This window comes from Pocillopora damicornis, chromosome 2 (assembly GCF_964200805.1).
Source record: "Pocillopora damicornis chromosome 2, jaPocDami1.2, whole genome shotgun sequence".
NCBI classification, from domain to species: domain Eukaryota; kingdom Metazoa; phylum Cnidaria; class Anthozoa; order Scleractinia; family Pocilloporidae; genus Pocillopora; species Pocillopora damicornis.
The window spans coordinates 33,085,218-33,157,306 of NC_142671.1; the positions used below are offsets into that span (position 1 = coordinate 33,085,218).

General features: G+C 37.8%; 3 protein-coding genes, 1 long non-coding RNA gene and 1 pseudogene across 10 annotated transcripts; 4 read left to right on the top strand and 1 right to left on the bottom strand.

Moving 5' to 3' along the window:
- Positions 1-7,446: 7,446 nt before the first annotated feature.
- On the top strand, positions 7,447-31,324 carry LOC149050942 (uncharacterized). 5 transcript variants are annotated; one of them, XM_089197957.1, is made up of 8 exons: positions 8,474-8,503; positions 8,706-8,815; positions 9,009-9,082; positions 9,354-9,449; positions 9,558-9,650; positions 10,094-10,246; positions 10,405-10,524; positions 10,617-12,083. In XM_089197957.1, exons 3-6 carry the CDS (start codon positions 9,022-9,024, stop codon positions 10,168-10,170), a joined length of 327 nt encoding a protein of 108 aa, XP_089054083.1. In that variant the 5' UTR covers positions 8,474-8,503; positions 8,706-8,815; positions 9,009-9,021; the 3' UTR covers positions 10,171-10,246; positions 10,405-10,524; positions 10,617-12,083. The 5 variants fall into 5 exon arrangements, with proteins under 5 accessions (XP_089054081.1, XP_089054080.1, XP_089054083.1 ...); XM_089197956.1 differs by lacking the exon at positions 8,474-8,503 and having other exon boundaries at positions 8,741-8,815; positions 9,009-9,249; XM_089197953.1 differs by lacking the exon at positions 8,474-8,503 and having other exon boundaries at positions 8,741-8,815; positions 9,009-9,249; positions 9,354-9,650.
- LOC149050943 (uncharacterized) lies at positions 24,059-32,666 on the top strand (annotated as a pseudogene). The gene is made up of 10 exons (XR_016184120.1): positions 24,059-24,899; positions 25,006-25,109; positions 25,309-25,421; positions 25,615-25,688; positions 30,955-31,016; positions 31,300-31,392; positions 31,518-31,618; positions 31,836-31,988; positions 32,147-32,267; positions 32,360-32,666. The product of XR_016184120.1 is annotated as an uncharacterized LOC149050943 (transcript).
- Positions 32,667-44,352: 11,686 nt separating this feature from the next.
- On the bottom strand, positions 44,353-48,305 carry LOC149050944 (uncharacterized). The gene is made up of 2 exons (XR_016184156.1): positions 47,615-48,305; positions 44,353-47,193 (listed from the first exon to the last, which is right to left on the bottom strand). It is a non-coding gene; the product is annotated as an uncharacterized LOC149050944 (long non-coding RNA).
- Positions 45,295-47,540, top strand: LOC149050945 (uncharacterized). 2 transcript variants are annotated; one of them, XM_089197968.1, is made up of 2 exons: positions 45,295-45,438; positions 46,665-47,540. In XM_089197968.1, the coding sequence occupies exons 1-2, from the start codon at positions 45,295-45,297 to the stop codon at positions 46,839-46,841; spliced, it is 321 nt and encodes a 106-aa protein (XP_089054094.1). In that variant the 3' UTR covers positions 46,842-47,540. The 2 variants fall into 2 exon arrangements, with proteins under 2 accessions (XP_089054094.1, XP_089054095.1); XM_089197969.1 differs by having other exon boundaries at positions 46,947-47,540.
- A 6,408-nt stretch (positions 48,306-54,713) lies between the features above and the next one.
- On the top strand, positions 54,714-56,444 carry LOC149050946 (uncharacterized protein KIAA1958-like). Its single transcript, XM_089195289.1, has one exon. It carries the CDS (start codon positions 54,798-54,800, stop codon positions 56,442-56,444), a length of 1,647 nt encoding a protein of 548 aa, XP_089051415.1. The 5' UTR covers positions 54,714-54,797.
- Positions 56,445-72,089: the final 15,645 nt, after the last annotated feature.

The window sequence follows — 72,089 nt, forward strand, 5'->3', positions numbered from 1 at the left end:
AGTATGAACCAGATTTAAAAGAGGTGACTACTAACTCTGTTTAAACCAAGCTGTTTAAGGATAGAAATATTTTACACCGCAATTCAAGGGTTTTTGTGCTAAAAGTTAAAAAAACGGTTTCCGCTAGGAAAACGCACATGACATAGCTAACAATTAAAACGAATGAAAGTATGAGAGACAAGGTAGCATAGGGTGCAAAGATCTTACTCGAGATTTTTACCTCAATCGGCTTTTAATTATTAAAAGTTCTAAAGAATACATAACTATAGTTGCCATACAATACATTATAGACAGCTCTGATCTCTCGCTATTCAGCTTCATTTGTTTTCCAAGATAACCGAGCGACTTTGGCGGGTAAACGAAAACTGAGAACGTAGATCACAGTTCCGTAGAGCAATTTTATCAACATGGGCTTTTCTCTCCTTAGCGTGTTCACAATGTTCACACAACGTTATAGTTAATTTCTAAAACTTTTGAAACAAATCTTACTCAAGCTTTATTGCACTATAGTCTAAGGAAATAATTGTAAAGGGGTTTGTTTCTTATCATGAAACATTTAGAGGAGATAAATAACCAAGACAAAACCAGGAAAAAAAGGAGCGCGATCGCGATAGGTTAAAAAGACCAATACCCGCAATACGATTTTGGCAAATTTCCCCCACTTGAAACAGAGTATTAGTGAATGTAGAATGGACGGAATTCTGTGAAATTGACCAAATGAAGAAAATGAACGTTTGTCATTCTTTTTTTTTAATGCAATACCTTCCACCCAGCTGACTCGGAAGAGTAACTTGATGGCAACTTTTCGATTCTCGAACTACTCGACATATCGATTGTCATTAAAATAAATGGAATGCAGGACAATGTCGACATACTTTGAGAGAGTGTTCTCTCGTGACTGACATTGTGCAATTTTATATTTCTGTTTACTAACTTCACATTTGCCTCGAAAAGGAAATAATGAACAGATTTTACTTCTATCGGATTCAGCATTCAATAACCTTGTCTCATAGCCTGGCGAAAAAGGTTAATTTTTTAGCATACTACTCATGCCAGTGCAAAACGCGGTTTCGCTTAATGGGCCGAAGAACACGATATGCTCCATGTAATCCGCCCTTAGAAGGAGCTGTTTTGTTTCATAGTTTTAAAAGCGAGGCATATTTTACGTAAGCCGCATCCGATTCTTCCGCGTTAAGCGCCTTTTTGTCTAAATGGCTGGAAGAACACAATATAAATCAAGTCATCCAGGCTTAAAATGGGCTGTTTTGCTTCAGGGCTTTAAGAACGAGGCAAATTTTCCGTATACTGTACTTCATATTTCTGTTTAAAGCGTATTTTTGCTTTAGGGCTTGAAGAACGAGATTTGAAGTCATCCGGGCTTGAAAAGCAAGGCATCTTTCAAGTTATTCGTGTTTGATATGGGCTGTTCCGCTACATGGCCTTAAAAAAGAGGCATATTTCGCCATAAACCACGCTTGCTGCATTTGCCTACGTAAAGCGCCGTAAGTCGCTGTTAGTCATTCGCACTTCATATGAGCTGTTTCGCTTTATAGCATAAAAAACGAGGTATCTCCTACGTACACTGCATTTGACTGTTTTTAAGCAAAAAAGCGAGGTTGTTTTCCGTTATCCGCGCCGAAAACGAGCTCTTTAGCTGCATGGCTTAAAGAACGGGCCATATTTCATAAATACTACATTTGTAAGGGTAAAGCGCTGTTTTGCTTTAAGGTTGAAAAACAAGGTATATATTCAAGTCATTCGCGCTTGAAACGAGCTGTTTCGCTTCATGGCTTTAAGAACGAGGCATATTTCGTTTATACTGCACTTGTCTGAGGTTAGGTTTACCACAAGACTAGTGATTCCGATGGACATGGATGGACTCCGTTGGGTTCCCATGGACCCCGTCGGATTCCATTCGAAAAATGGGTATCGGCGGATAGCATCGGACAACATTTCTGCTCTCTTTGATTTTCATCTGACTTCTGGTATTCTTTCGCTTCAAACGTATCTTACATCCGTTGGAAGGTGTCACGAATAGAATTTTGCCTATTCCATCGGAAAAGAATAATTTCCTATGGGTGTGTACTGGAAATGTATGGCAAAAAGCCGATATCTACCTTACCTAACAGAGAATTAGGTAAATGTAATGAGATAAGGAACAATCGAGATCTGATCTCTGGTGAAATTTAGAGGCGTGAATTAAAGATAATAGACAAATCACGTACTCCTCGACAACTTTTAAAGTAATAGTGGTGATAACTTTGGAGATGCGATTCTTGATGTTACTACCCCGGGACTGGGTAAAAATATGTTTATATATATTAAATTGAATTCAGATCTTTACAGCTTAACTCGTGTTGTATTATGGGTGGGATGGAATCAACATTAGCTGCTTACAAAATATAACAATAAGTGTTGTGTAAAACACAATTATTATAGTAATTCATAGCATCGATAGTATCAAATATGAACCTACAAATGTTTTACTTACAGGTTAGTCAACTCGGTGTTGTTAGTGAAGACTCCAGGCGGTAGATTTTCTATTTGGTTCCGAGACAAGCTACTACAAAGATTAGGCATATAAATAAAACGTGATTAAATAATTACAGCAGGTTAAAGAACTGGATAGAATTCAAATCCTAATAAGAAGAATGCAAGGATCATTTAAGTGAATATTTAATGTTTTTTTTTGCTGTTTTTGTCCCTGTTGTCCTTATTGTTGTTGTTTTTCTATTTACGGAGGCGAGGGGATCATATTATGATATTTTCCGTCCATCATTATCCAGTTTGGGTTGTTTAGACGTTTCTTTAATGCTCTTTTAAATAAAAGTGCCTCTATTGGCCGATTACTTGATATTGTTAATAACACAATGTTTCCAATTACATTTGTCTTTATTTCTAACTTGAGTTGTTGTATGATGTAACATTGCGATCGTTTTGTTTATTACGCCACCTGCTATGCTAACTGCTTAGAGTTCTAGAAACTGTGTGATATTCATTATTCATGTAAGAACATGTGTTTTAGTAAAATCCTGGAATAGTTAACGTAAAGTTAATAGGTTACAGGGTTTGCAGGTTGAATAATTCAGCAAACAAATTATTAGACAACAGGTTTTTGCGCTAAACGCTCAAATATCGGTCTACCCTGAGAAAACGCACATCACATCACTAACGACTCAAACGAATGCATAAGAGTGAAACAAACCAAGAAAGGGACAAATTTGGAGACAAGATAGAATGATATGTAAAGTTCTCACTCAACTTGGCTACACTAATCGTTTAATTTACACGCTTCTCACAGTCAGACTTGCAACTGCGTGTAGGACACGCAGTTTGCGTGTTGCGCGCATGCAGTCTTTCATCTGCATGCATTTTCAACCAATTATTTAGTCATGGAGCTAGTAGAGCATGCTGAACGTGTCATTCTTTGATCGTGTTTTACTCGAATATGGAATTACCACATAATATAAACCAGATTTACAAGAGGTGACTACTAACTCTTTTTAAACCAAGCTGTTTTTTTTATTTTATTTTATTTTTTTATTTTAAAGGATAGAATTATTTTACACCGCAAGTTAATACTTTTCGTGATAAAAGCGAAAAATCGGTCTCCGCAAAGAAAACGCACATCATATCACCAGAGACGAGGTAACATAAGGCGCAAAGTTCTTACTCGAGATATGGCTACCTCAATCGGCTTTTCATTATTAAAAGTTCTGAAGGATACGTATAGTTGTCGTACAGTACGTTAAAGACATCTCTGATCTCTCACTTTTTTGCTTCATTAGTTTCCAAAATAACCAAGCGACTTTGGCGGGTAAAAAGTAAAACTGAGAACGCAGATCACAGTTCCATAAGGCAATTTTATCAACATGGGCTTTTCTTTCCTTGGCGTTTCCACAAGAAACGGTTGTGAATATATGGAAGTCATATATTTGAACTGCGGTTAAAGACGTGAATGAAAGCGATCTTAGCAGTAATGAACACTACTTAAGTAGCAGTGAAAAGAAGTCCTGAAAAAAATTCAGGCCTGTACGGGATTTGAACCCATGACTTCTGCGATACCCGTGCAGTGCTCTACCACCTGAGCTAACAAGCCAACTGGGAGCCGGTCAATGTGTTGGTCCCAAATAAACCTGTGAAGTGGTGAATAAACGGTTGTGAATATATGGAAGTCATATATTTGGCTTGTTAGCTCAGTTGGTAGAGCACTGCACCGGTATCGCAGAGGTCATGGGTTCAAATCCCGTACAGGCCTGAGTTTTTTTCAGGACTTCTTTTCACTACTACTTAAGTAGAGTTCATTACTACGAAGATCGCTTTCATTCACGTTTTCACAATGTTCACGCAACGCTGTAGTTGATTTCTACAAATTTTGAAATCAAATCCTACTCAAGATGCTGGCTTACATTTTTTGGTCGTTTTCAAAATCTCGAAATCTGAATTCTGACCTTTACCCTCGGAAATCAACAGGCTCTAATGAGAAAGATTTCAGGGCGTATCTTAAGCCAAATTTTTCCAATACTTTTTATGAGCATTCTGAACAACACAATTTCACGTCGTTCATTTCACCTTTTTTTGTTGTTGTTTTTTTACTTCTGTTTTGTTTTGTTTTGTTTTTTTTATTTGGTTGGATAAACTAAACTGGGAAGGAGTCTTAATGATATTAAAAATCATTGTGTATACCAAACCGAAAAAAATGCAGCAAATAGGTAAACTCAAACAATTTTCAATACACCTAAAGTGTTGAAAAAACAAAATAAAAAATTAAAGCAAAATTGTTTCTAGATTCTCCTCCCAAGTTGGAGCGAGGTAACCCCTAAAGTCAAGGAACGAGCCTTTTTCTCCTTTTTTTCTGGACTGTTCTGTAATTGCTAAAATTTCAGCTCACCTGCATTTGTCATGGCGCTATTTGATTTACCTCTTTGCAAAGAGCAAAAGTTTTCACCAAGGAAAGATGAATCTTCCAAAATTTACCTCACTCATAACGTGTGGCTTTGTAGCTCAGTTTGCAGCATCGCCCAATTAGTATCTCGAATCCCGTCCGAGCCTGAATTTTTTTTTAGTCAACTTTTCTGCAATTGGTAAAATTGCAGCTCACCTGCGAGGATCATGTATTTATTTGATTTTAATCCGCAAGTCAAAAGAAACTCATTTCATCACAAATACATATCGAAAAGTCGCGCAGTAGAATGAGCCTTCGTTTCGACAATAAAATGTTTCTAAATGTTTTGTTATATGCACTTAAAAAAACATTTGAAGGACAATGATCAGATTATAACTGAAGCAAATATTAAAGGGCTATGAAGCGTCCTATAAAAGTAAATAGGCATAAGGGCGGAAGAGTTGACATTTACTACCGTAGCTCAGTTGGTAGTGATATTCTGGGAGGCCTGGGTTCAAATCCCGTCCGAGCCTGAATTTTCTTATTCTTCCTTTTCTGCAATTGGTAAAATTGCAGCTTACCCGCAAGGATCATGTCTTTCTTTAATTTTACATCGGCAGCTCCAAAAGAATTAATTTTTTACAAATACACAGCTTAAACTTGCACAAAGAAGAGAACCTTTGTTTTGACAATGTACTGTTTGTAAATGATTGAAATGTAATAAACAAAATATCCCCTGTTTGACCTAACCATGTGTTCTCCAAGTGGAAGGGGAGAGTTAGGAATGTTTATTTTTAGCAGTCATTGTATGAAAAAAAGACCGAATTGATTGTTTTTTTCCTAATAATTGCTTACGTTAGGGGAAAGGCTCCATAAAAAGTGAATTTAAATGGCATCAGTAACGATTGAAATCGGATTTTCAATGCAGCCGATCGCATTGGTCGCCAGTGGGCAATTAAAATTTAGAACCGAGTTTTAGTAAATACGCGATGTGATTTGTTGATCTGAATATTACGAACTAACAATATGTTCTCAAAGTGGGAGGGGGGAAGTGGGAAGGAGGAGGTTGGAATTGGTTGATTTTGCTATTCTTGTTAACTTCAAATTTCTTTTCGACTGGCTGAGTTTTGAACTCTCCATTTTTCGATAAATTGCGTCTCTCTGAACCCTTTTTGAAACTAGTGGGATTAACAAAATTTTAATAGAAAATGAATCCCACTCCCACTAATAACAATGGCGATGGGATTTCTATTATAAAATTTGAAACGGGGTCTTGGCAAATATGCCAGTTGGGATATAGGATTTGGATCCTGCCATTATGAGTTGTAAACTGGCCCCTCTGCAACACATGGACTTAAGGGCAATTAAAATTTGAAACCAAGATTTAGTAAGTACATGAGCTGAGATATTGGATTTGAGTCCCAACGTTACAAATTGCTATAGTTTACACGTGTGACTGGGTCTGTATAAGCTTCTTAAAAATAAGTCTCATGGGATAAGCAACAAATGTTGTTTACTTACAGTCGAATCAACTTGGTGTTGTAGCTGAAGACTCCACGTGGTAGCTCTACTATGTGATTGTCATATAAGTATCTATGTAAACGATATTAAGAAAGACAATAAAGCAAATTAATCATCTCGTGAAGTTTTAAGACTTACAGAGTTTGCAAAGTACATCTGTAGGAATAGAAATTAACTCTTAACCTCTTTCCAGACTCCTCTTCTACTGAGGGAGACCCTTGGAATTTCGGCCAAATCCCTCGAGACCTTAGTTATCGGTCATCATTTATCGCTTAAGTAGCCGGAAGGGAAGAGTCAGAGGATTTGGTTTAAAATTGCAGCTCGCCTGCGAGAATGGTGCCTCTCTTTAAATTTACATCGGCAGCTCCAAAGAAATTAATTTTTAAAAAAAAAAATACATAGTCTAAACTTGCGCAAAGAAGAGAACCTTAATTTTGACATAATACTGTTTGTAGATGATTCAAGTTTAATAAACAAAATATATCTTTTTGACCTAACAGTGTGTTCTCTAAGTGGGAGGGGGGAGGTGGGAATGTTCATTTTGAACATTCATTTTATGGAAAAAAGTCCGAATTGATTATTTTTTACTGATGATTGCTTGCGTTAGGGAAAGGCTTTGTGAAAGGTGAATTTTAACACGAAGGCGCGTTATAAATAGGTTGGCTCCTCCCCTTTGTTTCAGCTCAAATGCAAAAATCATCCAATATGGCGACAAAAGTTCCCACCATGAGTGAAACGGTCTGCATAGAAGACACACTTTAAGTGTTTTTTTTTGTGTCAATAAATTAGAAGATATTGCGTCTTGTTGACTCTCATTCCCATGATTGAGCTCATTTTGATATTGATTGGCACTAACTTATCGTTCGGCTGCTCAAAGCGCTATCTGCGGTCGACGAGACACTCGCACATTTGTCTTTTCAAAATTCGCGCCGTGTAACTTCGGCTTATGTCCCAAGCCCCTGATACAAACTGGTTCTTCGAGCCTTCAGATTATTCCCATTTAAACTAGCGGATTCATGACACATTCTATGCGCAATGCTCAGACTATTGTTAGCTGTGACAATTCTGTGACAGAACCTCTAAAGTAGGGATGATTTCACAAGTAAGTGCGATTTTGAGACAGAATTTCACAACTCTAGTTCAATTTGGAGAATAGTCTTGGCTGTCGCTGCTCGAAAGATATATTTATTGGGAAATTTATTCGTTATGGCTGAGGGAAATAAGTCATCTGTACCCAAGAAAAAGCATCCAACGGATCGAGGTCCACAGTTCTCGTTCAACATAGAAGTTCCTCGAACTCAGGAGAGCAGACTTCTCGGCATCAAAGACCGCATAAAGATGGCCAAAGGCTCGTTGAATCTTACAAAAGCGACGACAAGCACACAGAATGAAGATTTGATGGAAGCTCGTCTGTTAGCTTTTGAGGAGAAAATTGAGAGGAAATGACTGACATCGAGCGATCTGAGCTTATCATCAACGGGAAGTCCGAAATACACCATCCACAACCGCACGGTTTTCAATTCCTTCAGCTTCTTCCAATCCATCTTTGCGTATTTCTTTGCCTTTCGCTGATCCTTTTTCTCCAATTTCTCCTCCACAAGCAGAACGTACGTCACAAAGAATGCAAATCACTACATCTTCAGTAGAGAACGACTCCATATATCTCTGCAGTAAAGAATCTCTGCGAACTCTGTTTTTTTTTTTCTCTAATACGCTAACGACATCATGTTGTTATTGTGGAAAACCCTTCGATTGCGAGTCACTTGTCTTCAATCGACAGAGTCGTGTAGTGTCGGTGACAATTTCATGTGTTGGTGGAGATTCTTTTAAGTGGCTCTCCTCCCCTATCATGGGAGGATCTCCTCCAAAGCACTATGTAAATTTGAGGTGAGCACTCTTTTATTTTTGCTCGAAATTTACAGAAATTTGTTATCTCGGTATTTTACAGTTTTTGTTTTTTGTAACTGGTCACTTCTCTGTCTCTCTTTCATAGATTGATTCATGGAGTATTGTCCTGTGGCCTGACAGAGACAGAATACACAAGTTTCTGTCAAGCAGCCAACATCGGGTCAGAGGGAGAAAAGACCTCCGACACAGGTTAGCAATGCACATGCGCAGATGCTCTGAAAATCATGTAGTCTTTCTCTTTGAAAGGAGAAGGCAGTCAACAGCAGTTTGCAGGTTGCTAAATCATGAATTTTCTACCAAGATAGCTCAAACTGACTGAACTGTTCCTTCTTTGGTTTGTGCCTTACCAGATGCAATTCTAAAATACTTCTATTTTTAATCACTTCAACAGTCTTGAAAAAGCTCAGTTACTTGACAGTCATGAAGAGGGTCTCCAATGAGTCAATGTTGGCTACTCAAGAACAAGTGAAGAGTAACCCTGCATATGCTGTGAATGGAGAGGTACAAGTTGTCATTTTAATTTCATTTTGTCTTTGGCCACATACTTATACACCTGCCATACTCGGAATATATTATGTAGACTGGCACATACAAAAATATAAAATCTTATATCAGATTGTAAACCTTGAAAATATCTGTGAATAGAGAAATGTGACCATTTTTATGTCTTGATTTCTACCATTTCTTCCTGCAGTGAGTTATAACAGATGCAAGGCATGATTCCAGTGGATCAACAGCACACACAACAGTGTCAGCCCTTTCTTTCTGGTAAGATGGTTTCTACTTGATCTCTTTGTATGATATGTTGAACCTCTGGTATGTTCAACACAAGGTGTTAGCAGTTGTCAACTGGAGTAGGGCCAATGAAACTTCAGCAGTAAGCTGTGAGGTCCCTATGACAAAAGAGCTTCTGACTTATCTCTCTGAGACACAAGGTATGATAAATTTGCATCCTCAATAATATCATATCGCATATGTAATACAAATATGGAGGTCAGAAGTATCTTTTATAATGCAGCTAAAGTAATTCTTTTTTCAGGGTTCCATGTTGCAAAGGTGGCATATGACTTTGTATTACAGCTAAAAACATGGATCTTCTCAAAAGGAATGCTTAATTCCTTTGACTCTTGGCATGGTACTCAGTACACACTTGTATTTTTTGGCTCATTTTGTCTTGATGATTATGACTATTTCTTGAAAGTTAGCATTTTATTGGTATTAATATGTTTTTGTTTATTTTCAGGTGGAAAGTCTGTGACTAAAGCAATGAAGGAAGTTGTCTCAGGGGCCCAGAGGGATGAGGGCTCAAAGTGGTTTTTTGAATTGTTAGACAAAGGTAAGATATCTCTCTTATGAGAGTCATCAAAAGCTATATTCTCTCCACAATTACCTGCAGATGTCAAATTCCTTCTTGATATAAGATGACTATAATGGAATATAATAATTCTGAATATTTTACATTGAAAAGTACAAGGACTCTTGTATACTTCTGCATGAAGAACAGTCCACCCAATGAAGAAGAATCTCAGGGTACACTGTCGAATGTAGTTGACCATTACCAGGTAATTTGAGTGACTGTTTATTGAGAACATAGTATTTTGTTTTCATTTCTGTAAGTACCTTTTGTTGTGTTATTCTAGTAAGATATGACATGATCATTACCTCAAAGATTGCACATATTTCTTTAATAATGGTGAACAAGAGACATTATACTTACTATAATTATTACTACTGATTTATTAATCTATTTTTCTATAACTTGGTGTATTTATTACTCAGGGAAATCATGTCAGATGCCATGCGGAGTCATGGTGCAAGCAGAATGGCTATGTGATGAGCAAAGAACTTTTAGCTAAACCTGAAGTAGTAGCTGCATGCAGGGAGGCCATTATGGGCACTTCAATTTATAGGCATGCATCGGACTACATGCAGGTAATTAAGTGATGCATGCTGTATTTTTATGTTTCTTTGCATGAAGAAGTTTATCTCTTCTTCCAAATTAATGATGTTGATGTAAGGGCCATAAATGAGTTGAACAAATTCATTTTTCAGTTAAAGAAAAATCACCCATAATTTGTTGCCTTCTTCAGTGCAGGGAAACATATTGGATTGAGTCTCTCCATTCAGTGATGCTCATTTATGCTGCAAAGCGGATTCATTATGGGGATGACACTTACAACATGTGTATGGAGTTAGCCATTCTTGATTGGGTAAGAAACTTATGTTGTTAATTCTGCTCAATTACTTTGGCACTTTTTGGATTCACTGCCTTCTCTTGCTCATTGACTCATTTGTCTTACAGAATGAAAAACTGAATCGAGAAGCATCGTCTCTACAGATGTACCAACATACCAGGCATCCAAACCGCTTGGCAGAGACCAGGGTGCTTACTTCAAAGACATTTAATTTCAGAGAAACTATCTAGTCTACCTTTTTTAATAGAAACAAATGATGTCTCTTCTGTTTTCCATTGCACCACAGTTTCTGTGATAATTACAACTAGGAGCCCAAATGTTCAGTATTAATATGTGAGGTCATTAGGGAGGACCAATTCTAACAACTGCTGGTACCAAGCAATGAAAACATGAATATTAGGTTTGACATAAGGTATTTCCAAGCAGACTCATTCTCTGTTTCCTCCTGTTACTTTTCTTTGCACTGTATATCTTTTCCTAACCTATAGGAAAGTCACTATAATTTGCTGTGTGGACATTGTAAAATGGACCATAAAAAAAAAAAAAAAAATTGGGTACTTAGGCTCTCTTTGAGGTGGGCATTTGTATGAGAATTTTATTATTCCCTTTTATGCCCCATGTAGGCAATACCAGGAGGGTTAGGAAACCGTCAGCTCACATTTTTTATAACACAATTGGACATCCTTTCCCGCACTACATTAACGTGGTCCTCCAGTTCGACTTTTCTAGCCTGGTAAACATGGTCTTTCCAGAGCCCACATTTGTTCAATGCTCTCCAGTACGTCTTCTAATCTTTTCTACGTCGCACGTGGTTTTGAACATGTGCTTCACGATAGGTAAGGTATTCGCGACTGTCGGTCGTTACACATGGCGTTTGCCAACAGTAAATACACATTTCGAACTCGTCCCCTCTTGCATCAGCTATTGTGGAGACAAGGTGAAATAACTGTTAGAGCTAAAGCGCAACTGAACGGTCATGAAGTATGATATGATCGTACAACTAGTCTTCCCGCCTACATTTTATTTTGGACAATTTTTATGTACATTTTTCATGTTTAATTGACACGTATGCCCATGGTGTAGCATAAAATATCGCAATAAATATAACTTGTAGTTCTAAAGAAATAACTCCTTTCAAAATATTCTTAGGCAGGACAAAACATTCTCAGGCGGGACAAAACATTCTTAGGCAGGACAAAACATTCTTAGGCAGGACAAAACGTTTGGTAGGTGTCACGCAAGGCTGCATTTCGGAAAATGAAGGCATCAAAAGGAAGCAGTGTTAGACATGAACTGTTGCATCATACGAAAAAAATCTGTGGTTTGCAAGTTTATTCTAACTAGTATTTCCTAGTTTGAAAAAAATCTGCAATTAGTTATTTCTGGAAAATTATTGCGTTACGCGAGTGTTTCAATCTTGGTGATACATTATCACAGTGATTGTTGGTATCGAACTGTAGTCCTAAGTTACCTTTCTAATGTATTGTTCCAAAGGTTAAAGGTCATTCAGTACTTTTGGAATCATATTATACTTAGATTAAAAAAAAAGAAAAATAAATCGCACCATTTGTGGAAGAAGCCCGTGCAGATGATTCATTTGGCGACATCGATGCCTGGACATGTCCAAGTGAATCGGTGGTTGGCGGCGGTTCACTCGCGCGCCTGCAATGATCGCTCTGCTTTTATTTTTCTTCCGTTGGGTTAACAGCACTTCCTCTTCGCATTATTAAAAAAATGCCTTGAACATTTCTTCATCTTTTCTTTTTATTCTAACGGTCATCTACATCCAGTATTTAACAACAGACATGAAATTACGCCATGGCAATTTTAGGCGACGGCGAAGCGAATCATTTCGAATTTCAAATTTACCGCCACAAATGAAGAAGGTTTCGATCGGAGGAAGGTAGTACAAACCTCAAAAAATTCTTCCATTGTCATGAAAACGTAGAAATTTTTACCGAGAAATGCGCCTCTGGTCAGTGCCTTGCATTGGCTGCAGCTCAGGCTGTTTTGGAGTTCTGTATGCCACGACGGATGATTGACAAATGATTCAGAGGGACCTAAGGCACCTCTCCTTTTATGGCGCGCCTTCGTGTAACGATTGAAATCGGATTTCTGGTTAATTATAAAACTGTGAATTGATAATAAAGGTAAACTTTTTCAGAATGTTTTGGGATTGATGTATTACTTCGGATTGGGTGATGATATGGTCGCAATTGGTGCGAGCTCAATGGATGAAAATCAATCCCAAGGCGTTCTTCAAAACTTTCAAGCCATTTTTGGGCTCTAAGAGCTGTACTGAAAGAAACGACATCCACTTAAAAATAAACGGCAGTATGATAACGAATCAACAACAAGTGGCTGAGGAATTGGTTGAGCATTTTGCTACCTTGGCGGATGGCATTGGCGGTACAGCGATTGAAAGAAAGTCAATAGAGGACTTTAGAGACCATCCTTGTGTTCAGAGGATACAACATGAAAATAGGAATTCCACTCAGACCATCGAAATCGAATTGGTTACACAGGGACAAGTCCTTGCAGTTCTCGATTCGCTGAACATAAACAAAGCCACCGGCACTGATGGAATTCCTTCAAAGGCTTTAAAAACAGGTCCTAATGAATTATCCGCTCCACTAACCACCTTGTTCAATTCTTGTATTAACAAGAATGCATGGCCTAGTGAATGGAAGTATAGGCATTGGGCCCCAGTATACAAAAAGGATGACAGGAATGCAAAGGAAAACTACCGGCCCATAACTCTCTTACCATGTGTAAGTAAAGTTCTTGAGAAGTTGGTTGGAGCGCAGATCAACTCTGGCTTTGGTAATCGCATTTACCAACACTCATCCGCTTATCGCAAAGCTCACAGCTGCGAAACAACATTGATCAATTTAGTAGAAGATTGGAGACTGGCGAGGGATCGAAAACAGGTTGTGAGCATACTTTCAACTGACATATCAATGGCATTTGACTCGTTACACCCACCACTACTTCTGAACAAGCTTGAAGCGTACGGTTTTCAGGAAAGCGCTATTCAACTTTTAAACAGCTATTTAAATGAACGGAAATATCAAGTAAAGATCGGCCGTCATGTTAGTTCGAGCCGATTCGTGAGTCATGGCTGTCCTCAGGGTTCCGCGCTTGGCCCGTTGTTATGGAATGTTTTCCAGAATGACCTATCCTACTGCCTAACAGCGAACTTGTCTATGTATGCCGACGACCATCAAATTTACCACGCAGGAGCAGACCAGGCAGCTGTGACTTCCCAGTTAAAGGATAGTGCCAACTTAGCAACAACGTGGTACGATTCTAACTTATTGGCGGGAAACCTCAAAAAGTACCAAGTTTTGAACTTGGGCTTCACTCAAAATGACAGCAATATTTGCGTGAATGATGTTGTGATTGAAACTAAAGATAATATCATACTTCTAGGAGTAGTGTTAGATTCTAAGCTAAATTTCTCTGAGCATGTAATCTCTATCTGTAAAAAAGCCAGCCAGAGAATTGGTGTTCTAATGAGACTACGTAATTTAATTCCTATGAAATCTAAGTTAATATTATTCAAAAGCGCGATATTACCATTCCTCACGTACTGTCACCTAGTGTGGCATTTTTGTAAAGCGAGTGACACTCGAAAGCTTGAAAGACTACAAGAAAGAGGACTTAGAGCGGTTTTCAAGGATAATAATTCTAGTTATGAACAACTATTAGAGAAGGCAGATCTGCCAACACTACTAAATAGTCGCTTACAGGATCTGTGCATCCTTATGTATAAAGTAAAGCATAAACTGTGCTCTGCATATATAAGTAACATCTTTAAAGAACCAAATAGTAATTACAATCTGCGGCAAGCAGATTTCTCTATACCTAGGTATGAGACAGTCACCTATGGCAAGCACTCTATTAGATATTTAGGGCCTAGGCTATGGACAAAACTACCCAAGAGTATCAGGGACGTCAAAACCCTAACGTCGTTTAAAAGCAAGATACGCCAACTCAATATAAGTGAACTTTTAGATGACGGCTGCGCAGGCTGTAGCCTTTGTTCATTTTGACTTCTGTGTATTTTTACTATAAATCTCTTAATGAGTTAACTATAGATATTTTACCTACTACTGTATATAGTTTTTTTTAGTTTGTATATTCTCCCCTAATTGGTGTCCCCAAATTAGTAAGGGATTTTTTCCCTGGCTAGACGGTTTTTGACACTTTAATAAAGTTTCTATTCTATTCTATTCTATTCTATGGTAAGACAGCGAGCCTCCTGCCGAAGAAATAGCAGAAGAGGCGGATTGTGCCTGTTAGGCTTAAGTGGCAGGAAAAAGACAAAGCTTTGGCAGCTTTCCGTTCCTCCATAGCTGGTAAGAAGAACCCGAAAAAAGTTCAGGGGAGGAGTATGAAACTGATCTCTTTACGGTTTATATCAAACCAGAAATATATTCCCAAACTGTCTACAGCACTTTACAACATCCAATAGGCGAGGCCTTAGGGCGTTAATTGTCCAGCCCCTTGGAACTGGGTGTGACCAAGGACCTAAACAAATCAATCATGGTGCTGTTAGACACTACCTCCACATGCAACACACCACCAGATAGAATTGCTCAATCGTTCATCCCTCTAGGGCAGACGAAAAAAACTATCTCACCCACAGCAAAGCAACCTTATATGCCTATGACAACTCTTAGCTGTGGTGAAGTTTTTCTTTGCTCGAAATTGATTTCTTTCGTATTATATGTTTTATTATTTATCAAGCAAGTTGATATTTCGCTACCGCTGAAGTAGATGCGAATAATATACACATGAAGAAATATCAAGAATCCGTAAACGGAAACGTGGAAGAAATATGTGAAAACCTTGTGGAAACACGATGCTCAACACGCGTTTCCGCTGTCGGTTTGGTGACGTTTAGTCGTGTTTCCGTTGCTGCGGTCACAGCGGAACCGTACCACATTTTTACATGTTTCCGTCAGGTTTCAGTTGAAGGAAACCAAACAAATGTATCCGCAAGTGTAACTTCATGTTAACATGTGCGGAAACACATAGTAACGTGGCGGAAACATGAATTTTTTGTATTTCCGTCGACGTCATCATACCTAAACGTTCACGGAAATACAAGGTCACGTTCCGGAAACACGTTTTTCTCTTGTTTCCGTAGACGTAATCAGACAGAACGTCGACGGAAATACTGGGTTACTTTTCGGAAACAGATTTTTGTCTTATTTCTGCTAACGAATTCAGATCTAGAGTGGACGGAAACACTAGATTTTGTTCCAGAAACACTTTTTTTTCTTGTTTCCTCTATTTATCGGACTCTTTCAGCACTCGTTATTCGTGATCTTCCTTTTTCATTACATGACAGGTAAATATGTTCTGATCGTGCGGTTTTATATAACCCCTACCAGACTTTTATACCGTACGTTTGTGAAATCTATGCTCCGCACTATGTACAATCACACATATACAAGAACTATATTTCTTTACAGCTTCAATCAGTTCATTTTATTATTCTTCTTTTCTTCAATCGATCGACCGGTGACAATTTTTATTATATGAAAAGTACGTATATATTCGCTCGTCGTCCTTGTCATTTGAACATAACATACCTGAAATTCCTTACTTAACAAATGAACATCAGGAAAAACATACAGCTGGTATTTATGAAATGTCAAATGTTCTGAAAATGTATAGAATTAGTCGCTGCGGACAGTCCAACGAGGGCGGTTAGTTGGGTGAGGGCGTGGTGATTCATCCTCAGTCCGGTTGACACGTGCACTAGTACGACGTTGCTTCTCAGTCAGTAGCAGAAAGCGCTTTGGCATGGAATAATCAAACTAGTTGTGCGTGCGTACAGTGATGTATCTGATCAGGTATTTTCAGGGCATTAAGCTCGTAGATTATCAAATAAAACCCCTCGTTACATCTCTCGGGTAGAACGTGCGCTATGATTAGTCCATTTAGCGCCGTATTTCATTGCATGGCAAGCTAAATTCAAAAGTTTGTTTTGATCGCCAAAATATCGCTTCAAGAAAAATTTGAACCGACTTAAGGAAAAGTTCGCCAACGAGGAAAAAGAGCAAAACTTAGAGGCAGATATCCCAATCTTTCGAGTCGGATTCTTCGAGTTTTTCACGGTAGGACAAGCGGCAAGTAGAGAAATACGACTATCTACGACGAACATAATTCGGGTCGTTAACCAGATTATTCCATTGCAGCCGAAAGGTCGTCGAATACTTTGAAAAGTCAAAATACGAGTGCAAAACGTTTGTAGGGTTTTACGAACAGCAGTTTGATGGAAATTCTAATATAATAAGCATACCTGCTGCTGCTCTCGATAAGCTCCTAGGCAAGTTCTTTAAAGGTGTCGACAAGCAAAATGACAGTATTTTAAACTTTCAAATTGCATATTGGAGTTATCTTCGTCTAAATGGTCTCGTTTTTATTGCTCCTAAAGCAATGACTTCAACATGCTAAGGTACTGGAGGAATCAAAAATCCAAAGAGACGAGTAAAGCTATAATTTAGGTGATCATTTAACTTCTTGTCTGCAGTTTATCCTGTTGTTACGGATGTAGTTTTCTCATTGTTTTCCCATTGGAGAAGCGAGAGGATTTTCTTTTCTTCCTTGTACGGCTGATCTTTTTCTGTCCTGGAAATCTCTACCATGCAGAGTTTTTAAATTGCAAACTTCGAAAAGATATTTAAACCCTTGATACAATTAGAGAATTGTGGTCTGACGTACTTAATCTGACATTAAAAATATGCCGAGTAGCTGCAAGTGGTGCATACCAATGAAACGAGAAGCCCGGCGACTCACAATATTGTGTGATTTGCTCAATGATTGTGATCGGGGGGAGTGCTCCACAATTTTGGTTTGTTTTTAATTAAAAAATTCCATTTTATGATCATTAAATTCAAATCTTCGAGTGAACTCGTGGCAATCGGAAGAAACTGTTCGAAGAAAAGCGGAAGCAGTGCAAGTTAATCTTTTAAGTCTTGATACTCGCATTTCTAATTCGTAAGAACGAAAAATTGTGAATCCCATTGTCTCAGTACACACGTTTAATGTGTATACTGAGTTAGTTAAGTGATTTGTGTAATTTATACGTTTTTCAAACTCATACTTACAGGTGCGTGTAATGACACGCAGTTTGCGTGTTGCGCGCGTGCAGCCTTTTAACTGCATACATTTTAAACTAAATATTTATTCATGGGCTAGTAAAGCACGCAAAAAGTGTCAATTTCTACTACAATATAGAATTACCAAAAAAGTATAGACCAGAGTTAGAAGGGGGGACTACTAACTCTGTGTATTAACCAAGCTGTTTTTTAAAGGATAAAATTATTTTACACCCTAATTCAATGGTTTTTGCGCTAAAAGCTCAAAAATCGGTCTCCCAGAGAAAACGCACATCACTTCACTTACGACTAAAATGAATGCATAAGTGTCACCAAACCGAAAAAAAGGGAAAGTTTAGAGACAAGATTGGATAAGATGGAAAGTTCTCACTCAAGATGGCCACTTTAATCGGCTTTCCATTATCAAAAGTTCTAAAGGATACACGTAGTTGCCATACATCATTGATCTCCCACCATTCAGCTTCATTAGTTTTCCAAAATAACCAAGCGATGTTGGCGGGTAAACGAAAACTGAGAACGCAGATCACAGATCCATAGGGCAATTTTATTAACATACTAGTAGGTTTTCCTTTCCTCAGCGTTTTCACAATATTCACGCAACTTTTTAGTTAATTCTACAACTTTTGAAATAAAATCTTACTCAAGGTGCTGGTTTACACTTTTTGGTTTATCGATCGTTTTCAAAATCATCGGAATCTGAATTCTGATCTTTACCCTTGGAAATCATCGGGCCCTAATGACAAACATTTTCAGGGCTTACCTTACAACAATTTTTCCAATACTTTTTATGAGTATTCTAAATTTTTAAGGTCTATCCTTCCATTTAACTTACTAATTTACTCCAGCGTGCAAAACCGATATGCACTGGAATAAAAAGTCTGTTCAAAAAAATACAGACGAAGGCAATCTCCAACGCGCTGGGCTTTTGGGCAGTATGAAACGATGCCCTTGAGTGATGTAGGGTAGTGATAAATTTGACGCAATCGTGAATTCGATAAACCTAAAAAAAGGTACTGATTTAATGGTTACTTGACTAAACCTCGGCTGCAAGACCGCTGAAGACACTTCACAAGCAAACTCTATTTGAACTCAAACCTGTGTTCAAACGCTTTTGTACTGTATGGTTTAAGGAAATAATTATAAAGTGGTCAATTTCTTATCATGAAACATTCAGAGGAGATAAATAACCGAAACAAAGCCAGGACGAAAAGGGGCGCGAACTCGAGAGGTTAAAAAGACCGATACCCGTAATACGATTTCGACAAATTTCCCCTTTTAAAACAGACTAGTAGCGTATGTGGAATGGACGGAATTCTGCGAAATTGACAAAATGAAGAAAATGAACGTTTTTATTTATTTATTTTTTTTTTTATTATCATTATTTTTTTATGCAATACCTTTCACTCAGCTGACTCGGAAGAGTAACTCGGCGGCAACTTTTCAATTCTCGAACTACTCGACATATCGGTTGTCAGTAAAGTAAAATGAATGCAGGAAAATGCAGACATAGTTTAAGAGAGTGATCTCTGGTAACTGACATTGTGCAATTTCATATTTCTGTTTATGGGCTGTTTTGCGTCAGGGCTTTCAGAACGAGGTATATTTCCTGTATACTGTACTTCATATTTCTGTGTTAAGTGTGTTTTTTTTTTAAGGCTTAAAGAACGAGATTTGAAGTATTCTGCGCTTGAAGAACGAGGCATCTTTCAAGTCATTCGCGCTTGAAATGGGCTGTTTAATAGTTCAGGACTATCTTACTGACTAACAGGAAAATGCAGACATAGTTTGAGAGAGTGATCTCTGGTAGCTGACGTTGTGCAATTTCATATTTCTGTTTATGGGCTGTTTTGCGTCAGAGCTTTCAGAACGAGGCATATATCCCGTATACTGTACTTCATATTTTTGTGTTAAGTGTGTTCTTTTTTTTAAGGCTTGAAAAACGATATTTGAAGTATTCTGCGTCTAAAGAACGAAGTATCTTTCAAGTCATTCGCGTTTTATATGGGCTGTTCCGCTCCACGGCTTTAAAAAAACGAGGCATATTTAGCTATGTACCACGCTTGCTTCATTTGCTTAAATAAAGCGCCGTAAGTCGCTGTAAGTTATTCGCGCTTGATTGAGCTGTTTCGCTTTATGGCTTTAAGAATATAATTTTGCCTATTTTATCGGAAAACTAAGTTTCCCATGGGAATCTACTGATGCGTATTCGAAATGTGCGGCAAAAAAGGTCCACATCTACTATTTGTTTTTTTAGTGCTAAGGTCCAAGAAAAACAAAACAGGAAATTAGGTTAATTTTGTTCCACTATTAGTCTTTAAATGTGATGGCCTGGGTTCGAATCTCGTCTGAGCCTGAATTTTTTGTTTTAGTCAACTTTTCTGCAATTGGTAAAATTGCAGCTTACCTGCGAGGATCATGTCTTTATTGATTTTAATCCGCAAGTCAAAAGAAACTTATTTCATCACAGATTCATATCGAAAAGTCGCACAGTAAAATGAACCTTCGTTTCGACAATAAAACGTTTCTAAATGTTTTGTTATACGCACTTAAAAAAACATTTGGAGGACAATGACCAGAACATAACTGAAGCAAATATTAAAGGGCTATGGAGTGTCCTATAAAAGTAAATAAGCATATGGGCGGAAGAGTTAACATTTACTTCTGTAGCTCAGTTGGCAGGAATATTCTGGGAGGCCTGGGTTCAAATCCCGTCCGAGCCTGAATTTTTTTTATTCTTCCTTTTCTGCAGTTGGTAAAATTGCAGGTCACCTGCAAGGATCATGTCTTTCTTTAATTTTACATCGGCAGCTCCAAATTTTTTTTTTTTTTTTTACAAATACACAGCTTAAACTTGCGCAAAGAAGAGAACCTTTGTTTTGACAATATACTGTTTGTAAATGATTGAAGTGTAATAAACAAAATATTCTCTGTTTGACTTAACCATGTGTTCTCAAAGTGTAAGGGGAGAGGTGGGAATGTTTATTTTGAACAGTTATTGTTATGTTGTTATGTTACGTTAGGGGAACGGCTCCATAAAAGGTGAATTTAAATGGAATCAGTAACGACTGAAATCGGATTTTCAATGGAATTTGTTGATTTTGCTATTTTTGTTAACTTCAAATTTCTTTTCGACTGGCTGAGTTTTGAGCTCTCCATCTTTCGGTAAATTGCGTCTCTCTGAACCCTTTTTGAAGCTAGCGCGATTAACAAAATTTTAATAGGAACTGAATCCCACTCCCACTAATAACAATAGTGATGGAATTTCTATTAAAATTTGAAATGGGGTCTTGGCAAATATGCCAGTTGGGATATAGGATTTGGATCCTGCCATTATGAGCTGTAAACTGGCCCCTCTGCAACGCATGGACTTAAGGGCAATTAAAATTTGAAACCAAGATTTAGTAAGTACATGAGCTGAGATATTGGATTTGAGTCCCAACATTACAAATTGCTATAGTTTACACGTGTGACTGGGTCTGTATAAGCTTCTTGAAAATAAGTCTCATGGGATGAGCAATAAATGTTGTTTACTTACAGTGTAATCAACTTAGTGTTGTAGCTGAAGACTCCACGTGGTAGCTCTGCTATCTGATTGTCATATAAATTCCTACGTAAACGATATTAAGAAAGACAATAAAGCAAATTAATCATCTCATGAAGTTTTAAGACTTACAGAGTTTGCAAAGTACATCTGTAGGAATAGAAATTAACTCTCAACTTCTTTCCAGACTCCTCTTCTACTGAGAGAAAACCCTTGGAATTTCGGCCAAATCCCTCGAGACCTTAGTTACCGGTCATCATTTAAGTTGCCGGAAGGGAAGAGTCAGAGGATTTGGATTAAAATTGCAGCTCGCCTGCGAGAATGGTGCCTCTCTTTAAATTTACATCGACAGCTCCAAAGAAATTAATTTTTTGTTAAAAAATATATAGCCTAAACTTACGCAAAGAAGAGAATCTTAGTTTTGACATCATACTGTTTGTAGATGATTCAAGTTTAATAACAAAATATCTCTTTTTGACCTAACAGTGTGTTTTCTAAGTGGGAGGGGGGAGGTGGGAATGTTCATTTTGAACATTCATTTTATAGAAAAAAGTCCGAATTGATTATTTTTTTCCTGATGATTGCTTGCGTTAAGGAAAGGCTTTGTGAAAGGTGAATTTTAACACGAAGGCGCGTTATAAATAGGTTGGCTCCTCCCCTTTGTTTCAGCTCAAATGCAAAAATCATCCAATATGGCGACCAAAGTTCCCACCATGAGTGAAACGGTCTGCATAGAAGACACACTTTAAGTGTTTCTTTTGTGTCAACAAATTAGAAGATATTGCGTCTTGTTGACTCTCATTCCCATAATTGAGCTCATTTTGATATTAATTGGCACTAATTTATCGTTCGGCCGCTCAAAGCGCTATCTGCGGTCGACGAGACACTCGCACAGTTGTCTTTTCAAAATTCGAGCCGTGTAACCATAGGCGGCCCAAGCTCACGTCTCGAGAAAAAGCCAACGATGAATTCATGAACGCGTCACGCGTTGTGTGACTCGGTGTTAAGTTACGGGAGGAACCGTTGAAAATTTGAACACGTTATAAGGCATAGTATGGGGAACGACATATGGTCGATTTATAACGATAAATATTTCGAAATCTGAATATTTTACACGTAAAATCAATAAAACTTACTCATGCCCTGTGTATCCGTCGAAGTTTCTAGCGATTTCTGCTGTTTTAAGCTTGCTTTACCATCACTGTTAACCATGTCAAAAGACGAAGTCAAGGCTGCACACTCCGATTTCGACCTTGGTCCACGCGGAGGTGGTTTGCGCCCCGAAAATCCTCCCGATCGGCATTTTTCTCAGCCACACTTTACGATCTAAGATCGCTGCACCCTGGGACATGTCTCAATACCAAAACTTCACGCGCATTTCGCTGGAAACGAGTGTTTTCTACCTGAATTTCCAAGTTCGCTTCTTTCTGGTTATGCTTTGAACACGAAGACTGGACACGGCAGCGAAAGAGACTTGGGTACGAGGTCAATTTTCTCTCTACCGCGAGTGATACGGTCGATTAATGTACTATACTTACCCAGAAGTCCAGTGACATCAACTGGCAAAACATTGTAGTTTGATATGCCATGCATGGAAGGGTAGATGCAATCGACGTTAGGACATCATGTGGACAATGGTATTTACATTGCGGTATGTAAGACTTCACATACAACGTTCGCTTTAATCACAGTCAATTTCAGGTGGCGAAATATTTCACCTCTCCATGAATTTCACAAGAAATCTACGTGTAGGAAAAAATGATATTCGTATCGGATTCCGACGTCAAACTTGCGAAAAGTTATGATACCTAAATATTTATCCTAGGTTCGCACTAGGAAATTTGTTCTCTATTAATATAAGCTTTTCACCCGTGATTTTATCAGTAAAGTTCCCAAAATGAAATATTAGGATTTTCATCTTGAAACTTTGCCACTCTTAACTTTCTGATTCGCTTCGCCGTTAATTTCACCGCATCTCTTCCTCTTCGATAGCATTTTCGCGAAAATAATCGAAGCTTAGATGCTCACAGCAAACCCCACAGAATATTCAAATTTTGTACGTTGTTTATCTGTTTTACTTTCGACTCGCTGTCTGATTGGTTGATTAGGACAATAGGTTAAGGCGAGTTGCCTCTGTGGAGATGGGGTAAGTATTGTACATTAATCGACCGTACCACTCGCGGTAGAGAGAAAATTGACCTCGTACCCAAGTCTCTTTCGCTGCCGTGTCCAGTCTTCGTGTTCAAAGCATAACCAGAAAGAAGCGAACTTGGAAATTCAGGTAGAAAACACTCGTTTCCAGCGAAATGCGCGTGAAGTTTTGGTATTGAGACATGTCCCAGGGTGCAGCGATCTTAGATCGTAAAGTGTGGCTGAGAAAAATGCCGATCGGGAGGATTTTCGGGGCGCAAACCACCTCCGCGTGGACCAAGGTCGAAATCGGAGTGTGCAGCCTTGACTTCGTCTTTTGACATGGATGACAGTGATGGTAAAGCAAGCTTAAAACAGCAGAAATCGCTAGAAACTACGACGGATACACAGGGCATGAGTAAGATTTTATTGATTTTACGTGTAAAATATTCAGATTTCGAAATATTTATCGTTGTAAATCGACCATATGTCGTTCCCCATACTATGCCTTATAACGTGTTCAAAATTTCAACGGTTCCTCCCGTAACTTAACACCGAGTCACACAACGCGTGACGCGTTCATGAATTAATCGTTAGCTTTTTCTCGAGACGTGAGCTGGGCCACCTGTGGTGTAACTTCGGCTTATTTCCCAGGCCCCTGATACAAACTGGTTCTTCAAGCCTTCAGATTATTCCCATTGAAACTAGCGGATTCATGACACATTCTATGCGCAATGCTCAGACTATTGTTATCTGTGACAATTCTGTGACAAAACCTCTAAAGTATGGATGATTTCACAAGTAAGTGCGATTTTGAGACATAATTTCACAACTTTAGTTCAGTTTGGAGAATAGTCTTGCCTGTCGCTGCTCGAAAGATATATTTATTTGGAAATTTATTCGTTATGGCTGAGGGAAATAAGCCATCTGTACCCAAGAAAAAGCATCCAACGGATCGAGGTCCACAGTTCTCGTTCCACATAGAAGTTCCTCGAACTCAGGAGAGCAGACTTCTCGGCATCAAAGACCGCATAAAGATGGCAAAAGGCTCGTTGAATCTTACAAAAGCGACGACAAGCACACAGAATGCAAATTTGATGGAAGCTCTTCTGTTAGCTTTTGAGGAGAAAATTGAGAGGAAATGACTGACGTCGAGCGATTTGAGCTTATCATCAACGGGAAGTCCGAAATACACCATCTACAACCGCACGGTTTTTCCATTCCTTCAGCTTCTTCCACTCCATCTTCGCGTATTTCTTTGCCCTTTGCTTATCCTTTTTCTCCAATTTATCCTCCAAGCAGAACGTACGCCACAAAGAATGCAAATCACTGCATCTTCAGCAGAGAACGACTCCTTATATCTCTACTGAAGAATCTCCGCGAACTCTGTTTTTTTTTTTCTCTAATACGCTAACGACATCATGTTGTTATTGTGGAAAACCCCTCGGTTGTGAGTCACTTGTCTTCAATCGACAGAGTCATGTAGTGTCAGTGACAATTTCATGTGTTGGTGGAGATTCTTTCAAGTGGCTCTCCTCCCCTTTCATGGGAGGATCTCCTCCAAAGTACTGTGTAAATTTGAGGTGAGCACTCTTTTATTTTTGATTGAAATTTACTGAAATTTGTTTTCTCGGTATTTTACAGTTTTTGTTTTTTGTAACTGGTCACTTCTCTGTCTCTCTTTCATAGATTGGTTCATGGAGTATTGTCCTGTGGCTTGACAGAGACAGAATACACAAGTTTCTGTCAAGCAGTCAACATCGGGTCAGAGGGAGAAAAGACCTCCAACACAGGTTAGCAATGCACATGCTCAGATGCTCTGAAAATCATGTAGTCTTTCTCCTTGCAAGGAGAAGGCAGTCAACAGCAGTTTGCAGGTTGCTAAATCATGAATGTTTTACCAAGATAGCTCAAACTGACTGAACTGTTCCTTCTTTGGTTTGTGCCTTACCAGATACAATTCTAAAATACTTCTATTTTTAATCACTTCAGCAGTCTTGAAAAAGCTCAGTTACTTGACAGTCATGAAGAGGGTCTCCAATGAGTCGATGTTGGCTACTCAAGAACAAGTGAAGAGTAACCCTGCATATGCTGTGAATGGAGAGGTACAAGTTGTCATTTTAATTTCATTTTGTCTTTGGCCACATACTTATACACCTGCCATACTCGGAATATATTATGTAGACTGGTACATACAAAAATATAAAATCTTATATCAAATTGTAAATCTTGAAAATATCTGTGAGTAGAGAAATGTGACCATTTTTAATTTTTGATTTCCTCCATTTCTTCCTGCAGTGTGTTATAACAGATGCAAGGCATGATTCCAGTCAATCAGCAGCACACACAACAGTGTCAGCCCTTTCTTTCTTGTAAGATGGTTTCTACTTGATCTCTTTGTATGATATGTTGAACCTCTGGTATGTTCCTAAAATCATTTCATTCCCAGGTGGAAATCTTATTAAGATCTTGGAAGATCTTGTAAGATCTTGGAAGATCTTGTAAGAATCTTATAAGATGGCAATTAAGATGAAGATCTTACTAAGATCTTATTAAGAATTAATAATCTTAATAAGATCTTGCCAAATTTCTTGAACAAATCTTAACCAGGTTTGAGCATTGTAAGATCTTAAAAGATCTTATTAAGTTTATACAAGAATCTTGTAAGAATCTTGACAAAATTTTACAACATATGGGGATTAAGATCTTGGAAGGTTCTTAACAAGATCTTATTAAGTTTATTTAAGAATCTTGTAAGAATCCTCACAAAATTTTACAAGAAATGGGGGTTAAGATCTTGAAAGGTTCTCAACAAGATCTTATTAAGTTTATTTAAGAATCTTTTAAGAATCCTAAAAAAAATTTTACAACACATGGGCATTAAGATCTTGAAAGTTCTTAACAACATCATATAAAGTTCACTTAAGAATCTCAGTTGTAAGAATCCTAATCTTTAAGAAAAGGAAGATCTTACAAGCTTCTTGACAAGATCTTGGTAAGTTTGTTAAGAATCTTAATAATTAAGTAAGATTTGTAAATGTAACATCATAAAGATTCTAGACAGGATTTCATCTAAAGTTCATCTAAGAGTTTTGTAAGAATCAAAATTTTAAGATCAGTAGGAATTTAAATGTTCTTGACAAGATTTTATCAAGTTCATTCCAGTACATTCTTGAGTAACTTGAAATGCTTATCCTGTTCTGTTCATAAGAGAGCATGGGGATGCATAAGGCTTGAAACCTCTCACACATGATGTGAAAAATCCCATGTCCAAAAGGGGATCAAATAACGTCAAGTAAGCTTCCATGGTATGGTGTGCAAATTTCAGACCCGAGAACACAATACACATGCAGCTGCTTTCTAACGAGGTAATTGTTCCACTGGAATTATGGTATCAACAGATTAAATTTGGACAGACTTTTCAGATTACATTTGATGATTGATTATGAAATATACTGAACAGCTAGTTTAAATAATCACTAATCATGTTCATAGGGAGTGTCTAGAAAGGGATTAAACCTTCCCATCTTTGCCTTGAACATAAAGACACCCATAGATAATGTCACCACATTCCACAAGCAAGAGACTTTCGCTGATATGGTTCAGAAAAAAAAAATATGGCAGTATGCAGACAGATGGCAGAATGAAAAGATGTATTTAAAAAAAATTTATAGCTAGCTACTTGTAAAAATATTTTTCAAGAAAGTTGCACGAAATTTGTACTTTCACCAAGGCATTCCACGCCACAGTGCATACGCAGAATTGCAAATTGTACACTTGATCGTTGTTGTTAACCGTTTTTGCATCATATCGTTTCGGACAAAGTTCGACAGAAATTCTACTTTGGTCGAGTGTTATCTGCCAGGTTGAGAAATTTAACTGTGCCTTACAGCCCTAAAGAAGAAGAATGATTTTGAGAATTAGGATTTTACCGACCAAATTCTTTACAATATAACTAACAAATAAACATCGAAAATTTGCAGACCGGTCAGATGGCAGAAATTAAAAGTATTTTTAAAAAGTTTATAGGTAGTTACTTACAAAATACTTGCGAGAGTTGCGTGACATTTTGTACTTTTACTAAGGCTCTCCCCAGTCTCCCGCTACGGCCGGCGCAAAATTACAAATTGTTCACTCGACCGTTGTTGTCAACCGTTCACGCGCCATTTCGTTTCGGCAAAGTTCTACAGAAATTTTACTTTGGTTGAGTGTTATCTACCTCGTTGCGAAATTTAATTGTGTCTAAAGCCCTGGCGAAGAATAATGATCTCGAGAATTAGGATTTTACAAGCCAAGTTCTTTGCAAAATCACTAATGTTACTGTCGCTTAAAATACAGAAAATGACGAAGTCGGTAAGTAACATGAGTTTACAGCACACCAGAGAAGATAAATCGCGTTTTGCTTTTCTTGTGAAAGAACACTACGATTACACATTCAAGGTTGCGATATCCTTGTTTTATTCTGTCACGTGAAGTGGCCTCAGGTGAATAGTTTACACATCTAAGCACATAGAAAGCACACGTATGATTGTGCACGACACTCGCTTCATAACTCAAGGAACACATTGGTCTTGGTAGTTTAAGTATCTTGAGAAGATTTCCAAAAAAGCAACTAGTGCACGACTGCAACTGAAGCAAATGAAGGCAAATCATCCCGAAGGTAAGTGCTACTGACTTTTATTCATTAAGTTCACGTTATCAACATTACACATCTGCTGGAAGGTGATGCGATAGACTTATTTCTCGCACTTTTTAGATTCTTTTAGCATGGACGAAAAAAGTGACGATAAGTTTATGTAATTGCAAGGCCACGGTATTTTTATATAAGGCAAATCATAAAATCTCGTCAGGGTTCGATTTCGTCAGGAAGCGTTTTTGTTTAGAATTGAGTGGAAACTGACACGAGATGTAACGCTATCATCATCAAGACCCCGTAACGGCGGCTGCTAACCTTACTGCACTTGTAGCAATTCTCTCAAGTCAGTTTTAAAAGAGAGATTGTTCCGGATTTAAGTGTTGTAGTCAGAATCATCGTAGCTTCCAGTCGTCTCGCATGGAAATGGTTCACAATAAACAATTAATTTGTCTTCGGCTTTACTAATAACCACTAGAAGTTAAACTAGAAGGGTGCTATAACAACGCGAAATCGATTATGGAATTACTTTATTCCCAAATAATGAATTATAAATTGCCACGTTCTACTTAAAAGTTTCCACTGATGATGATGATGATGAAAGCCAAACTGGGTTTGATTATCACGACCATGTCCACAGTAATGGGAATCTTCCCAAAGCAAACAAAAATTACCAAAAAATGGGAAGTTCTTCTGATGATGTAAGAACTCTAAATATTCAATGTTGGTGCATGATAGTTCATTTCCCCCCCTCCTTCAAGACTTCATTGACTTAGATGGCTTAAGGAAGAATTTTGGCACTGTTATCCTGTTAATTTTTACTCTAACACATTCTATACCTGTATTAATTCCATGCAACATTTTTTGTATTTTGTTTGGTTCTGTTTAGTTTTTATTTGTTTTGTTTTGTGAATGTGTGTGTATTTTTTTCTGGTTTTCATTTAATGCTGAGTCATGATTCCTTGCTTCCCTTTCTCACAATTTTCTTTGTTCTAAAGGTTAATGAAACTTAATTCAGTGGAGGGATTGCTCAACAAATGTAAACATTTTTTCAATTCATATTCACAGGAGAACTGGAGAAATAGGATCACCTGTAAAAATGATTTTATCCTGAATAAAGTAGACTTTGAGTCCCATCTTAATGCTACAAGCACAGAATGGGATAGAAGGGTGGCAACTCCTGATTGTAAAAAGGTAATTTTTCATTTATCAACTTTTTGTGGGAATTTGGAATAGCTGTTTCAGCAGTGCAAAGCGTAAACAAAGTTTGTTGGATTGGAGTTGGGCAGTGCAAATTGCCAAGATTCATAACTGGGAACCTGTGCATAAAAATTTTGCTCTTAAAGATGATAAATTCTTGTTAAAGATAGTCACTACCTCCTTTTCTTTGCGTACAGATGAGGCATGATGGTGATCAAGGAGAACCATTGAGAAGCTCCTCCCCTCTACCTTACTAAGTACTCCTCACAATGAAACCAAGCTCCTATTACTCCTCTCTGGCAGGGATTTTAAAAAATACGCTCTCAAGGTTTTAGTATATTTTGTACCTGTATACAAATTACTATTTTCTTTTTTTCTTTTTTTCTTCCCACAGGAGCCATAAATCAGAAATTTGGTGATGCCCAAATGAATAAGAGGTGGTCTCAAATAAGGCTCTACTTGAATAAAAAAAATTGCTTGGATTCCAAGAGAAAAGTTCACAATGTAGAGGGCAATGTTGAATGAACTAAAGCTTGGTTGATATTTGTACAAAATTGAAATATTTGCAAATTTGCTTGTCAAGTAGCTGTCAAATTGACTAAAATGCCAACTGAGATGAGTGATAGTGAGCTTTAATTCTTTGAACACGTTTGCTGCAATACAAAATTTTGTTGTTTTTTTTTGTTTTCACGCTTAAATTATTCTAAAAGAAGAAAAACCATTGCAGTTTGAATCAAACGAAGAACAATTTAAAACTGGGACATGCCTTTAGTTATTATGGCTTATTTGTGTAAGGATAACTATGGTAGTTCAAATCAAACTGTCAAATGACTCCAACAATTAAAACAATTGTTTTTTTTTAATTTTTAAAACACACCAAAGGGAAGAACAAGAACTCTTCTTGTACAGTTGTCATTTAAATTGTGCATGTTTACCAGTTAACGTTTCTTATCAAGATCTTTTTTAGTAATTAATTTCACAGTGTTGAGAATTTGCAATAAATTTTGCTTAATGTTGGATGAAGAAATTCTTTCTTAGTTGTGATCTCCATTCCTCAATCATCCAGTTACTGAATATTGCATAAACCATCAGTTACCTACTATGGTCTGAAAAAAATATGATACTTAAGAATTTTTACAGATTCTGCAAAAATTCTTGTAAGTTGTTTGAAAATCTCACAAGTTCTTGTAAGTTCTTTTAGAGATCATTAAGACATTGTTGAGAATCTTAACAAGTTCTTTTGAAAACTTGTGAAGGTACTTAATTAAGATTCTTGTCACAGGAATCCTACCAGATCTTGTAAGATTCTTGTAAGTTTCTTACTAAGATACTTATCAAGATTCTTAGTTAAGAATCTTATAGAATCTGGTAAGATCTTGTCACAAGATTCTTACAAGAATCTTGTAAGATCTTACAAGATCTGGTAAGATCTTGTCACAAGATTCTTACAAGAATCTTGTAAGATCTTACAAGATCAGGTAAGATCTTGTCACAAGATTCTTACAAGAATCTTGTAAGATCTTACAAGATCAGGTAAGATCTTGTCACAAGATTCTTACAAGATCTTGTAAGATCTTTCAAGATTCTTGTAAGATCTTACAAGATTCTTGTAAGATTCTTACAAGATTCTTGTAAGATCTTACAAGATTCTTGTAAGAATCTTGTGACAAGATCTTACAAGATCTTGTAAGGTCTTACAAGATTCTTAATTAAGAATCTTAATAAGAATCTTAGTAAGAAACTTACAAGAATCTTAGTAAGATCTTAATAAGATTTCCACCTGGGTTTGCACTGATTATCTTTAGGACCAAAAAGGTGTTAGCAGCTGTCAACTGGAGTAGGGCCAATAAAACTTCAGCAGTAAGCTGTATGTAATACAGATATGTAATACAGATATGGAGATCAGAAGTATTTTTTATAATGCAGTTAAAGTAATTCTTTTTTCAGGGTTCCATGTTGCAGAGGTGGCATATGACTTTGTATTACAGCTAAAAACATGGATCTTGTCAAAAGGAATGCTTAATTCCTTGACTTTTGGCATGGTACTCAGTACACACTTGTATTTTTTAGCTCATTTTGTCTTGATGATTATGACTATTTCTTGAAAGTTAGCATTTTATTGGTATTAATATATATTTTTTTATTTTCAGGTGCAAAGTCTGTGACTAAAGCAATGAAGGAAGTTGCCTCAGGGGCCCAGAGGGATGAGGGCTCAAAGTGGTTTTTTGAATTGTTCGACAAAGGTAAGATATCTCTCTTATGAGAGTCATCAAAAGCTATATTCTCTCCACAATTACCTGCAGATGTCAAGTTCCTTCTTGATATAAGATGACTATAATGGAATATAATAATTCTGAATATTTTACAGTGAAAAGTACAAGGACTCTTGTATACTTCTGCATGAAGAACAGTCCACCCGATGAAGAAAAATTTCAGGGTACACTGTTGAATGTAGTTGACCATTACCAGGTAATTTGAGTGACTGTTTGTTGAGAACATAGTATTTTGTTTTCATTTCTGTAAGTACCTTTTGTTGTGTTATTCTAGTAAGATATGACATGATCATTACCTCAAAGATTGCACATCTTTCTTTAATAATGGTGAACAAGAGACATTATACTTACTATAATTATTACTACTGATTTATTAATCTATTTTTCTATAACTTGGTGTATTTATTACTCAGGGAAATCATGTCAGATGCCATGCGGAGTCATGGTGCAAGCAGAATGGCTATGTGATGAGCAAAAACCTTTTAACTAAACCTGAAGTAGTAGCTGCATGCAGGGAAGCCATTATGGGCACTTCAATTTATAGGCATGCATCGGACTACATGCGGGTAATTAAGTGATGCATGCTGTATGTTTATGTTTCTTTGCATGAAGAAGTTTATCTCTTCTTCCAAATTAATGATGTTGATGTAATGGCCATAAATGAGTTGAACAAATTCATTTTTCAGTTAAAGAAAAATCACCCATAATTTGTTGCCTTCTTCAGTGCAGGGAAACATATTGGATTGAGTCTCTCCATTCAGTGATGCTCATTTATGCTGCAAAGCGGATTCATTATGGGGATGACACTTAACAACATGTGCATGGAGTTAGCCATTCTTGATTGGGTAAGAAACTTATGTTGTTAATTCTGCTCAATTACTTTGGCACTTTTTGGATTCACTGCCTTCTCTTGCTCATTGACTCATTTGTCTTACAGAATGAAAAACTGAATCGAGAAGCATCGTCTCTACAGATGTACCAACATACCAGGCATCCAAACCGCTTGGCAGAGACCAGGGTGCTTACTTCAAAGACATTTAATTTCAGAGAAACTATCTAGTCTACCTTTTTTAATATAAACAAATGATGTCTCTTCTGTTTTCCATTGCACCACAGTTTCTGTGATAATTACAACTAGGAGCCCAAATGTTCAGTATTAACATGTGAGGTCATTAGGGAGGACCAATTCTAACAACTGCTGGTACCAAGCAATGAAAACATGAATATAAGGTTTGACACAGGGTATTTCCAAGCAGACTCTTTCTCTGTTTCCTCCTGTTACTTTTCTTTGCACTGTATATCTTTTCCTAACCTATAGGAAAGTCACTATAATTTGCTGTGTGGACATTGTAAAATGGACCATAAAAAAAAAATTGAGTACTTGGGCTCTCTTTGAGGTGGGCATTTTTATGAGAATTTTATTATTCCCTTTTATGCCCCATGTAGGCAATACCAGGAGGGTTAGGAAACCTTAAGCTCACATTTTTTATAACACAATTGGACATCCTTTCCCGCACTACATTAACGTGGTCCCCCAGTTCGACTTTTCTAGCCTGGTAAACAGGGTCTTTCCAGAGCCCACATTTGTTCAATGCTCTCCAGTACGTCTTCTAATCTTTTCTACGTCGCACGTGATTTTGAATATGTGCTTCGCGATAGCCAAGGTATTCGCGACTGTCGGTCGTTACACATGGCGTTTGCCAACAGTAAATACACATTTCGAACTCGTCCCCTCTTGCATCAGCTATTGTGGAGACAAGGTGAAATAACTGTTAGAGCTAAAGCGCAACTGAACGGTCATGAAGTATGATATGATCGTACAACTAGTCTTCCCGCCTACATTTTATTTTGGACAATTTTTATGTACATTTTTCATGTTTAATTGACATGTATGCCCATGGTGTAGCATAAAATATCGCAATAAATATAACTTGTAGTTCTAAAGAAATAACTCCTTTCAAAATATTCTTAGGCAGGACAAAACATTCTGAGGCAGGACAAAACATTCTTAGGCAGGACAAAACGTTTGGTAGGTGTCACGCGAGGCTGCATTTCGGAAAATGAAGGCATCAAAAGGAAGCAGTGTTAGACATGAACTGTTGCATCATACGAAAAAAATATGTGGTTTGCAAGTATATTCTAACTAGTATTTCCTAGTTCGGAAAAAATCTGCAATTAGTTATTTCTGGAAAATTATTGCGTTACGCGAGTGTTTCAATCTTGGTCATACATTACACAGTGATTGTTGGTATCGAACTGTAGTCCTAAGTTACCTTTCTAATGTATTGTTCCAAAGGTTAAAGGTCATTCAGTACTTTTGGAATCATATTATACTTAGATTAAAAAAAAAAGAAAAAGAAATCGCACCATTTGTGGAAGAAGCCCGTACAGATGATTCATTTGGCGACATCGATGCCTGGACATGTCCAAGTGAATCGGTGGTTGGCGGCGGTTCACTCGCGCGCTCCAGAACTTCGCCTGCAATGGTCGCTCTGCTTTTATTTTTCTTCCGTTGGGTTAACAGCACTTCCCCTTGGCATTATTGAAGAAATGCCTTGAACATTTCTTTATCTTTTCTTTTTATTCTAACGGTCATCTACATCCAGTATTTAAGAACAGACATGAAATTACGCCATGGCAATTTTAGGCGACGGCGAAGCGAATCATTTCGAATTTCAAATTTACCGCCACAAGTGAAGAAGGTTTCGATCGGAGGAAGGTAGTGCAAACCTCAAAAAATTCTTCCGTTGTGATGAAAACGTAGAAATTTTTACCGAGAAATGCGCCTCTGGTCAGTGCCTTGCATTGGCTGCAGCTCAGGCTGTTTTGGAGTTCTGTATGCCACGACAGTTGATTGACAAATGATTCAGAGGGACCTAAGGCACCTCTCCTTTTATGGCGCGCCTTCGTGTAACGATTGAAATCGGATTTCTGGTTAATTATAAAACTGTGAATTGATAATAAAGGTAAACTTCTTCAGAGTGCTTTGGGATTGATGTATTACTTCGGATTGGGTGATGATATGGTCGCAATTGGTGCGAGCTCAATGGATGGTAAGACAGCGAGCCTCCTGCCGAAGAAACAGCAGAAGAAGCGAATTGTGCCTGTTAGGCTAAAGTGGCAGGAAAAAGACAAAGCTTTGGCAGCTTTCCGTTCCTCCATAGCTGGTAAGAAGAACCCGAAAAAAGTTCAGGGAAGGAGTATGCAACTGATCTCTTTAAGGTTTATATCAAACCAGAAATATATTCCCAAACTGTCTACGGCACTTTACAACATCCAATAGGCGAGGCCCTAGGGCGTTAATTGTCCAGCCCCTTGGAACTGGGTGTGACCAAGGACCTAAACAAATCAATCATGGTGCAGTTAGACACTACCTCCACATGCAACACACCACCAGATAGAATTGCTCAATCGTTGATCCCTCTGGGGCAGACGAAAAAACCTATCTCACCCACAAAAAAGCAACCTTATATGCCTATGACAACTCTTAGCTGTGGTGAAGTTTTTCTTTGCTCGAAATTGATTTCTTTCGTATTATGTTTCATTATTTATCAAGCAAGTTGATATTTCGCTACCGCTAAAGTAGATGCGAATAATATACACATGAAGAAATATCAAGAATTCGTAAACGGAAACGTGGAAGAAATATGTGAAAACCTTGCGGAAACACGATGCTCAACACGCGTTTCCGCTGTCGGTTTGGTGACGTTTACTCGTGTTTCCGTTGCTGCGGTCACAGCGAAACCGTACCACATTTTTACATGTTTCCGTCAGGTTTCAGTTGAAGGAAACCAAACAAATGTATCCGCAAGTGTAACTTCATGTTAACATGTGCGGAAACACATAGTAACGTGGGGGAAACATGAATTTTTTATATTTTCGTCGACGTCATCATACCTAAACGTTCAAGGAAATACAAGGTCACGTTCCGGAAACACGTTTTTCTCTTGTTTCCGTAGACGTAATCAGACAGAACGTCGACGGAAATACTGGGTTACTTTTCGGAAACAGATTTTTGTCTTATTTCTGCTAACGAATTCAGATCTAGAGTGGACGGAAACATTAGATTTTGTTCCAGAAACACTTTTTTTTCTTGTTTCCTCTATTTATCGGACTCTTTCAGCACTCGCTATTCGAGATCTTCCTTTTTCATTACATGACAGGTAAATATGTTCTGATCGTGCGGTTTTATATAACCCCTACCAGACTTTTATACCGTCCGTTTGTGAAATCTATGCTCCGCACTATGTACAATTACACATATACAAGAACTATATTTTCTTTACAGCTTCAATCAATTTATTTCATTCTTCTTCTTTCCTTCAATCGATCGACCGGTGACAATTTTTATTATATGAAAAGTAGGTATATATTCGCTCGTCGTCCTTGTCATTTGAACATAACATACCTGAAACTCCTTACTTAACAAATGAACATCAGGAAAAACATACAGCTGGTATTTATGAAATGTCAAATGTTCTGAAAATATATAGAATTAGTCGCTGCGGACAGCCCAACGAGGGCCGTTAGTTGGGTGAGGGCGTGGTGATTCATCCTCAGTCCGGTTGACACGTGCACTAGTGCGACGTTGCTTCTCAGTCAGTAGCAGAAAGCGCTTTGACATGGAATAATCAAACTAGTTGTGCGTGCGTACAGTGATGTATCTGAATTGCCATTATATTCGACGACCTTTCGGCTGCAATGGAATAATCTGCTTTACGACCCGAATTATGTTCGTCGTAGATAGTCGTATTTCTCTACTTGCCGCTTGTCCTACTCAAAAACTCGAAGAATCCGACTCGAAAGATTGGGATATCTGCTTCTAAGTTTTGCTCTTTTTCCTCGTTGGCGAGTTGATAAAATTCATTCATTCGTTTGACGTTGACACTGACATTGAACAAAGTTAGCCGTTAGTTCGCACTCTCTACACAGAAACGCGTTGTGCTTTGCAGATTTCAGGAATTAAAAAAAAAACTCTCGACAAGAGTGTTACTTATAGAACGTTTTATCTCACTTCCTTACAGAAAACCTTGGTATACTTAAACTGTTGCTTTCGTGTAATTTTCCATTATTCTAAACTATGCATGGGTAATAAAAGAATATTTTGAACTTTTGACTCAAAGTCCAGTTTTTATTGGAAGCCAATAAAATATTCTTGTGCTTAGGATTTGACGCCCGTTAATCATCACTGGCCGTTCCGCTTGAACTAAAATCTTTTTCCCTTCTATTTGAATCAAGAGATATAGTAAATATCGTACTAACTTCGTTTTTCTCGGTCCGTACTGCAAGTTAAAGAACCTCGTTTTTCCCGTGCACTTCGCGCTGGTGCCATAAACCCAGCGGAAAAAACTAGGTCCGTATCTTACAGAACGGCCCTCGAACTCGATTAGTAAAAGGTATGCGTGATGGAAATTAGAACTCTCGAATCGCTTTGAACGCGAGCAAGCCTTGATTCCCTAAATTAAAACCGATTCATACACGATGAACGAGTACGATTTCAGTTCCCCAAGTATACCAAAAGAATGGTTGCGACAAAGAGAGGCACTTATGATGCTTGCGAAAACGATTACCAATATCGCAATCCTGTCTAATCGGCGATTCATTCAAGTTTGGAGCAGTTAGACAAAAGCTGAGAAGGCAAAGGTGGAAAGGGTCATGTCATCGAAATGCGTCGTTCGTGTACAAGAAAGACAGCTATGTGTACAAGAATAAACAAGAATAAAAGAGAGATCTTGGTATTCCTTTACCTCGTCCGTTTTGACTTTCTTCAAAGGCTGCACTTAAGCCACATATACATGAACACCCTCTTGTTTGAACTGAGTTGTTACCAAAGATTCCACATAACCATCGATGAATAGGAATTTATCTTAAAAAGATATATAAGCGGCGAGTCCCTGACAAATCGGTAGAGTGGTACTCAAATGACTAAAAATGTCTTACAATCCAAACGGCAGCGACGCGTCGACATTGTACACAGTCTTTACGAAAGATGATTTGCGAATTTGTATCTCCTGATTAACAGAATGGTTTGAAGAGGTGGTGTCGTCTTATTCGAAATTTGAATCCATTGGCAGAACCAATTTTTCAACTGCGGAGACGATTTCCACGATCGAAGTTTTCAACTATATGCTCGCTGAAATCCCCCGATTCCTCGAAATATTTTTAAAGTTCTGCCACATTGACAGCGTTGAAATCGGTTCTTATTTTGTTTACGCTTCTTGTTACATTCTTCACATCTACTTTGGCGGTAGTGAAATAACAACTTGCTTGATAAATAATCAAACATATTACACAACAAAGAAATCAATTTTGTGTATAGAGAAGCTTCACGACAGTGGAAATTATCTACAACAAAATGTCGAAGTCCTTACACGGGTCGTGGGTAGCTGACCCAATGTCCGAGCTTTCGCGGTTTGTTTACAACAAAAGTGACGTGTCTCTAGCGAAGTGTCTAGTCTCTAGCGAAACGAGGAATATCAAACGAGACAGCAGGAAGCCCTGGCAGGATTGAAAGGTCTCTGTAACATTGCCGATCGTGTTCTTAAATATGGGTGTGGAATAACACAGGAGGAGGCCGAGAAAGATCATGATGAGAATCTTCGCAATTTCCTGCTGCGAATGCAACAAGTGGAACTCGAGCTCAACCCAGCCAGGTAGAAGTTTAAAACCCCAAAAGTGATTTTTACGGGATTCCAGCTCAACTTCAAGGGGTCAGCCAGCCCTAACTATAGCAGAAGCAATTTTCAGTTTGCCGAATGCTGAGTTTCCTGGCAAAGTTTTGTCCAAACTTGAGTGATGTGGTCAAGGCTTTAAGAAAATTCACCTACAAAGACGTTCCCTTCCAGTGGACTGACTCACATGGCATAGCTTTTGTTGAGTCCAAGAAGCTTATCGTTCAGGGCCCTGTTTTGTGTCATTTCAGTCCCCAGTTGCCTATACTACTTCAAGTGGATGTGTCTAGTGTTGGCGTTGGTGGAGGGTTCTGGAAAAATGTGAACTCGTCGCAATAGGAAAAAAAACTGTCTGATAAAAAGCGGAAGTGGTGCAAGCTAATATTTTAAGTCTCTCTACTATATTTTGTACTGCTTAGGTCGGGTACAAAACATGATTATATACGCCGAAAAGAAAATGGGCGGAAGAAAAGCTTTCCCAGGCAAAAGACAACAGAGCAATGTGTCCTTGTATTAAAGAAAATTTCCAAAGCTCATTCCAAGTAAATGTTACATGAATGTAGATGCGCGATGGAAACATGCAACAAAGTGGTTTCGGAGAAATTTCCGTTCGTTTCCGCTGAAGTCATCAAGAGATTACGTCACCGGAAACACATGTTGCTTTCAACTGAATACTGGCGGAAACATGTAGAAAAGTCATCCGGTTACGCTGTTTCGGCAGCGACGGAAACAGCAGTAAACGTCATGATCCTCTCTACCCAAGCACGTGTTAGCTGTTACGATTCATAAACATAGGTTTCAGCAACTAACAATTAAGAAACCCAACAGAGTCCAGTAACTTGCTGATACTCGTTAAGTATTTACGGATAAATGTAAATCCAATCGTCTCAGTAAACACATTTAATGAGTTGTAGTTGACTGATTTCGTGTAATTTACACGCATTTTACACTCACACTTGCAAATGCGTGTAGTGACACGCAGTTTGCGTGTTGCGCGCGTGCAGCCTTTTAACTGCATGCATTTTTTACTGCATGCATTTTAAACTAATTATTTAGTCATGAAGCTTGTAAAGCACACTAAACGTGTAAACTTGCGATCGCATTCTACTCGAATATGGAATTACAAGAGGATTATAAGCCAGAGTTAGAAGAGGGGACTACTAACTCTATTTAAACCGAGCTGTTTTTTTTTTTAGGGATAAAATTAAATCGGTCTCCCCAGAGAAAAAGAATCAAACCACTAAAAGGGCTTATTCAGAGACAAGGTAGAATAAGCTGCAAAGTTCTCACACAATTGCAAGATGGCTACACTTATCGGCTTTCCATAAATTAAAATTCTAAAGGATACGTATCGTTGCCATACAGTACGTTAAAGACATCTCTGATCTCTCACTTTTTTGCTTCATTAGCTTCCAAAATAACCTGGCGACTTTGGCGGGTAAAACGAAAACTGAGAACGCAGATCACAGTTCCATAGGGCAATTTCACCAACATGGGCTTTGGTTTTTCTTTAGCGTTTGGACAACGTTCACGCAATCAATCAAATCCTACTCAAGGTGTTGGCTTACATTCTTTGGTGTATCGATCGTTTTCAAATTCATCGGAATCTGAATTCTGATCTTTACCCTCGGAAATAATCAGGCTCTAGGTTTTGGATGCAATCCAAATACCAACAATAAAAATAAAGCGATATCTAGGTCAGCATTTAGCCTTCAGAACTGGCGTGATTTTTTGGGTTTTCAAGCGCACGGAGGCAAGCGCGAGTCGGGCGCGAAGTGCAAGTTTTTCCTTTTGTTACTTGCGTGGAAGTATCTAAAGCAAAAGTTAATATCCTTTCAAGTTAAGGTAGATCGATATAAAAGTGAGCTTCCTGACTTACAGATTTTGTAGCTTCACTAATGGAGTAAATAAATCACCAGGCAACTTCTTAATCTTGTTTCCGCCTAGCGACCTACAAAATAAGTGTTTTCTTGGGAAACTGGTTTCTCAAGATTTGATAAATAATTACATCTTAAACAAAAAATACGGCAACCTTAACCTTATTCCGGAAATCAATTAGCCTCAAGACTGACGACAACCGGTGTGAGTACAATTTCACTCACATTCGGTGATTGACAAAATTATGTGCAAGTGGTGTTTGAACACGAATAGAGACGAATACATTCTTTAAGTATCAAACATGAACTTATGCTTTGATTTTTTTTATAATTCGGCCAACTCAGTATTGCTATTGTAGACTCCAGGTGGTATCTTCTCCAGCTGGTTGTCTTCCAAATCCCATATAATAAAAATGTAGCAAAATACCATTGAGGTTTAGCGTAAAATAATTCTTATAGCGTATCCGACGAGAAACTAAACCGCTTATATATTTGACTGCGAGTTAGAAGAGGTTGTAAAAACCTAGGTGATTTTTAAAATGCTCACTGTTTAGGCTACCTCAAAACAATTTTAAAACTAATATAATGATAATTCTAACATCACACGTTTAAACTCTTGCTGCAGTAATGCAACTCCATTCCTTTGCTCGATACATCAGCTCTTCAATATTAAGTTCGTTTGGTTTTATGGTTGTATGAAAATGTTTTCTTTCTCTTTCCTTTTTTAAATGTTATGGTTTTTTTTTTAATTTTTATTTTTCTATAGTTAATAATTTGTGTCGAGGTTCTGAATTAAGTAGAGACCCCTGAAGTAGTGTGTGTGATGTTCGATTGTTTTTACTCTTGTTGTGATTATTGGTTGGTTGTCGCTTTTCCCTCAGGAGAAGCGAGGGGATTTTATTTTCCCGCCTTATATGGCTGATGTCTTTCTGTGCTGAAAATATCTACCTGGGTGTTTTATTCAAACTTCGGGAGATATTTGGACTCTTTGTACACGTACATTTATAGAATTATAGTCTGGCATTCTTAATTTCGAGTACTGAAAAACTGGAAGTAACTGCATACCACTGAAACGGGAAATCCGGCGACACACCACATTGTGCGATTTGTAGCTCTAATTAACTATTATGCAGTGAATTTTGCTACTGAAAAGCATTTTTAGTACGTTGATCCAAATAGTACTCCCTGCCCTTAAATTTGAGTAGTTCTTCAAGCCATCAAACCTGGTTATTGTTGTAAAGATCTACGCTTAAATAGTAAAGTTAAAAGAGTGCTACGGTTTCTTTATGTCCAACACTGTCATTCTCAAATTATCCCTGACCTGGTTTTTTCTCTTCCTCTCTTAATAACAAGGTCACTTTTCAACTTAAAGAAATTTGCATACAAATTTTGGGAATGGCGAGAGGCAAGTTTTCAACGTCAGAGGGTTTTTTGACACCCTTGTCATGAAGAAATAACTATTTCTTCAATTCCACGTAGGCCCATTGGTAATTTTTTATCATTATTATTTTGTTCTTTCTAGCGTTAAAAGTTCAACTCGAAGTCAAACTCAAATTATAACTTGGACTCGGAAACCAAACAACAAAAAGAGTTAGACTGTATTCCTCTGACCAGTCTTGACATATACGACAATTGAGATCGGATTTCAGGTAAACTTCAGAACCGTGACTTTAGGATAATAAGTCATTTTTGGTGATTCTGAACAACACATGATTTCGAGTTGTTCATTGGACTGTTTTTTTTTCTTTTCTTTATTTGGTTGGATAAACTAAACTGGGAATGAGTCTAAACAATATTTAAAAGTTTTTTGAAGTCCCTAATAAACAAAAATTTAGTAAATCAGTGAACTCAATACACCTAAAGTGTTGATCAAACATCGTTCGAAATAGAAAAAAAAACAAACAAAAAAAAAGCAAACTTGTTTCCAGATTTCTATACTTTTGAGCAGGGAAAATGCCTACAGGGACTTGAAATTTCTCGAGTTGTCGGCGTTTGTTTCCACTTCACGCCTGTAAGGGCTGTTATCCAGTCATACACTGTTTTGCCTGTCAGCGGTGATCCGTAGAAAGGTGGATGTTGTTAAAAGCGGGAATGGGGAATTGGGAATGTGCAAAAAGTCTCTCAACAGAAAGGTGTTTCAACAGAAATAGAAATGAAAACATTCTCTACGCATAAACCTGGAATTGTGATTTCATTTTTTTACAATTCGGCCAATTCGGTATTGCTAGTGTTGACACCTGGTGGTATCTCCTCTGGCTGGATGTCTCACAAGTCCCACAGAAATAGAATGTAGCATAAATTCATTGAGGTTGGGTATTTAAGCTATCAAAAAAATTATTTTTAAGTGTATCGATGAGCGACTAAAACGTTTATTTTTCTACGAATTAGAGATCGGTCCAGGTTATCCAAAACTAAGTACATTTTTAAAAGCTTACCGTTCAGGCTTCCGCGACTTAATTTTGAAATTTATTAAAGATTAGATGACTACAACATGTTAAGTACTCAACGACGCCAAATAGAAAAATATAGCGAAAATTTAGGTGATCATCCAACGTCTTGCTGTGCTGTTTATGTTGTTGGTATAGATATAGTTTTCTCGTTGTTTTCCCATTGGAGAGGCGAGAGGATTCTGTTTTCCTCCTTGTATGGCTGATCTTTTTCTGTCCTGGAAATGTCTGTCAGAGTTTTTCGATTGCAAACTTTGAAAAGATATTTAAACGCTTAGTACAATTAGAGAATTGTGGTTTGGCGCGCTTAGTCTGATATTAAAAATATGCTGAGTAACTGCAAGTGGTGCATACCAATGAAACGGGAAGCCTGGCGACTCACAATATGTGCGATTTGTTTAATGATTGTGATGGGTGGAGCACTTTACAATTTTGGTTTGCTTTTACTTCAAAAACTCCATTCTATGATCATTAAATTCAAAACTTCACGTGAACTCGTGGCAGTCGGAAGAAATTAGTGTAAACATGTAAACGATGAGGAGCTGATCACTATGTTCGCTGGGGTGGAATCCCTTCTTAATTTCCCGTCCGTTGACTTATCAGAGTTCAGATCCACGAGAAGATGTTCCATTGACCCCTAACCATTTCTTGCAGGGCCAAATGGGGGGACAGTTTGTGCCTGACTCCGTTGAAACCACTCCTTTGCATCTGCGTCAACGATGGCGAAAGGTCCAGGGCATTATTTTAGGAGTGTGAAGGAGATGGCTCAAGGAATGTATTCCTGCCCTTAACAGCCGACCGAAGTGGACTTCAGAATTTCGAGACCTAAAAGTTGGAGATGTAGTTCTTGTGATTCAGCCCGATACTCCAAGAGGACGTTGGCCGTTAGGACGAATTGTTGAAAGGTATCCTGGACGTGACGGTCACACCCGTGTTGCTAAAGTTGCGTGTGGCGTCAAAACTGTCGTGAGACGAATTAATAAACTGATTCCGCTTGGAATTAATTTTTAATCACTTATTTAGAACCACACTAGGACTACCTCCCAGTGTTGGGAGGGGGAAAATGCTAAGAAGGAAGTATCGGACTGGCGTGTCGTGCGGTTAGCGCGCGCGCGCTGAGACGTTTAAATTTGACTAGTTCGTAAGCAAGTTACGCGTACGATTTCTCGCGCGTGTGTTTTTCAGTTTTAGTCGCATTTTTTTCAGTTTTACCGTCTTTTAACCGATTAAACGTGCCTGCTTTTAAAGGAGATTTTCGTTGTCGCTTCCGAACAATCATTAAATTCAAAACTTCAAGTGAACTCGTGGCAATCGGAAGAAACTGAAGAAAAGCGGAAGCAGTGCAAGTTAAGGTGGCTGGTACCAGTTTTCATCTATTCGATGGTTTGTAGCTTTGAAAGAATATAACAAAAAGACTAACCAAGGCCAGTTTAACACTTTTACAGGGTTGAATTATATAACCATTGGTTATCCAAAAATAAGTGTTATTTCGTCACCAGCAGTTTCCATGGCAACGCTTTAAAAGGATTATTCAGGCGCCTATTTTAGCTTATGGCTCAAATAATTTGAAAACTAACTCTGCGATCCCGTGATTTTTCTAAGTGACCGCTTTGGGCACTTGAAAAGGAAAATGCACAAATATTTTTTAAAAAATTATACGGAGCGGAATTTCAGAGAATTTAGAAAAAGGCAATTTTCACGCAACGCAAATGTCCTTCCGTAGAATTTCCTAATTTTTTTCTGATGATTCCTTTCAATGTTATTATTATATAGGAACATTAAAAAGAAGGGGTCACCGGACCTTTTTTGCATGCAAAAGCTTTCGTGAGTCTAGCAATTCCCACGCACCATGGTTCTCGCGCATTTAAATATCCGGATTTCATTATATCGACAATTGTTCATGATCTGTTACGGCTACCGCTGACAACTGCGTGTGCTCGCGCGAGCTCCTACTGCATCCGATCTGATGTTCTGAAACGTTTACTGCTCAGAAAGTCATTCAGCAGCCGTTAAAGACAGCCTTCCGGGCCCACCTTGAAAGATATACTTCCAGCTTCTGACTATATTAGCCATATTTTTATTGAAAAACAATGAGCGAAAGTTTGAAATGGAAAACACGTGTTGGTTGGCGCTTCGATCGGAATGTTTGTTTAGAGATTGTGAGTCTTCTAATAGGTAAAACATTATGCCTGAGATTTTTTCGGGCATCTCTCCTTATTCTTCGTTCCTGATTTCTTCGAAGTGTCTAACTATGGCGGCCAATATCCTCTTCGTCCGTGTGACTCGTGTTGTCTTCGCCGATGAAGTTGTTGGTGGATTAGACAATATGGCGACTTGTCCTCTTCTACCAAACCTTGTGTACAGTTTGTGAAGGTCATCGTAAGAGAGATCACTGTCAGCGATGTTTTGTGCCATTGATCTTTTAATTGGTCCGGTGTCGGTTACGTTGAACAAGTTGTCACTGAATGTTAGAAGAAGTTCGTGGCATTGATCTAGGAAGAGCATGTTTGCCACTGCGTGGGGAGCACTGATGATAATGGAATTCTCAACGATGTTTTTCCTAGAGAGGCTTAATGACGATCCAAAAAGAATTTTTCTCAGCGCCCTGACATTTTCTAAAGCATCATGGTGATCAAACTGTTCCTTGAACAAATGGTTGTAAAAGTTTCTTTGGTTTGGTTTGCAGTATCCACTAGAATCGAGCTCAAGTGCTTTATGTTTGTTTTTAATCAGTTTTTTCATCAGATGTAGACTATCCGCAAAGTAAACATTCATGTCAGTAATGCCATCCTTGAAGTTTTCATCACTATTTCTTAGGAGAGTAGGGACATCGAACGTTGTCGAATTATGACCAATTAAAACAGTTATTTGATTTTCATGTCGCTCAGAAGACTTGACTTTAGTTATAAGAGTCAGGAAGTCACCAAGTGCTTCCTCTATGGTTATACTTTCGACAGGAATGTTTCCTTGGCACAATGTCCTTACTCCTTTTATGGTCTTTATGGTCAGGCCATTGACAAGGTAGGCACTGTAACTTATGTTGCTTTTGGGAGAATGTAAATGGAGAATTCATGTTTCCCATTTCCACTTACAGCAGACAGTTTGCACATCTCAGCTAGCTTCCCTGTGCAAGTCGTTTATGTGTCAAAGATAACGAATTTATGTTTCTGTTTTGAATCATATTGTAAGTGCACAATCTTTGGCCTTACAGTGTAGGGTGGTGTTATTTCTTCATTTATCCTTTTAGCTCAGTGAGTGATATTTCTGTAGGCATTTCAAATACATTTTGTGACACTGTTTGATGATTTGTTGGGTCCAAATTTAGACCTGCTGAAGACTCATAGGTGACCCCTTCACTGACTTCCCTTCTGAGTGTTTGCAAGGTTTTTTGTTAAGATAACTGGTTACGCCTTCTCTTGAATTTCTTTTTTTCTTTTTGTTGTTTGTCATAAAAAAAAACCTTCTTGTCCATTGCTTCAGCATGTCTTTCATAGAGAGAACCAAGTTCAATATTAAGAATCTCTAATGTTTTTCCGATGTGGTTGTATCCAATATTGGTTTGTGTCACCCCACATGCTACTCAAAAATCATTACTTTCACTGCCTCCATAAAAACGAGTTTTGGAGTTCTAAGAACCAATGGTGCTATTAAGACTTTCATTTCTCTGTGAATTAGCACGTGGGGTCAGTTTGTTCACTACAATGTCAGTAGAATATTCGTCCAGAATGTCACTTAAGGCTATTTTTAGGGAATCTCCAAAGAGATTTTTGCCATTTGGCAAGTCTGTATGTTTGTAGGCAACAGGATTTTGCTTGAAACCACACCATGAAACATTACAACAAGTATGCTCCCCAAAGGCACGGGGAATAATGTTTTTGAGACCTTGCTTTAAAGATTCAGGATCTCCCACATTTGGCTGACACAAAAACTGAAGCACTCAGTGATGTAATTTATAACCTTTGAACTGAGAATTGAGCAATTCAATCCTTTGAAGCAGTCTCTTAAGATTGTATAATCTGGTATTAAGGGATTTCTTGGCATGACCAACATCGGACCATTTCTCAATACCATAAGGGACTTTGTTCATTATGTCTGCAAGGGTTGTTGAGTCATCATCCCCTACATAAATTGAAAATTTGACTCCAGATTGAGGAGCTTTTCTCCACAGTTCACAAGCAACATCTCTTTCCATTGATTTTGATGACCATAGTGATTATTTCAACAATCATGCTTTTTTTCTTTCCCAGTTAATTTGTTATGGCTACATACTCGACACATCTTGTGGAATAACTCACAACTTTTCCAGCAGCGAGACCCATGGCAGCCCCATGACCAGTCGCAGAGTTGTGTCCCCTTCCCCTTTTTTTGCCAACCCATATCATAGGAGACAGCTACTACTGGGAGATGGTCTGCAGATAGACTAGAAGATTTCTGGGCAATTTTTTTTCTAAATTTAATTTAAATTTACAGCTGTCTGTAGCAACCTTCTCTAGGGCATTTCCAACTTCTCTTTCTCTTCTTTTAAACAGGTTAAGATTCTTTGTTGGTACATTCTAGAGAGTAAATTATTTAGGTGGGTATTCCCCATGCCAGCATGGAGGGATCCCAATACTGCACTTGTGTTGATATCGTTAACAAGAGGACCACAGCTTCCAGCTCTGTGTTCAGCAGAGGATTTTACTTCATTTTCGTGACTACAGAAGCCGCATTTAATGCTGAAGATACTACTGAGACCACTTTGTTTTTCTGCCATAATGTTTGTAAGGGATAATGGACCTGTGGGTGCAATAAATGGCCTAGTGATCAAAGTCATTTATTTATGCATAGAAGCAAATAGTTTGAGGAAAGCAAACAATTTAAGAAAGTGGAAGTTCAAGATGACAGGAGGTAAGATATTGTACTCTGAAATTTGACCAGCAAGAAAAGTCATATTTGAGCCTGTCTAAATGCCCATACTCAATAGCTAAAAAAAGTTTCCTGCACTGTGTTAAACAATACTAGTAATATTTTAAAATATTTTATTTTACCTAAAAATTATTTTACCCACCTTACATAACAATACCAGAGACAAACATTTTAATATACTCATATGAGATTTATAAAAAGATCTATTATTTTTACCGACTTATTTTGTTTTGTGTGTCTTTTTTTTTTCTTTTTGAGAAAAATATTTCTTAAGGCTCCTACAGGAACTTACCTCTTTTGCAGCTTGAGCAAGATTTCAACTCATTTCGAAGAACTGGAAGTTCAATCAGTCTTGTACCACAAATATCAACCTCATATTTAGTGTGCTGTAATGATAAAAATTTTTGCTTAGCTATTTGATTTCGGGTATTTGATTATCAAGAATCAAAAGAAGAAAAGGAAAGAAGAAAACGTAACAAATCTCAGTCGAACCAGCCAAAATGCAACAGCGATGTAACACATAACTTACCTGTTGTGACCTCGTTTTATTTTCCTTGGAGGTTCGCCGTCTTTCTCTTCTTCTGGCAGATTTTCTTTCACTTGAGTTCTCTCTTTTTTTGCTGTCACGAGATTTCGTATCGATTGGATTTTTCGTTTCGACGCGAAGCAACCTTTGTGTCGCCGAGAATCATCTTCTTTATTTTCGTTTCTGTCTCCTGCATACGTAGTGGCCGTTGAATACATCAAATACACTCTGGTGGGCAAACTTCTTACAAAATAAGACAAGAAATACGTAGACCGAAGAAAGCCTCGCGCCACCATGTTTGTTTTGAATTTTTCGCCTTTCAAATCTCGCGCTTCCTTCGCGCGTTTCTCTCGCGCGTAACGCATGAGAGTGACCAACTCCCCCGCGAGGAAACTAGTACCAGCCACCTTTACACTCGCATTTTCATTAATAAGAAACCCAACAAAGTGCAGTTATATTACTGGCTGATGCTCGTCAAAAATGTTACGAATAATTTTCCGTCTAATTGTCTCAGTTAAAACATTTAATGAATTGTAATTGCCTGATTTCGTGTAAATTGCACGCTTCTCACAGACAGACGTGCAATTGCGTGTAAAAAACGAACGCAGTTTGCGTGTTGCGACAACAAGTTGGAGTGGACAACAAGCTCATCATTGATGTTAGACGCCAGGCACTTTCTGGTGATCGTTAAGACTTTAGCCTTTGACTTGTTGATTCGGAGTTTATTTGAGTCGGCCCAGTGACATATTTCATTTGCGGAGATATTTAGTGACAGTTTAAGTTCAAGCAATCATCAGCATAGAGGTCTACTTGTGAACTGACATGCACTGGTGGATCGTTGTAGTATGAAGAATAGTGGGCCTAAAATACTTCCCTGAGGAATTCCATGTTTCATCGGCGCCTTACTTGACTCCTTTCCACTCAGGTGAACTAATTGCTTCCTTCCATTCAAATAAGACCGACACCATTTAAGCTCCGTATTCACGATGCCATATGCCCCCAGTTTCTTCAGTAATAGTTCATGGTCGACAATATAAAATGCTTTGCAATAGTCAATAAGCACCACTCCAGAGACCCTGTCCTTGTCCAAATTAAATAGGTCATCGATTATCCTGATGAGGGCAGTTTCAGTTCTGAGGTTTTTTCGAAAACTGGACTGCCTTGAAAAAATCAAGTTATTATCGCAGAGAAAAGTGCATAACGTATTGTGCACATGGCGCTCAATGACTCTAGACAAAACTGGTAACACTGAAATTGGATGATAGTTACACAGATCACATTCAGCGCCATTCACGGGGCGTGTAATGAAATCTACAAGCTGTTGGAATGCAAATTACGAAGTCCTTTTGCAAGGCGATGTTTACCATGGCCCAGTTTCTCTCTGAAGTCGATGTTGATATCGGAAACAATCAAAGTTTCTTTATTTAATAAATGAACCCTTTCGATTCTCGCTTCAATGCTCATGTCGTCAGCTTTGTTAGAAGACGGTGGTCAGTAAATAAATGCTTGCAACTTTGCACAACAAAGCACAGAGACCGCGCCAATTTTATAACACGCCTCTTAAAGTTAAAGTTGCTTTCGATTTGTACAAGAAGAACGTCCTAAGCTTTAAGGCTTTTTAGCTCACCGATACGCCCGGCCGATATACGATACTCAATATCCAATGCAACTAATTCGCCAAACATGAAGGAATATCTCGACTTATTGTCCATCATTTAAAACTGTGTTTGAGTTTTTTCCTTCACTTTCGAATTCCACATTTTCTTAAAACAGCTTTTAAAACACTGGCCGAACGAGCAAAGTCATCTGCTCTTGAAATCGCGCATGAACTTTTAAAGGCAGCAAGCACAAGCTCTTTGAAATAATAAGAGCAAACCTGTATGACTCAAATGGCTACTTCGTTGAGGGTTAACTGTGTTCTAACCGTGTTTGTCTGTCCTGCTAGTCTCCGAGGCATTACGACAAGTATGACAGCCCGTATGGTGCAATAATAGCGTCATCTTTTATTAACTGACAGTCTATTTGCCAAACTTTAGGCCTTATAACTTTCTTTGACTGTCGTCACCTAACCTGTTTGTAAATGCATTATTTTGGGCAGATGAATGATTTTCTAGTCTGCGTTTTATGCCTTTTTATTCTCTTAATAACTAGCAATGTTTGCGACTTTGGCGAAAAACTGTAATTAATTTCTACAACTTTTGAAATTAAATCTTACTCAGGGCGTTGGCTTACATTACTTGGCGTATCTGGCGATCGTTTTCAGAATTATTGGAATCTGAATTCTGATCTTTTCCCTCGGAGATCATCGGGCTCTAATGAGAAACATTTTCAGGGCGTACCTCACAACAAATTTTTTCAATACTTTTTATGAGTATTCTGAATTTTTTAAGTATATCTTTCCCTTTAACTTACTAATTTACTCCAGTGTGCAAAACTGATCTGCACCGAAATAAAAAGTCTGTTCAGAAAAAGACAGGCAACCTCGAACACACTGAGCTTCTGGAATGAAGCTCTTGAGTGATGTAGGGTAGTGACAAATTTGACGCTATCGTGCGTTCGATAAACCGAAAAAAAAGTACTGACTTAATGGTTACTTGACTGAACCTTGGCTGCAAGACGGCTAAAGACGCTTCACAACCAAACTCTATTTCAACTCATCTCTCTTGTCAAACGCATTTGTACTATGGTCCAAGAATATAACTATAAAGGGGTTAATTTCTTATCATGAAACATTTAGAGGAGATAAATAACCGAGACAAAGCCAGGACAAAAAGGGATACGATCACGAGAGGTTAAAAAGACCAATACCCGGACAAATTCCCCCACTTGAAACAGAGTAGTAGCTTATGTAGGATGGACAGAATTCTGTGAAATTAACCAAATGAAGAAATGGACATGTGTCATTTTTTTTTTTCATGCAATACCTTCCACTCAGCTGACTCGGAAGAGTAACTCGATGGTAACTTTTCAATCCTCGAACTACTCGACATATCGATTGTCATAAAAATAAAAGGAATGCAGGAAAATGCCGACATATTTTGAGAGAGTGATCTGTTGTGACTGACATTTTGCAATTTCATATTTCTGTTTACCAGCTTTGTTCACCTCGAAGAGAAAATAATAAAACAGATTTTACTTCTATCGAATTCAACATCTAACAATCTCGTTTCATGGTCTGGCGAAAAGGGCATATTTCACGCATACTGCGCATGCCGGTGCAAAACGCGGTTTCGCTTAATTGGTCAAAGAACGCGATATGCTTCACGTGATCCGCCCTTGAAATGAGTCGTTTTGCTTCATGACTTTATGGACGAGGCATATTTTACGTAAACTGCATCCAATTTTTCTGCCTTAAGCGCCGTTTTGTCTAAATGGCTGGAAGAACGCAATATATATCAAGTCTTCCGAGCTGGAAATGGGCTGCTTTGCTTTAGGGCTTTAAGAATGAGGCATATTTCCCCTATACTGTACTTCATATTTCTGTGTAAAGCGTATTTTTGTTTGAATAATTGAAAAACGAGGCATCTTTTAAGTCATTCGCATTTGATATGGGTTGTTCCGCTCCATGGCTTTAAAAAAGAGAGGCATATTTAGCAATAGCCCACACTTGCTGCATTTGTCTACCTCAAGCGCCGTAAGTCGCTGTAAGTCATTCGCGCTTGAAACGAGCTGTTTAGCTTCATGGCTTAAAGAAGGGGCCATATTTCATGCATACAGTATTTTTTTAACATAAAGCACTGTTTTGCTTAAAGCCTTGAAAAACAAGGTATACATTCAAGTCATCCGCGCTTGAAAAGAGCTGTTTCGCTTTATGGCTTTAAGAACGAGGCGTATTTCGTTTATACTACACCTGTCTGAGGTTAGGTTAGCCACCAGACCAGTAATTTCGATGGACATGGATGGACTCCGTTGTATTCCCATAGACCCCATCGGATTCCATTCGACAAATAGGTATCGAAGGATACAATCGGACAACATTTCTGCCCTCTCTGATTTTCATCTGACTTCCGGTACTTTTTTCGCGTCAAACGTATCTTACTTCCTTTGGAAGGTGTTACGAATAGAATTTTGCCAATTCCATCGGAAAACTACGTTTCCCATTGGTGTGTATTGGAAATGTACGGCAAAAAGTTAATATCTACCCTTTTTTTTTCTTTTTCTTTTCTTTTTTTCGTAACTACTTAGGTCAAAGAAAAACAACACAGAAAATTAGGTAAAGGGAACGAGATAAGGAACAATCGAGATATGATCTCTGGTGAAGTTTAGAAACGTGATCTAAAGATAATAGATAAATCATGTCCTTCTCGAGAATATTTAAAGTAAAGGCAGTGACAACTTTGGAGATGCTGTTCTTGATGTTACTAACCTGGACTGGGTAAAAACATGTTCTGAAAAAATTGAATTTAGATCTCCACAGTTTAACGTGTGTTATATTATGGGTGGGATGGCATCAACATTAGCTGCTTACAAAATATAATAATAAGTGTTGTGCAAAACACAATTATTATAGTTTCAAATAAAATAGTGTCGATAGTATCTAAAAATGAACCTGCAATTGTTTTACTCACAGGTAAGTCAACTCGGTGTTGTTAATGAAGACTCCAGGCGGTAGATTTTCTATTTGGTTGCCATACAACGCACTGCAAAGATTAGGCATATTAAAAAAGCGTGATTAAATAATTACAGCAGGTTAAAGAACTTGATAGAATTCAAATCCCAATAAGAAGAATACAAGGATCATTTAAATGAATATTTCATGTTTTTTTTGCTGTTTTTGTCCTTGTTTAGACGTTTCTTTAATGTTCTTTTAAATGCAAGTGCCTCTATTTTCCGATTACTTGATATTGTTAAGAACACTATGTTTCCAATTATATTTGTCTTTACCTCGAAGTTGAGTTGTTAAATGATGTAGCATTGCGATCGTTTTGTGTATTACGCCACCTGCTATATATGCCAATAGCTTAGAGTTCTAGAAACTGTGTGATATTCATTATTCATGTAGGAACATGTGTTAGTAAAATCCTGGAACAGTTAAAGTAAAGCTAATAGGTTTGCAAGTTGAATAATTCAGCAAACAAATTATTAGACAACTTCTTGATATCATTTATGCTTAGCGATCTGTGGATGTGTATGAAAATTTGGTCAAAGATTAGACAGGATAACATACGTGATCGAATAGTTACAGGAAGCTGAGGTAACTAATGCGACCCTAATCCCAATAAGAAGCAAAAAAGATACTTTAGGTGAGCATTTAGCCCGCAGCACACACGCAAACAAATTAATTTTGTGCGTTCTGAATTTGAGATATAGAAAACAGACATCAAGAAAAATTTGGTAACGCGCCTGGCAACGAATTTTAGAAAGCACATCAAAACTTTCATCGAAGCATTAACAATTGTGATTGGGGAAGCGCTTCACAATTTTTTTTTCTTCAAAAACTTTATTCCAAAATCAGTATATTCAGATTTCAGGTCAAATCATCCAATCGGAAGAAACCATTAGGGAAAGGGGAAGAGGTGCAAGTTAATCTTCAAAGTCCCGACACTCGCATTTCTCATTCATAAAAAACCCAACAAAGTGCATTTACTAGCTCATGCTATTCAATAATCTTACGAATAATGTAAATCCAATTGTCTCAGTACACACATTTAATGAGTTGTAGTTGAATGATTTGTGTAATTTACACGCATCTCCCACTTACACTTGCAAGTGCGTGTACTCACACGCAGTTTTCTTGTTGCGCGCGTGCAGCCTGTTAACTGCACGCATTTTTAACCAATTATTAAGTCATGGAGCTAATGAAGCACGCTAAACGTGTCAATTTGCGATCGCCTTCTACTCGAATATGGAATTACAAGAAAAGTATAAACAACAGTTAGAAGAGGGCACTATTAACTCTGTTTAAACCAAGCTCTTTTTTTTTTTTCTTCAAAGGGATGGAATTATTTTACACCGCAATTCAACGGTTTTTGCGCTAAAAGCTCAAAAATTGGTCTCCCCAGAGAAAACGCACATCACATCATTAACGACTGAAACGAATGCATGAGAGTGAAACAAACCAAAAAAGGGACAAATTTAGAGACAATAGAATAAGATGCAAAGTTCTCACTCAAGATGGCTACACTAATCGGCTTTTCCTTATGAAAAGTTCAAAAGAGATACGTAAAGTTGCCATACAGTACGATAAAGACATCTCTGATCTCTCACTATTCAGCTTCATTAGTTTTCCAAAATTACCTGGCGACTTCGGCGGGTAAATCGAAAACTAAGATAACAGATTACAGTTACAGGTCCCTAGCTTCACCAATGGAGTAAATAAATCACCACGCAACTTCTTAATCTTGTTATCATCCATCCTCCTAGGAAATAGGTGCTTTTTGAGAAACTGGTCCATTATTGATTTCATAAATAATTACGTCTTAAGCAAAATCGACGGCAACCTTAACCTTATTCCGGCAATTAGTTAGCCTCAAGGCTGACAGCAATCGGTGTGAGTATAATTTCACTCACATTCGGTAATTGAGAAAATTATTCGCAAGTGGTTATTGAACACAAATAGAGACGAATACATTCTTTAAGTATCAGACATTAAGTTATGTTTTGATTTTTTTATAATTCGGCCAATTCAATGTTGCTGTTGTAGACTCCAGGTGGTAGCTTCCCTAGCTGGTTGTCTCCTTTATTACATCCATTTTGAAATCACTGGTGGTCCCTGTGATCTGATTGGCTCTAATTGGTGCGATTTATTCACGAATCGCACCATTTTTTGCTCTAAATCGCATCTTTTTTCCAGCCAATGAGGAAGTTACACTTAAAACAAAATAACCAATCAGATTTCAAGGCTTGTTTAAAGTAACCAATCAAATTGCAGGAAAATGAAAGACAAAGAGTATCATTTCGCAAATTTTGCAACTTTTGTTTCCATAACTCTTATTTTTCCCCCCCAAAAATGGATGAATTTAATTTTTTCCAGTTTTTGAATGATGACAATGAGATCCTTCAGGCTGAAGACCAACATTCCAGGGACTTTCCCACTTTTCGTGTACATTTTGGTGAACATTTTGACGATTTTCTACCCTCTCAAGCTCAAAATCCGCACAATCCTGAGTCCACCGAGTCAGCAACAAAGGAAGAAAATCAAAAGCCACCACAAGAGTTAGATGTTTCAAGATTTCCTATCATTTCAAGCGATGAAATACAGGAGCTTAAGTCTGTCGCTTCGAATAAAAATACGTCCCGCTCCACAAAACAATGGATGAATGTTTTCAGAAGCTGGTGTCAATGCCGCCATCTTGAATATGTCTCCATCGAAACAATGGCGCCTGAAAAACTTGACAAGGTCTTGAGTAAGTTTTACGCCGAGGTGAAAAAAAAGAACGGAGATAACTACGAGCCAGAATCCCTTAAAATCATGCTGAGCGCCATTGAACGGTATCTAAAGGAGAAGAACTATCCATTGAGCATCGTGCGATCGAGAGAGTTTCACTCCTCACAAGAAATCCTCAATGCGAAGGCGATTTCCCTACGTCAACAAGGAAAGGGAAAGAGACCCAACAAAGCTCAGCCAATCACACCTGAAGAAGAGTCAGCCCTGTGGGAAAAAGGTCAGTTGGGTGATTTTAATGGAAAGGTCTTGACCTATGTCAACTTCAAAAATTTGACAGAACAACTGGGATTTCGTGGTCGCCAGGAACACTACGATGCATACGTAGAAGACGTAATTATAAGACAGCGAGAAGATGGAACTGAAGTTGTTGAGTTCAGGGAAGGTCCCACAAAAACGCGGAGCGGTGGTCTCACCATCAGGCGAAGAACAACACCACAGGCAATGTTCAGCACCGATGGCGGAAAAAGCGATCCAGTGCGGCTATTCAAGCTTTGGTTGTCCAAGCGACCCGAAGGAATGAAGAACACAGGGCCACTCTATCTTAGCATCATAAATCGTCCTAAATCAGCAGATGTTTGGTACACCAAAGTTCGAATGGGACAAAACACCATCGGCAATTTAATGAAATCCATGGCCTCCTGTCTCAGGACGAATAAGAAGCTGACGAACCACAACATGAGGAAAACATTGGTATCAAAACTGAAGAAGTCTGGTCAACCGCGCAATGTTATCTGTGAAATAACAGGCCATGCACGTGAATCTTCGTTAGACGACTACGATGAAATAGACGAGAATCACAGGAAAGAACTGTCTCACATTATCAGTGGATATAAAGAAGTGTCAAACGAAAATCAAGCAAACGAAGTCTCCCGCCAAAACACTGCAAATAAAGCCTCAAATCAAGAGATTGCAGTGCAACATAAACGAACACCTCTGGTTCCTATTTATCACGTCCAACAACAAGGCCAAATGCATCAGGCCATGAGCTCCAATCGTGGTTTTCAGCCGGCTGAATTTTCAGGATTTCCACCACGTTTTCCGTTGCAGTCTCAGTACCGCATGGAAGCCTTCAGTTGTGCTGCTCCCGTTCCATCGCAGAATTACACAGGCTGCACCTTCAATTTCTTCTCTAGAGAAAGCCAGAATTCTCCACCCCAACCACAGAACAAACGAAGAGCTTACATCATTGAGTCAGACGACGAGGACTGAACTTTAACACTTCACTATTTTTCTGAGTTATCGAGCACTTCTCAAATTTCTTGAATGAAAGTTGTCTTTCTTTTGATACGCTTGACTGAGTTTTTGACACATGACGTCAAAGTCTTTCTGTTTTGCATACAAAATGAGATGTAAAAGCGTTTCCGGTTCCGCTTTTTATTTAACGAGGGAATTCCACGTTAAATTGCACGCGAAAACCGATATCGCGAAGCGATGAGTGCGATAACGGTTTTCAAGTGCAATTTAACGCCGAGTTAGAGAAGGTTATAAAAAACTAGGTGAATATTTAAGTGCTCACCGTTTAGGCTACCTTAAATCAATTTTGTAGGAAAATTTATTGCCTGACGAGGGAATTCCGCGTTAAATTACACGCGAAAACCGATATCGCGAAGTGATGAGCGCGATAACAGTTTTCAAGTGCAATTTAACGCCGAATTCACGAGTCAGGAAATGGATTTTCCTTGAATCGCATAATAGAATAAAAATAAAAAAAAAGAAAACAATAATAATATTATTTGTTTTCATCCTGTGCGCGCGCCCCAGAAAGCCATTTCAAATTCGCCTGTCAGAACTGTCATTGCGTTAGCGAATAGCGAGAAAGAAAATAAGTTGCACCTTTTACCTCTTTGGTGGCAAAACTGAAAGAAATGAAGTGTCCAAGCGAAAGCACTGAAAGTGTAACATCGCGATTGACGGTATTTATTTCTTTTTCTGTATATATGGCAATCGACCCTGGCACTTCTTCCGTTGTCGCTTCTTCGTCTTGTTTGGTTGAACTTTCGCTTGCTATTTTCTGGGCCGTGTTCAGAGGATTTTCTTGCTTTTTCGCTGTCGCGATGGTAGATTGTATTCCTCTGACCAGTCTTGATATATACGACAATTGAGATCGGATTTCTGGTAAACTTCAGAAAAGTGATGATAAGTCAATTTTGTGATTCTGAACAACACATAATTTGGAGTTGTTCGTTTGACCATTTTTATTAAAAAGTATATTTATATATTAGAGTTCGGTCAAGGTTATCCAACACTAGATACATTTTAAAAGCTTACCGTTTAGACTACCGTAAATCAATTTAAAAATGTATTAAAGATTAGATGACTACAACATCCTAAGGTACTGGAGGAGTCCAAAATCCAAAGAGACAAATAAAGCTATAATTTAGGTGATCATTTAACTTCTTGTCTGCAGTTTATGCTGTTGTTATGAATGTAGTTTTCTCGTTGTTCTCCCATTGGAGAGGCGAGAGGATTTTCTTTTCTTCCTTGTACGGCTGATCTTTTTCTGTCCAGGAAATGTCTGCCATGCAGAGCTTTTAAATTGCAAACTTCGAAAAGATATTTAAACACTTGGTACAATTAGAGAATTGTGGTCTGACGTACTTAATCTGACATTAAAAATATGCCGAGTAGCTGCAAGTGGTGCATACCAATGAAACGAGAAGCCCGGCGACTCACAATATTGTGCGATTTGTTTAATGATTTTGATCGGGGGGAGTGCTCCACAATTTTGGTTTGTTTTTAATTAAAAAATTCCATTTTATGATCATTAAATTCAAATCTTCGAGTGAACTCGTGGCAATCGGAAGAAACTGTTCGAAGAAAAGCGGAAGCAGTGCAAGTTAATCTTTTGGGTCTTGATACTCGCATTTCTAATTCGTAAGAAACCCATCAAAGTGCAGTTATATATGCTCGTGCTCGTCAACGAAAAATTGTGAATCCAATTGTCTCAGTACACACGTTTAATGTGTACACTGAGTTAGTTAAATGATTTGTGTAATTTAAACGTTTTTCAAACTCACACGTGCAGGTGCGTGTAATGACACGCAGTTTGCGTGTTGCGCGCGTGCAGCCTTCTAACTGCATGCATTTTAAACTAATCATTTAGTCATGGAGCTAGTAAAGCTCGCAAATAGTGTAAATTTCTACTCGAATATAGAATTACCAAAAAAGTATAGACCAGAGTGAGAAGAGCGGGGACTACTAACTCTGTTTATTAACCAAGCTGTTTTTTAAAGAATAAAATTATTTTACATCCTTATTCAATGCATGGTTTTTGCGCTGAAAGCTCAAAAATCGGTCTCCCCAGAGAAAACGCACATCGCTTCACTTACGACTAAAATGAATGCATAAGTGTCACGCAAACCGAAAAAAGGGCAAGTTTAGAGACAAGATAGAATAAGATGGAAAGTTCTCACTCAAGATGGCTACACTGATCGGCTTTTCATTATCAAAAGTTCCAAAGGATACATATAGTTGCCATACATCATTGATCTCCCACCATTCAGCTTCATTAGTTTTCCAAAATAACCAAGCGATGTTGGCAGGTAAACGAAAACTGAGAACGCAGATCACAGATTCATAGGGCAATTTCATTAACATGGGCTTTTCTTTCCTTAGCGTTTTTACAATGTTCACGCAACTTTTTAGTTCATTCTACAACTTTTGAAATAAAATCTTACTCAAGGTGCTGGCTTACACTTTTTGGTGTATCGATCGTTTTCAAAATCATCGGAATCTGAATTCTGATCTTTACCCTCGGAAATCATCGGGCACTAATGACAAACATTTTCAGGGCTTACCTTGTAACAATTTTTCCAATCCTTTTTATTGGTATTCTCAATTTTTGAGGTCTATCCTTCCCTTTAACTTACCAATTTACTCCAGTGCGCAAAACCGATCTGCACTGAAATAAGAAGTCTGTTCAGAAAAATACAGACGAAGGCAATCCCGAACGCACTGGGCTTCTGGGCAGTATGAAACGATGCCCTTGAGTGATGTAGGGTAGTGATAAATTTGACGCGATCGTCAATTCGATAAACCGAAAAAAAGGTACTGATTTAATGGTTACTTGACTAAAACTCGGCTGCAAGACCGCACAAGCAAACTCTATTTCAACTCAACTCTGTGTTCGAACGCTTTTTTATCGTATGGTTTAAGGATATAATTATAAAGGAGTCAGTTTCTTATCATGAAACATTCAGAGGAGATAAATAACCGAAACAAAGCCAGGACGTAAAGGGGCGCGAACTCGAGAGGTTAAAAAGACGCAATACGATTTTGACAAATTTCCCCTCTTGAAACAGACTAGTAGCGTATGCAGAATGGACGGAATTCTGTGAAATTGACCAAATGAAGAAAATGAACGTCTTTATTTTATTTATTTATTTTTTTATGCAATAACTTTCACTCAGCTGACTCGGAAGAGTAACTCGACGGAAACTATTCAATTCTCTAACTACTCGACATGTCGATTGTCAGTAAAATAAAAGAAATGCAGGAAAATGAAGACATAATTTAAGAGAGTGATCTCTGGTAACTGACTTTGTGCAATTTCATATTTCTGTTTATGGGCTGTTTTCCGTCAGGGCTTTCAGAACGAGGCATATTTCCCGTATACTGTACTTCATATTTCTGTGTTAAGTGTGTTTTTTTTTTAAGGCTTAAAGAACGAGATTTGAAGTATTCCGCGCTTGAAGAACGAAGCATCTTTTAAGTCATTCGCGCTTGAAATGGGCTGTTTAATGGTTCAGGACTTTAAGAACGAGGCATATATCCCGTATACTGTACTTCATATTTTTGTGTTAAGTTTTTTTTTTTTTTAAGGCTTGAAAAACGATATTTGAAGCATTCCGTGTCTGAAGAACGAGATATCTTTCAAGTCATTCGCGTTTGATATGGGCTGTTCCGCTCCATGGCTTTAAAAAAACGAGGCATATTTAGCCATGTACCACGCTTGCTTCATTTGCTTAAGCTGTTTCGCTTTATGGCTTTAAGAATATAATTCTGCCTGTTTTATCGGAAAACTACGTTTCCCATGGGAATCTAACGATGCGTATAGGAAATGTACGGCAAAAAAAGTCCGCATCTGTTATTTGTTTTCTTAGTGCTAAGGTCCAAGAAAAACAAAACAGAAAATTAGGTATATTTTGTTCCACTATTAGTCTTGAAATGGCATGGGTTCGAATCTCGTCCGAGCCTGAATTTTTTGTTTTAGTCAACTTTTCTTCAATTGGTCTGGCGCACTTAATCTGACATTAAAAATATGTTAAGTAACCACAAGTGGTGCATACCAATGAAACGGGAAGCCCGGCGACTCACAATATTGTGCGATTTGTTTAATGATTGTGATGGGTGGGGCACTTTACAATTTTGGTTTGCTTTTACTTCAAAATCTCCATTTTATGATCATTAAATTCAAATCTTCGAATGAACTCGTGGCAATCGGAAGAAACTGTTCGAAGAAAAGCAGAGGCAATGCAAGTTAATATTTTGATACTCGCATTTTTCATTAATAAGAAACCCAGCAAAGTGCGGTTACTGGCTGATGCTGGTCAAAAATCTTACGAATAATTTTGAAGCTAATTGTCTCAGTGAACACATTTAATGAGATGTAGTTGACTTAATTCGAGTAATTTACACGCTTCTCACAGTCACACTTGCAAGTGCGTAAAGGACACGTAGTTTCCGTGTTGCGCGCATGCAGTCTTTCATCTGCATGCATTTTTAACTAATAGCTAAAAGAGCACGCTAAACGTGTCAATTTTTGATCGCGTTTTACTCGAATATGGAATTACCACAAAAGTAGAAGCCAGATTTAGAAGAGGTGACTACTAACTCTTTTTAAACCAAGCTGTTTTCTTTTTAAGGATAGAATTATTTCACACCGCAATTCAATGCTTTTTGTGAATGCATTAGTGGGAGAGACAAGGTAGCATAAGGTGCAAAGTTCTTACTCGAGATCGCAACCTCAATCGGCTTTTCATTATGAAAATTTCCAGAGGATACATAATTATAGTTGCTATTCAATACGTTATAGACATCTCTGATCTCTCACTATTCAGGTTCATTAGTTTTTCAAAATAACCTAGCAACTTTGGCGGGTAAACGAAAAATGAGAACGCAGATCACAGTTCCGTAGGGAAATTTTAATCAAATAAATAAACTCGAACACCTTTTAATACACCTAAAGTGTTGAAAAATAAAAATAAAAAAATAATAATAAAAGCAAAATTGTTTCCAGATTCTTCGACTCTTCCCACTTGGGAGCGAGGTAACTCTTACTGAGGTTAAAGAACGAGCCTTTTTCTCCTTTTTTTCCGGACTGTTCTGTAATTGGGAAAATTTTAGCTCACCTGCGTTTGTCATTGCTCTATATGATTTATCTCATTGCAAAATGCATAAGTTTTCTCCAAAAAAAAGTCCGCATCTATTATTTGTTTTCTTAGTGCTAAGGTCCAAGAAAAACAAAACAGAAAATTAGGTATATTTTGTTCCACTATTAGTCTTGAAATGGCATGGGTTCGAATCTCGTCCGAGCCTGAATTTTTTGTTTTAGTCAACTTTTCTTCAATTGGTCTGGCGCACTTAATCTGACATTAAAAATATGTTAAGTAACCACAAGTGGTGCATACCAATGAAACGGGAAGCCCGGCGACTCACAATATTGTGAGTATTCGACAATAAAATGTTTTTAAATGTTTTGTTATACGCACTTAAAAAAATCTTTGAAGGACAATGATCAGAATATAACTGAAGCAAACATTAAAGGGCTATAGAGTGTCCTATAAAAGTAAATAGGCATAAGGGCGGAAGAGTTGACATTTATTTGTGTGGCTCAGTTGGCAGTAGTGTTCCGGGAGGCCTGGGTTCAAATCCCGTCCTAGCCTGAAATTTTCTGTCTTCTTTTCTGCTATTGGTAAAATTGCAGCTCACCTGCGACGATCAATGCCTTTTTTTTATTTTACATCGGCAACTCCAGAGAAATTATTATTTTTTACAAATACACAGCTTAAACTTGCGCAAAGAAGAGAACCTTAGTTTTGACAATATACTGTTTGTAAATGATTGAAGAGTAATAAGCAAAATATCATTGTCTGACCTTACCAAGTGTCCTCAAAGTGGAGAGGGAGGTGAGAATGTTTATTTAGAGCATTCATTTTAGGAAAAAAAGTCCGAGTTGATTATTCGGCGGAGGCGAGCGTGGCCTAGTGGTTAGGGCGCTGCACTTGTAAGCCGGAGGTCCCGGGTTCAAGTCCTCCTCCCTGCCACTGGATGGATTTGTCTTCGGTGGCCCCGAATTCAACTCCTGCACGCTTTGTAAATAGCCAACTGGTCTGCCTCCTACCAGTTGGGGTTTTTAACGAATTTCTTTTCATTTACGATATTGGTTTCCTTATTTACAGTGTCCCCAATTAGCACAGCAGTGCTAAAATACACTGACACTTAAATAAAGTTATTATTATTTTTTTTTTCCCAAATGATTGCTTGCGTTAGGGGAAAGGCTCCGTTAAAGGTGAATTTAAATGGTATTAGAAACGATTGAAATCGGATTTCTGGTTAATTGTAAAACTGTGAGTTAATAATGAAGGTTAACTTGTTAAAAATATTTTGAGATTGGTATTATGATTTCGGTTTGGGTGATGATATGGTCGCACAAAATAAGATGAACATAGCGTAGTTGGCATCCATCTTACCATTTTCTTTTAAACAGAGGGATTTATTATAATCCCAATAGGATTTCTATTAACATTTGAACAGTTGGGATATAGGATTTGAATCCTGCCACCTCAGTTTTAACAATTTTAATGCTTCAAAGGTGTGATAGGATCTCTATTAGTCCCTTACAAATATGTGTGGTGCAACACGAAAAGGATGTTTTTCCACTAACAACTCTTGCAGCCTGACAAATGGAGTAATCAATCACCACGTGATTTCTTGATGTTGCTTTTGTGTAAAAATTTTATAGCTATTTTAGTACCTTTTTCTAAGAACATTTCATTGTAACGAGTCAGAAAGATGTGCTCGCATATGCAAACAAAATACGTGCCCGAAAAAGACGGAACTGGTCACCGGCGATGGTTAAGAAATCTTAGAGAAGTAACCGGTGAAAATTGATTCTCGCTGCTGTTCAACTCACATGCTCTAAAACCCATGTAGCTCTCTTTTATTAGCATATTATGTTTGTAAAAGAGTTTGAATACGCTTATGCTCATCTTTCATCTATAAAAGTAGAAATGTTCTAACTCTAACTGGAGCAAGAAATCAAAGGACGAGCTTATCATCTGAGTTAACCACAGTGCACTGTAAATAACGAGGTTTCAAGAGACGATCCGTTAAACATTAAATTATGAATCGAATGTGTTACTTACAGCCAAGTCAGCTGGGAGTTGTTATCGAAGACTCTTGGTGGTAGCTCCTTGATTTGGTTTCGATATAAGTGCCTATGAAATGGACATATAATTGAATGTAAGACCTCACCTTCATGGGTAAACATGATTCTGAGGTGCATCATCTCCTTTTGAAAATTTTCTATTTAAATTGAGTTAGTAAAATATGTTGTGAAGTCTCTTAATAAACAAAAATGTAGGAAATTTGGGAGCAAGGCAAAGTTCAGAGGTTCAGAGAATGTGTCTTTTTTTAAGATTCCTTTTCGGCAAGTGCTAAAATTTTAACTCACCTGCAAGTATCATAGCTTTATTTGATTTTCAATGCAGACGATCACATGGACCAGTGGACAATTAAAATTTAAAGCCGAGTTTTGGTAAATAGGTCATGTGATTTGTTCGATTCTGATCTCAATATTACGAACTAATAATATGTTCTCAAAGTGGGAGGGGGGAGTGGGAAGGAGGAGGTTGGAATTTGTTGATTTTGCTATTCTTGTTAACTTCAAATTTCTTTTCGACTGGCTTAGTTTTGAACTCTCCTACTTTCGGTACATTGCGTCTCTTTGAACCCTTTTTGAAACTAGTGGGATTAATAAAATTTTAATAGAAACTGAATTCCACTCCCACTAATAACAATGGCGATGGGATGTCTTTTAAAATTTGAAACTGGGCCTTGGCAAATATGCCATTTGGGATATAGGATTTGGATCCTGTCACTATGAGCTGTAAACTGGCCCCTCTGCAACGCATGGACTTGAGGGCAATTAAAATTTAAAACCAAGATTTGGTAATAAGTACGTGAGCTGAGATATTGGATTTGAATCCCAAGTATATATAACATACCAACTGTAAGGGTTTACAAGTGTGACTTGGTCTGAATAAGCTTCTTAAAAATAAGTCGCTTGGGATAAGTAATAAATGTTGTTTACTTACAGTCTAATCAACTTGGTGTTGTAGCTGAAGACTCCAGGTGGTAGCTCTACTATCTGATTGTCATATAAGTACCTACGTAGACGATATTAAGAAAGACAATTAAGCAAATCAATCATCACATAAAGTTTTAACAGACCTACAGAGTTTGCAAAGTACATCTGTGGGAATAGAAATTAACTCTCAACTTTTTTTCCAGACATCTCTCCTACTGAGGAAGCCCCTTGGAATTTAGGCCAAATCCTTCGATACCTTAGTTACCGGTCATAATTTATCGCCCAAGTGGCGAAGGGGTAGAGTCAGAGGATCTGAGTTGTGTTTCAATAAAATTTAACTGATCCCTTGTGTGATCTGCAAGGACAAAGACTCTAATTTATTTTCAATTTGCAGGTCCAAAAAAACTTTATTTCATTGTGAAGAAAAATAAACCTTCGTTTCCGACAATAAATTGTTTTGAAGTGATTTACTGGACGCACTTTAAAAAATATCTCCAGTGTAATGAGCGCAATATTCCTGTTTGACCTAACAAAATGCTTAGATGTGTGTTACACCCTCAATTTGTTATAGATTCCGCTGAGCATGGGGGGTGTCAAATAGATGTGGCGCCCATTTCTGGTTTCGTAGTGTTTCCCCTTTTACAACATGGAATCGGAAGTGAGATTCCAATTGGAAATTGGTAAATTGCAGCTCACCAGCGAGGATCATGCCTTTCTGTGATTTTACATTGGCAGCTCCAAATAAATAACTCTTTTTAGAAATACATAGCTTAAACTTGCGCAAAGAAGAGAACCTTAGTTTTGACAACATACTGTTTGTAAGTGATTCAAATGTGATAAAAAAAATATCCTTTTTTGACCTAACAACGTATTCTCAAAGTGGGAGGGGAGAGGTGGGAATGTTTATTTTGAGCATTCATTGTATGAAGAAAAGCCCGATCTCAAAAAATATGATCTTGTATAAGGGGAAAAATCCATGAAAGGTGAATTTAAATGGAATTTTGAACGATTGAAATCGATTTCTGTTGAATTGCAAAACTTTCATTTGAAGATAAAGGTATGCTTCTCTTTCTAAACATTGCTTTTTGTAAAATATTTTGAGATTAATATTATCATCTTGGACTGGGAGGTAATATGGTCGCGGTTAATTAATATCTGGGAGGCACGGGTTCGAATCCCATCCAAGCCTTTATCGCAAGTGACCATACGTGCTCAAAATTAAACGAGTCCTTACATTTTTTTTTTGTTGGGAAAACTTTTTAACAGTTTCCATAATTTTCTTTCCTGTTCTTGAAAATTTTCAACTTCTCGCTGCAAGCTTTTTTTATGGAGACCCCCAAAATTGCGTGATAACCATCCATAGCATATATACCGTTAGTAACCATATACTTTAAATTTAACCCTATAGCATCCATAATATAATCAGTCTTCTAGTTTTGTTGAAGAGACGTGCGGGAGAAAAAATGCGAGCTCCGCTTTTAGGCTTGCCTAAATCTATGTATTATCCGGGAGGCACGGGTTCGAGTCCCGTCCGAGTCTTTATTTTTTTTAAAGCTTAGTGAAAGAGTTCTAACGGAGAAGATATGTCACAGCCTGGATCGGACCAAAACAAAAAAAGAAGTAGGAGTCTAGAGTACTGTAATCAATGTCAGGACCGGTTAATATCAGGGATGAACAACGAAGGACTGGTGTCAAAACTACAAAATATGGACCGCAGAGATAAAACAACGAAGGGCATGGTCTCATTTAAGACAATGCTACAGGTAGCTAAGACGGTTTGGAAATTGGAGAAGGTTAAGCAATAATGCAGCAAGCTTAAGTCCCTAAGAGCAAGTAAACTACACTAACACAAAGACACCCCAAAGTCAGAGCAAAAATGAGGTCAAGATTAGTCTATCCGCCAGCGCAAGGCTGACACCTGTAAATATTGGGCAGGTCTGCACACCCTTGCCCTGTATGCCCAGCCTCACATACAGAGGTGATGCTCTAAGGAGCGCTGTGCCAGAATCGTACACTTTTCTGATGCATGTCAAATGAGAGTACCCTCTTTAGCCATACCCTCTAAGGCACCAAACTCTAAGGCACCAAATTCCGAGAAGACCATCTTGATGCCAGTTCAGGGGTAGAGTATGAAAATTAATCTCTTTGCAGCTGATATCAAACCAGAAATATATGCTCAGACTGTCTACAGCACTTTATAAAATCCAAAAGGCGCGGCCCTTGGGCGTAAATTGTCCGGCCCCTTGGAACTGGGTCATAAACAAATCAATCAGTTGCAGTTACATACCGCCTCCACATGCAATGCACCACCGGATGAAATTGCTCAATCGTTGATCCCTTTAGGGCAGACGATCAAAAACTATCTCACCCACAGCAAAGCAACTTTATTCACCTAAACTCTTAGCTCAAACTTATGGGTAAATGGCAAGCCACTTCACCTTTCAAGCTCAGACTGTGCAAAGCTGGCACTGGTTAAGATCCCTGCAGATGAAGTCCATTGACGTGGAACATCATATGATACCGGAACACTCTCAAACTCCCATCCTGAAGCCTCAGAACAGCTGCCAACAGCCGAGATCTCGCACGCCCGAAACATCCCTTTGCCACCGGAACCGATACTTGCACCACACATGTTTGATTTTTTCGCATCCAAACATACCGTTTCCATCCCGCCCTGCTACGATCACGCTGGAGTGGGTTCTTAAGAGAGGATGTCAGCATCCATTGGAAAAATTTGAAATATTGTGGCAAGTCGCCCAAAATTCGTTTTCACTACTACTTTCATATTTTGTAGCCTAATATGTTCTAATAATTGTAATGTAGTTTCTTTGTTAAAATATATTTTCGTCTTCGAGAAATGATTTTTTTCGTTCGACCGCTCAAATATGTAGCATCAAAACAAAGACAGTATTAACAACGACCAATATGACAGAATCTACTGAGCTTCAAGCTTTTAAAAGACCAAAGGATGGTTATAAAGTTACTGTAAAAATTTTCGTGTGTGTTTGTGTTGTTCTATCTTGAGACGAACTCAAAGTCCGGCTAAATTTACCTGATAGCGACTAGTAAATAGACATGGTGTGCGTACTCGTCGCCACCGTTGACTAGCATAAATCACTACGGTTTGTAAAAAAATCTAACATAATACTCTTACCTTGTTTATTTTATTAGCTGTTTCGATTATTATATTACGCTTGGTATTAGTTTTTGACAGGAGCTCAGGTTTTGCGTTGTGTTTTCCCCTCCCCATTTATATCAGAAGCTAGTCACGCAATAATTGATACCGATACAAATGAATATTTACTATGTATAAAGAATTTTGTTTATGTTGAATTGAAAATATTAGAATATGTGCTTTTTTGGTCACTAATCTTTGTTTCAGCGGCAGCAAAGCAGTTAAAAGCGGGTTGTTGCTTCAACGCTATTGAAATTTAAAGTATCACAGACAGGCGAGCAAAGCGTGACGCTCTGGGAATAAAAACGTTTAGGGACCTTTTACATGATATCCGAATGAGTTTTGTACAAGAACGAGTTCATACTGGTTGCCACATGACACCATTGTAAAATTTATTCGAAACGAGTCATTATTGAGTGAGTTTCTTGGGGTTTTCATTGCGATCGAAACACTCATTCTGGACGACCAATTTCTTTGTTATCAATTTATAATCGTTTATTTGAGAAAATTTTATATCGTAGACTGATAAAGTTTATAGACAAGAATGATATTCTTTATGATTTACAATATGGCTTTCGCAATAAACATAGTACCCAGCACGCGATTCTTGATATTGTGAACACCATACATTCTAATATGGACAATAGAAAGTACTCATGTGGAATTTTTATAGATCTTAAGAAAGCATTTGATACTGTTAACCATGAGATTCTTTTGACAAAACTTGAACACTATGGAATAAGAGGAGTTATAAATTCTTGGTTTAGATCCTATCTTTCAGATCGCCGACAGTCTATTGAAATAGACAAATGCATATCTGAAACTGAAACGATCGTATGTGGAGTACCTCAAGGCTCTGTACTTGGACCCTTGTTATTTTTGTTATATATTAATGACATCCATAAATCTTCCAAGGAATTTACTTTTTATCTTTTCGCAGACGATACAAGTCTAACTTATGCAAATGACAACTTACGTACTCTTGAACTAACTCTCAATAATGAACTTGAGAAAGTAAGCGAATGGCTTAATGCTAACAAACTAACGCTCAACGTCAAAAAGTCTAATTATGTCATTTTTCGTCCCCACCAAAAAAGAATGCCTTTCATTCCTCAAATTAAGATTTTTAATCCAACTTTAAATACTAGAGTAACTCTAGAGATGAAGGACTTTGTTAAATATTTGGGTATAATGATTGATTCTGAACTATCATGGAAGCATCATATTGACTTTATCTGTCACAAAATTAGTAGATCGGTTGGAATAATTGCTAAAATGAGGCATTACATTCCACGGCGTCTTCTTTTGAATTTATATCATGCACTTATTTCTCCTTATTTAAATTATGGTATCTGTGCATGGGGAAACTGTCCACAGACCTACCTCAATAAGATACTTGTTCTGCAAAAACGTGCTCTGCGTTTGATTTATTTTTCTAAACCCAGAGACCATGCAATCCCTTTTTTTATTGAATCAAACTGCCTTCCTTTGCAGTCTTTGTTCTTTCAACAGTTAAGCTATTTAATGTATGACGTTCATGCTAAGACAGCTCCTTAAGGTCTTCTCGATAAGTTTGCGAAAATCAATACAGAACATCATTATAATACGCGATTATCTGCAAAAGAATGCTTCTCTGTCAAATTCTCTAGAACTGAAAAAATGAAAAAATCTTTTACTAGAATCGGTGTGTCTATTTGGAATTCTATTCCACTTTCTGTTAAGACTCTCAACGTTTCTAATTTTCGTAAAAAAATTAAATTGCTACTCCTTAATGTTCTAGGTAATGAAGATAGTTATTTGAATGTTAAGTTTTTAATAGAATATTTTGTGAAGTTAACCTGATATATTGTATATACCTCTAGTTGTAATTTTAGTCTTTTTCAAATAACAAAATCCCTTGTACTTGAATTTATATGTAAGGTGTTTCTTTCTTTCTGTATGTTTTTGTATTTCTTCTTTTCTTTTTTCTTATGTAATTTAATAACGCCTTTAGTTAAAGTCTTGTCCTGCCTAGATTAGCATTGTAGCTATTTGCAGGACATGAAGTTTTGTAAACCTTATATTTCTTTAAATAAATACATGAAACGACCTTTTGTACCTGTATAATGTAAACGCGGTAAACTCTCATATTTGTATAAGTCCTCTTTAGGAGCGAGGGAAGCAAAACTTATTTTGGAATAAGATTTGTGAGGGGAGGGGGGACTAGGGCAAATCACTTTTTACTGGGATACCTGTGGTAGCCCAGTCATAAAATGCTTTTGTTTTTTTGTCGTCTTTTTTTTTTTCCTCCGCCACAAAATGGAAAAATTGCGCAATAGTACCCAGAGGTCATTGGGCCCTCAACACCATGACAACTAACTGTGATCCAATGAGGTGTTCACATGCTGATCACGCATGCTATCTTGATGATGATTGACGTTGTCATGCACGGACAGGGCCGGGTCACATGACGAGCACGAGATTTTTGCCCCTAAAACTCTTTTGTCAGTCGTTTTGTATTTCAACGCGTTTGGATTACGATCATCTGGAGCAATATGGCGCAAACGCTCAAAATACTTATAGACGCATACACAAGTCGTATTGTTCGCGGCCAATCCACACAAAAAGATGTTATTGAGCGGTAATTTTGGAACGGACTGAATCGCGAACGCTTGAAAGCCATGAAAGCATTGAATGCCTTTATGTCTTGTATGCTAAGTATGCCAATGTCTTAGTTGAAAAAGTTAACTCGTCGTAAAAAGCAAAATCTGAAATCTGAAACCAAACTGCATATACTCTATGCAATCTATTGAACAACACTACTACCGTGAGACTGAAGAACAAAATTCAAATGGATGCAAACTGCTTGTGAAGAAAGACGCCATGTTGGATTCACTTGATGCCAGGAAACGTAGCTACGATAACAGTGCGAATGGTATTAATTTCACGATCAGAAAGGTGAATCTTATGTTTGTTTTCATTGTAGTTGTATGGATATTCTTTTTTAAATACATGATCCAAAATCCCGTGTTTTTTGTGTTAAGTATTGTTTACGCAATTGTCTTGTCGCAGGCGACCCAAGGTCACGTCTCGAGTGAGAGCCAATGATTAATTCACGAACGCGTCACGCGTTGTGTGACTCAGGAATAGTTATGCTAGGAACCGTTGAAAATTTGAACACGTTATAAGGAATAGTAAAGGGAACGAAATATGGTCGATTTACAACGATAAATATTTCGAAATATGAAGATTTTTCTCATAAAATCAATAAAACTTACACATACCCTGTGTATACGTTGTAGTTTCTGGCGATTGTTGCCGTTTTAAGCTTGCTTTACCATCACTATTATTCACGTCATGTACTTTTATTACATTGGTAAAATCTGTACAGACATCACACCAACTAACTATGTTGAAGGCTTGAAATTATATTACGATCGATTTTCGTCAAGAAATGGGCTAGGAATTTTCCACAATAGCGCAAATAATCGTGAAGGCTGATCGCGGAAAAGCGATTGCGTGACGCTCGGTAAGCTGTAAGATGACATGTTATTATATACCAAACGTAAAAACTCTTCAGATTCTCAGTCCACTCTGCAGTCTATATTTTGTATCTGGTCTGCAGTCTGCTGTCTACATTTTGTACTAACCGGTATCCATGGCACCAATACAGTTTATTTTTGGTTACATACACACAAAATACCTGTGAGGTAGTTCGACATTTTCATTCTTTCCCGCGTTAATAATCTTCTTTCCTTTGGTAAGAATGTAGACCACTTACAATGTTTCAAGTAATCCACCCACCCTATGTAAAGGAGTCCCCCGGGAGGTGCTGATACGTGCAGCACACTTGAAATTTTGCTAGGACAAATTTTGATGTGATTTTTGTTTATGTATGTATACATGTATATTTCATAGTCGCTATCAAGTAAATTTTGCCAGACATTGAGTTCGTCTCAAGATAGAACAACACAAATACACAAGGAAATTTTTACAGTAACTTTATGACCACCCTTTTGTCTTATAAAAGCTTGAAGCTCAATAGATTCTGTTATATCGGTCATTGTTAAAACTGTCTTTGTTTTCATGCTACTTTTCGACATAGGAAAAGTATGTCGGACAAAAATATTCACCAAAAAATAAACATATCTTTACCAGCTTCAATAATGACAGGGGATTAAGTTTAGATGATAAAACAAAGTATTATGTTGACAGAAATACCGTAGGTCTAGTATATTCGTTACACGAGGTCACACAACTTGGGTAATATTCACGTTGAAAATTTGCATATTTGAGCGGTCGAACGAAAAAAATCACTTCTCGAAAACTAAAATATATTTTTTCACAAAAAAAAAAAAAAAACTACACCACAATTATTAGAACATATTGG

Excerpts from the sequence above, each read along its gene's own strand:
- LOC149050942 (XM_089197953.1), top strand. The coding sequence starts at position 9,117 with ATGTTGAACCTCTGGTATGTTCAACACAAGGTGTTAGCAGTTGTCAAC. Across the intron at positions 9,250-9,353 it reads TTATCTCTCTGAGACACAAG|GGTTCCATGTTGCAAAGGTG; the intron begins GTATGATAAATT and ends TTCTTTTTTCAG. Across the intron at positions 9,651-10,093 it reads TTTTGAATTGTTAGACAAAG|GGAAATCATGTCAGATGCCA; the intron begins GTAAGATATCTC and ends TTTATTACTCAG.
- LOC149050945 (XM_089197968.1), top strand. The coding sequence starts at position 45,295 with ATGTCGCTCAGAAGACTTGACTTTAGTTATAAGAGTCAGGAAGTCACC. Across the intron at positions 45,439-46,664 it reads ATGGTCAGGCCATTGACAAG|TTAATTTGTTATGGCTACAT; the intron begins GTAGGCACTGTA and ends TTTCTTTCCCAG.
- LOC149050946 (XM_089195289.1), top strand. The coding sequence starts at position 54,798 with ATGGATGAATTTAATTTTTTCCAGTTTTTGAATGATGACAATGAGATC.